Genomic DNA, 71,394 nt, shown 5'->3' with positions numbered 1-71,394 from the left:
ACATTGGCAGTAGAATGGCCTTACTGAAGAGCTCAGTGCCACTTTTCCAACAAGTCAGTTCGTAAAATTACTGCCCTGCTAGAGCTGCCCCGGTCAACTGTAACTGCTGCTATTGTGATGTGGAAACGTCTAGGAGCAACAACGTCTCAGCCGCAAAGTGGTAGGCCACACAAGCTCACAGAACAGAACCTCCTCGGATGCAAGACTCACTCCCGAGTTCCAAACTGCCTCTGGAAGCAACATCAGCACAATAACTGTTTGTCGGGAGCTTCATGACATGGGTTTCCATGGCCAAGCAGCCGCACACAAGCCTAAGATCACCATGGGCAATGCCAAGCGTTGGCTCGAGTGGTGTAAAGCTCAACGCCATTGGACTCTGGAGGAGTGGAAATGCAGTTGGATTGCAGTGGAAACTCGTTCTCTGGCATCTGGCAGTCCGACGAACAAATCTGGGTTTGGCGGGTGCCAGGAGGACACTACTTGCCCCAATGTATAGTGACAACCTTAATGTTTGGTGGAGGAGGAACAATGGTCTGGAGCTGTTTTTCGGGCTAGGTCCCTTAGTTCCAGTGAAGGGAAATCTTAATGCTACAGCATATAATGACATTCTAGACAATTCTGTGCTTCCAACTTTGTGGCGACATTTTGGGGAAGGCCCTTTCCTGTTTCAGCATGACAATGCCCCATGCACAAAGCGAGGTCCACACAGGAATGGTTTGTCAAGATTGGTGTGGAAGAACTTGACTGGCCTGCACAGAGCCCTGACCTCAACCTCATCAAACACCTTTGGGATGAATTGGAACACCGACTGCGAGACAGGCCTAATCGCCCACATCAGTGCCCGACCTCACTAATGCTCTTGTGCCTGAATGGAAGCAAGTCCCTGCAGCAATGTTCCAACATCTAGTGGAAAGGCTTCCCAGAAGAGTGGAAGCTGTTATAGCAGCGAAGGGGGGACCAACTCCATAATGCCCATGATTTTGGAATGAGATGTTCGACGAGCAGGTGTCCAAATTCTTTTGGTCATGTAGTGTATATACTAAAGCGTTCTCCTGTCTGTCATAATTCCATGGTCTCAGTGATGGGTGATTATCTTAGGAATTTGCCACCCAATATATAATGATGATGTATCAACACAACACCTTACCTCTGACCTACATGTAGCAATAGTCTCACTACGAGCCATAAATATATGACTCTGGTCCCAGTAAAAGTATTTTTGTATTACATTAGCTGCTACTAAAGCAGCAACTAATCTTCCTGGGGTTGACACAAAACATGACACAATACAGAACAATAATAGACAAGAACAGGACAGAACATTTACATTTACATACAGATACATTTAAAATATGACATACACTTTCACTGCTTAGTTCCCTTGACGTGAACAGAGACATTTCTCATGAATCATGTAGAGTTTTACCAAAGTTCACTCCTAGCTCAGTTCTCCTAACGTGAACAGAGCCGCATACAGTGAGTGTACAAAACATTAAGAACACCTTCCTAATATTGAGGTTTACTCTGCCTTTTGTCCTCAGAACATCCTCAATTCATCAGGGCTTGGACTCTACAAGGTGTCCAAAGGGTTCCACAGGGATGCTGGCCCATGTTGACATCAATGCTTCCCAAAGTTGTATCAAGTTGGCTGGATGTCCTTTGGGTGTTGGACCATTCTTGATACACACGGGAAACTGCTGAGCGTGAAAAACCCAGCAGCATTGCAGTTCTAGACACAAACCGGTGCGCCTGGCACCTACTACCATACCCTGTTCAAAGGCACTTAAATATTTTGTCTTGCCCATTCACCCTCTGAATGGCACACATACCCAATCCATGTCTCAATTGTCCCTAGGCTTAAAATCCTTCTTTAACCTGTCTCCTCCACCTTCATCTAAACTTATTGAAGTGGATTTAACAGGTGACATCAATAAGGGATCATAGCTTTTACCTGGATTCACCTGGTCAGTACATCTTATGGAAAGAGCAGGTGTTCATAACGTTTTGTCCACTCAGTATAGGTCCTAAATTCCTATAGCTGCCATGTCTATAGGGGGCACAGGGGCACATGCCCCATCAGATTTGTACTGTAAATTTGTTTTTGTTTCTTCGTTTATTTTCTCTATAATAATACTAGCCACTTAGCAATTTTATGAAGTTGGCTTTAGCTAGCCCAGATAGGTTCCCAATCTCCCAACCTCATAACCAGCTACCAAGAAGCCATTTCAGGCTATCAATTGCTTGCATTTCTAAAGTCTACCAACCTTGTCGCCGGCATGCCAACTAAGACAATTAGACAAGCTAGGTACTCTAACTTGATTGATAGCCTGAAATGGCTTATCGGCAGCTGGCTATGATGTTGGGAGATTGGAAACCTATCTGGGCTAGCTAAAGCCAACCTCATAAAACTCAATGTACGGAATAAGACACATTCCTTTAAATGTTTTACCCAGATTTTAGCAGAGATGCATATTTATTTAATTTAAAAAATAACTACCAGTCAGGAGGATAGAGAGATCAGAGGTAAGCTTAGATATGCAGAAAAATAGACATATCTTTTTATTACATAGAATTAAGCATAATGATTATGGCTCTAGATTGCAGGAAAAAAATCAGACGGTAAGTTCCGCCGACGAACGAATAATTACACATGTAAAAGACGGTAATGAGTGATGATGAGTCACTCAACCTCTCTCTGTATGTGTACTAAGCACCACCAGAGGATCAATACAATGTTATTCCTTTGATTTGATTTATTTGGGCTCAATGAATAATTGTCGTTATGATACAATATCATTTAATAGTTAAATGTAATTGGACTTGAGAAAACAGAGGGCATTGTCCCATAGGTCAGGAAAGGATATGCTGAGTAGTCACCTGCACACAACTCATTCTACTGGCTGGGATGGGTCCTGACCAAAGATATATTTAGGCAGGCCTCACATTCATTTTGAACTCAAAAGCACTCACCACATCTTTGCATATCTACAGTAGGCCTGCCGCCTATATGAGGCAAGGTTGAAGTGGACATACTGTTTGTTCGGCTGGGTACATTGGTGTTCCTGAATTCAACAATGCTGCATTTAATATGGTTGCCTTTCAAAACACATAGTGATTATTTCTATTTGAACTGTTCATACTGTTAATAAACAAAAAAATATATTCATAATCAGTGCACAATGTTTTAGACACCTGGAAAGAGATGCATCTGTTATCAATTGCTATTAGCTGAACTTTGGATTGACCGATAAAGATACTACAAATCTTATCAAGGATTGTGGTTTGTACAACCTGTCAAACAGGCTTTTATGTAATACAAATCACATTCAACTCTCTTTTGTGTTACTTGTGGTATAATGATCATAAATTGACAGGTTGATGTCATTATAACATTTATCCCAATAATAAAAGATGTCTGTTAGCCAATCAAAAATACTGCTCATGGTTTTATCAGTAATAACTTTTGAATGCATTTTACTTACACTATAGAATACAGTTTAACAGGTGCAGAGTATTGCAGACACTCAAGTCATGGGCAACATAATCAATATATTTAGTACCTAAACAGAAGCAAGGCTGGGGTTTTGGCCATCTTATCCAGCTGTTCAGTGAGAGTAACTTATAATTGTGGGCCAAATCTGAACCTTTTTTGAATCAAATCTGAATCGTTTTGTCACATAAACTGAAATTAGGCAAACTATTAGAATTTTAGCAACGAGGAAATGGCAGAGACATTTCTGCATAGTGCACCTTTAATGGTTTGTTACAATTTCCTCTTGGTTTATGGCATCCTAAGACTCTATGCTAATACCTCCCTGAATGGCAATGAATGATAGATTCCATTACATATTCCAAGTAAGTAAATAACAAGTAATTACATGTTTATTACAGTTGTAGAAATAAGTTGAGGGGGAAAACTCCAAAACTGTGATTATTTTACACATTATTTCAAAGCATGTAGCGAATTTCATGGAACAATACTATTTGGAACAATACAATTTGGTTGAAATAGAATAACCTGATCTGGCAGGTTGCAGGTACAGTTGGGTCTGGAGCACACAGCCTCGTGCATTCCTGACGTCACCAGGCATATGTCGCATACTGAGAAGAGACCAGAATTGTCAACAGTTGAGAGGAAGAAGCTGAAGCACTATCGGTATGTTATGGAAATATTTAAACTTTTCTAGTCGACCTACTGTATTCATATATTAATGTGTATGTCACTTTAAAACGTGCTCATATTTTGTTGCTTCAAACTTCAATTAAATTTCACATAAAAGGGGTGTGTTCTGTGAAACTTGCTCTGGGAGAGCCACTGTTGACAGTAGTAGAGCTTACACGGTCCACATTCTCAGTCAGTGTGATATGCTTTTAGGTTGTTAGTTTCGCAGGGGCTGTAATTGTTAAACGATTTCTGTTTGTACTTATCTCCAGCATTTCCTAGTTGCCACTGGTGTTTACTGGCAAACGGACGTCATTTGCATTGGAACTTCAAACACGGAGTGTTCTAATTTAGTGCCTAGGCTACGTTATAAAAACGACTTCTGCGGCTGAGAGCTCTTTTTGGAGGGAACATGGCTTCAAATGGGATAGAAAGTATGCAGTTAGCGGAGGACCAGATCAAAATTCTGGAGGAGAATTTCACCAGAGTCAGCAAGCATCCGGATGAGTCGACGCTCATGTTAATCGCAGCTGAAAGCGGACTAACCGAGGAAGAGACAGCGGTGAGTGTTCACTGTTCAATTATGTTCTCGGTGTTGTTTTAGGACTAATGATAAGGTTAGGCTCTCTAGGAGCATGTACTTTTCCGATAGAAGGATACAATGTAGCGAGGAAAAAACTTTGCCGCGGATGGATAGGCTGGAAGCGCCCTATAATGATTGACACCACACACAATTGCCAATACTCTAAATTAAGTTAATATTGCAAATTGAAAATCAACAACAATGTCAACAATCAAATGGCTACCTTATTTATCTTGAACAGAAACAGCAATTTAGAGAGTTACACATATTTGGGAACCTATAGGCTATAATGTTGTTGTGTGCTTTCCAATTAGTTTCTTCTTCTTTTTAACCGCGCACCATTGAACAAATAGCCTACTATGTAGCAAGCCAATTTTCCAGAGACAAGTTATATTTCACTGAATAGGCGTAATGGGCAGGAGATGAGTGGTCAGCAGAATGATCGTTGTTTTGATGAGATATTATCGACCTCTATTATGCTACCGAAATATCTAGCCTTTATTTTTGTATTCAGTGGGAACAATGTAAACAGAGAATAGCGTGATACGGACAGCGCTGACTCTGCGCGCGTCCACGCCTCTTTGCGCGCCTCATTCGGCTCGCATGCCATGCCAGTGCCACTGTCCCCGAAATAACACGATGATGACATTTTTAAATAGAGCATTTACCCATCATCACAGGAATTCCAAACATTAAAATAATAAATACGAACACCAGTGGTCCTAATAATATTGGGTTACATAACAATGTTTCCAGTTGGATCAGCTTCGGATTCAGTCAAAACATAAATTGTGTTAAGTCAATATGTGTTGTTTGACTTTACTCTTGATCATGCAATAACCAAGCCATTGAGTAATCATATGGCATGACAGAAACGGATATGAAGTGTCATGGTAGGGCCTATCCTATGTTTGAAGTTATACAGACATCTCTATCTAATAGCATTCCTCTTGTGTAGAGGCTAGTTATTCTAATTCAGTATTTAAGCTGTTTTATATCCTTGTTGTAATGCACAGTGTTGTTTATTGTCCTTTTTACATAGCCTACTGTAGTTGATGGAGAAACAATATGTTCCGTTTCAGGATTCACAATACTGCCCTACCAAGCAAAAAAGGCAGTAACTGCTCATAGCGTGGAACTGAAACAAAAGGCTTTTATTTACCTTGGTTTCACAGTAACTTTATGCAATTACTGCTAGCATAACCCACATTTTCTCCAGAACACAATACAATAGAGGCAGGATACTTGTCCACATGATTAAGCATGTATTTAATGCAGCAAAAATGAACACATTTTTGACCAAATTAGCAGTTACTGCCTTTTTGCTTGGTAGGGCAGAATACACCTTTGGTGTTGTTTTGGAGGAAGATATGTGAGCTGGGTTCATTTTATAGGGAAATTTCAGGTACTGTGAGCAGATTTTGCCCCACACATTATTTGCATTAACAAATGGAGGATTATCAAGTACAGATCATGGCAGCCAATATGACACGTTTCTCAAAAGGTTCTCCCTCTCTCCTCTGCAAACCGCTTTGGCATGCTCACTCCACTGCTGTTGTGACTGCATGTTTCCATTGTGAGTGTTACAAAGATGGGAGATGCCCAGCCAACTTGACTGGACAAATGTAGTTCTGGGTGAAGTGGAGTACTTGGCCCTCTGACTTCATTTACAGTGGATGTTTTTAACCACCTACTGTTGGAACATGAATTGGAACATGGTGCTGGCTGTTTAATAGTCATTACAGTACCTTAAGGGAAGGGCACACCCTGTTACCACTCCCTCGCCTGCATAAAGAGCATTTACAACATGTTTCTACCTCTTTACAAAGTGTTTTATACCAGTGGTTCCCATCCCAACCTTTGTTGAACCGTGGCACACCTTGATGGGACATACTATTCTGCAGCACACCTAAAATGTCCCTGTTAATTTATTAAGTGGTATAATGACCTCTATCTCATCGGATCCATACTGCAAATCATCTATTTTCTGTGACAAACGTCTTTTATAGATTAAATAGGGTTAATTTGAAATATTTTCCTTGCACATGATGGTTAATTTGTGTGTACCCCTTTACGAGCATCTTGCGAATCTGTGCCAGAAAGTAGTTGCAAAATAGGTATTTAGATTTGAATGGTTTGGACTATAGTCCAGTGGTTTTCTGCATTGTAAAGGTGTAAACATGGACACAAAGCCATGCTCCATTTGTTTCTTCAGCAGAGGTTGTGGTATAGCTAAGCCCAAAACCATATATTAATAAATAAAAGTATCTGGCTAAACCTAATCAGACTTGCCTGTGCTAATGGTTTTCACAGACCAAATAAAATGATACAAATGATTTTGGTCATGATGAGCGCACATCAAATGATACACATGTATCAACAGCCTGAGTGCACTGGACTTGAAACAAAGATACAGATGTAACCATGGACGCAACTTTCACTGGGGATGGGGACGAGACGGGACGGACATGCCCCCCACATTCTGAAATTGCATTTTTTTTAAACCAAAGTTTCACCCCTGGATGTAACCATGTGCCATTTAATGTATTATCTGACTGGCACAAGTGCTCCCAAGTCAAAATGCTATGTTCACTCCACAGGTCACGTTTATAAATTAGTGTCCCAAAAAATTATCAAGATTAGGAAAAGTTTTGCGGCACACCTGACGGGTTTCCACCACTTCCGAATTCGCCCCCATTCATTTTCCACAGGATCATGCGGAGCAATGCACAGGGGATTGTGGGAAGATGTGCGGTGCGAACCCTGCTAGTGGAGATATAGAAAAAGTTTAGCTCTGGTCTACTTTATGCAACTTGCACGCTGCCGTTAACCAATCAGGTGAGGAGCAGATGTTTGCTTGAAAATCTTCCATTCAAGAAACATAGTTCCGCCTGTCATTTGTTCCGGGCAAGCACAACCAAAAAACATGGAGCTAACAGCAATGGAAGAGGGTGAAAGGATTTTCTACTCTAGCTGTCAGAAAAGGGAGTAGGTGTACTAGTTACAAAGGACAGGTTGTTGGATGACATTATGAAAACATTCCCCCAAAAGAGGAAAACTATCAAGACAGACCGAGAGATAATAGCTATCTAATTAATAAAATGATGCCTGTTTCTTTGTGATGTCTGGGGAGCTGCGAAAGCCTGTCTGCAGATGAAGAGGTCCCAGTGAATGTCCCAAGAGAGACTGCTGACACATCCTTGTATGCCACGGGTTGAATGTGTACTTACGTTAGCAAATGTTGTATCCAACAATACAGTTAAAAGTCACACACAATGTAGGCTACAAACCTATTACAACTGGAGTAGGCCAATCTTTCTCCTGGAGGTATGCTGGGTGTTCAGGCTTCTGTTGATTCATTGAAGTGAAGTGTTTAAACTTGTTTTAATTGTTAACTTAAAAACGTTATACAAGATGAACTAGGGTCGATGTTCATTCATCACAGATCACAATTCTGCAATAAAAAGGTGTGAAAGGAATCTGTCTCTAATTTGTCTCAGGATATCAGCCATGTGAACCCATTTTGCAGCTTATCATAATGGCATGCATCACCAATGCAGCCATAGGCCTTCAGTATGGTGGCATAACTGGCCTAATGGGCATGTGCAATTCATGTGCCCCTTGTCAATGTACATATGAAGCAGAGAATAGCTAAACTCACACATCATTTGTATATCAATGAGCTAGCTATATATTCTCAATTTAAAATGATAGACGTTCAGTTGAAGTCGGAAGTTTACATACACCTTAGCCAAATACATTTAAACTCCGTTTTTCACAATTCCTGACATTTAATCCTAGTAAAAATGTCCTGTCTTAGGTCAGTTAGGATCACCACTTTATTTTAAGAATTTGAAATATCAGAATAATAGTAGAGAGAATGATTTATTTCAGCTTTTATTTCTTTCATCACATTCTCAGTGGGTGAGATGTTTACATACACTCAATTAGTATTTGATAGCATTGCCTTTAAATTGTTTAACTTGGGTAGCCTTCCACAAGCTTCCCACAATAAGTTGGGTGAATTTTGGCCCATTCCTCCGGACAGAGCTGGTGTAACTGAGTCAGGTTTGTAGGCCTCCTTGCTCACACATGCATTTTCAGTTCTGCCCACAAATATAGGATTGAGGTCAGGGCTTTGTGATGGCCACTCCAATACCTTGACTTTGTTGTCCTTAAGCCATTTTGCTACAACTTTGGAAGTATGCTTGGGGTCACTGTCCATTTGGAAGACCCATTTGCAACCAAGCTTTAACTTCCTGACTGATGTCTTGAGAAGTTGCTTCAATATAACCACATAATTTTCCTCCCTCATGATGCCATCTATTTTGTGAAGTACACCAGTCCCTCCTGCAGCAAAGCACCCCCACAACATGATGCTGCCTCCTCCGTGCTTCACGGTTGGGATGGTGTTCTTCGGCTTGCAAGCCTCCCCTTTAACCTCCAAACATAACGATGGTCATTATAGCCAAACAGTTCTATTTTTATTTCATCAGACCAGAGGACATTTCTCCAAAAAGAACGATCTTTGTCCCCATGGCTGCGTGGTCCCATTGTGTTTATACTTGCATACTATTGTTTGTACAGATGAACGTGGTACCTTCAGGCATTTGGAAATTGCTCCCAAGGATGAACCAGACTTGTGGAGGTCTACAATTATTTTGCTGAGGTCTTGGCTGATTTCTTTTGATATTCCCATGATGTCAAGCAAAAAGGCACTGAGTTTGAAGGTAGGCCTTGAAATACATCCACAGGTACACCTCCAATTGACTCAAATTATGTCAATTAGCCTATCAGAAGCTTCTAAAGCCATGAATAATTTTCTGGAATTTTCCAAGCTGTTTAAAGGCACAGTCAACTTGGTGTATGTAATCTTCTGACCCACTGGAATTGTGATATAGTGAATTCTAAGTGAAATAATCTGTCTGTAAACAATTGTTGAAAAAATTACTTGTGTCATGCACAAAGTAGATGTCCTAACCGACTTGCCAAAACTATAGTTTGTTAACAAGAAATTTGTGGAGTGGTTGAAAAACTAGTTTTAATGACTCCAACCTAAGTGTATGTAAACTTCCAACTTCAAATGTATATAAAGCCCTTATTGCATGCAACTTCCTTCCATCTCACATTGCTCAAATAAACAGCAAACCTTTGTTTAAAAAAACCAGATAAAGCAACATCTCGTGGCACAGTGCCTCTCCCCTATTTGACCTAGATAGTTTGTGTATATGCATTGATATGTATCAATGTATTATGTTTTGTGTGGATCCCAGGAAGAGTAGCTGCTGCTTTTGCAACAGCTAATGGGGATCCTAATAAAATAACAAAATACCAAATTCTGTGAGACGACTATTTTGTGTAAAAAAAGCAACAAATGATTTATGCACGTCAACTATTGATATTGTTTCCATTTCTTTGACTCTTTATCTAAACAGATGCATTAAATATTTGTAAATTATTCAAAATGTTCTGTGTGTAATACATAGCATAATAAAGTCTGGGTGTGAGACAAGGCAAAACAGTGAAATCCAGACATTAATTGCTTTAGAAAATAAACAAAAGAACAAAATTGAAAGCAGAAAAAAAGTTTATTTTAATGTCTACTTAAAGGTAGAAATGACGTTGCCTCGAGCAGCACCGCAGCTATTGCGTCGAGCGACATGCAAGACTACGCTCACACACATGGCTGTTACAACGTGAGAGCAACGGGACCAAAACAGCAGAGGAGTGTACCTTCGCACTTCAACTCTCATAGTTGTTGCGGAAATTGACCCACTATGCTGTTTACTTCGTGCATCTACGTCATATTGCTGAGTATACCTTTAAGGTTGGGGTTGGGTTTAAAATCAGATTGTGTGACTTTCTGGCTGTGCCAGCTAGTGACTACCCTGCAGAGCTGCCTCCTGTACATGAGTAATCTCAATAAATGCCAACCTGCAACCTCATTGCCCTGCATAATGAAAAACACCTAGGGGAAATTGCTTAGGAATATTAATGTCATTATGAGTTTGTTCAGTGTATAACCTACCATTACCTCTCCCAGGTCAGTTTACAGATTCTGTGACTAACGCTCCAATAATAATGCTATTTGGAACTAATGCCTGGTGGAACAATAGCAACAATGCCGTGGTGTGATGTCACCTGTCTCTGACACCTATCTTGGGCTCTTTTTGTTTGTTCCAGAAATGGTTCAGGCTACGCAACGCACGGTGGAGACAGGCCGAGGGCCTTCCAGCTCAACTGGGATCAGTGAAAGACTGAAATTGGAGTGGTGAAGGAAACCTCCCCCTCACCTCGTTGCTTCTCTGACTGATCTGCCACGCCCTTACTGACCAGCTCCCAGGACACATCAACCACTCATACCTTCCTTCCATCATTCTCTCTCCTTTGTATCTAAGCTATTTTCATTTAGTGAATGTGTGAAGTGTAATGCGAGTCAAATGTTTTTTGCCAATATAATTGGCATGTTTACATATAATAATAAATAAACAAACATATATTATAAATGACGTAGCCTGCTTTCATGCTGCATGTCATCAGTATGAGGGGCCTTCTGAACTTAATGAGGAAGTACTGTAGGGTACAATGGCGGAAAGGTTTGGAGGGGGGGACTTTGTTGTAAGCCTTTGTTTTGTGCATCTCTCAGCAGGGAGCGGGATAACATTGGGCTTTCATGGGACTATAAAACATGTGAGGCAGCGCTCATGTTATGACACATTCAACAGGAATCAGCTGGCCCTGTAACAGGGACTTGGGGTTGATGGCTAATTTGAAGGGAAAGGCTTTTGACGTAAGCTGGGATCAGAGCAACCAACTGCCAGCAGGTGATGCCACCTACCTGTCGGTTCAATTGTCCCTGTTTCTAGGATGTCAGACATCCTTTCTAAATATCTGTCTAGGGAAAACAACATGTAAAGGAAAGAGAGGGAGACAGAACCCACTGGGCACACACTGGTTGAATCAACATTGTTTCAATGTCATGTCAATGAAATGACGTTGAATTGACGTCTGTGCCCAGTGGGAAGGAAGTGATATCCTGCCAAAGGACCTAGGGTAATGATGGACTGATCGTGGGAACTGCCTACATAACAGACCTGATACCAACTCATCAGGTATCTACTTCTGGTCCTAATACAACTTCCCCCTCTCTGACAGTCTGTCTGTTTTACAGTGTGTCGTGACAGATAGCTGTTTGGCCTGGCTGGCACACACTGCACACATACACACTGTTTTTGTTCAGCTGACTGTGAAAAAAGGAGTCCCACCCACAGAGGAAAAACAAGTGTGTTTATTTAGAGTTGAACACACCAAATGCAGAACATCATCAAGTTTTATTAGTCGTATGTACGGGTTTCACATGGTATACACCTTCCAACTAAATGCTTACTTGTAGGTTCCTTCTCGACAATGCAACAACAATAAGAAATCATAAAATATAATAATACGAACATAAAGTAAATTGTTCAGTAGAGTAAGTATAATACAGTATAAGTATAACACAGGAAAGCACAATTTATAGTTCAATATTTACACATGTTTTGGGGAAGGGGGGATTGGGGGCAAGTGTTTAAATTGTGCAGTATTTAGCAATCCTAACAGGAGTCTGGTAGCAGCAGTTGTAATGTGTGGTAGCATGAATGTATACTGAACAAAAATATAAACACATGCAACAAGTTCAAAGATTTCACAGATTTTTACAGTTCATATAAGACGTGGATGTTGATTATGCCAGCCCCCCACACCTCTCTGATTCAGACAACTGACTAGGTATCCCCCTTTCCCTTATAAGGAAATCAGTCAATTTAAATAAATTCATTAGACTCTAATCTCTAGATTTCACATGAATGGGAATACAGATATGCACTTGTTGGTCACAGATACCTTTATAAAAAAGGTAGGGGCGTGGATCAGAAAATGTGTCAGTATCTGGTTTTACCACCACTTGCCTCATGCAGCGCTATACATCTCCTTCGAATAGAGTTGATCAGGCTGTTGATTGTGGTCTGTGGAATGTTGTCCCACTCCTGTTCAATGGCTGTGTGAAGTTGCTGGATATTGGCGGGAACTGGAACAAGCTTACAAGTTGTACATGTCGATCCAGAGCATTCCAAACATACTCAATGGGTGACGTTTTTGGTGAGTATGCAGGCCATGGAAGAACTGGGACATTTTCCAGGAATTGTAGACAGATCTTTGCGACATGGGGACAGTGCATTATCATGCTGAAACATGAGGTGATGGCGGCAGATGAATGGCATGACAATGAGCCTCAGGATCTCGTCACAGTATATCTGTGCATTCAAATTGCCATCAATAAAATGCAATTGTGTTCGTTGTCAATAGCTTATGCCTGCCCATACCATAACCCCACCATGGGGCACTCTGTTCACAATGTTGAGATCAGCAAACTGCTCGCCCACATCACGCCATACACTTGGTCTGCGGTTGTGAGGCCGATTGGATGTACAGCCAAATTCTCTAAAACAACATTGGAGGCAGTTTAGGGTAGAGAAATTAACATTCAATTCTCTGGCAACAGCTCTGGTGGACATTCCTACAGTCAGCATACTAATTGCACACTCCCTCAAAACTTGAGACATCTGTGGCATTGTGTTGTGTGACAAAACTGCACATTTTAGAGTGACTTTTTTATTGCCCCCAGCACAAGGTGCACCTGTGTAATGATCATGCTGTTTAATCAGTTTCTTGATATGCCACACCTGTCAGGTGGATGGATTATCTTGGCAAAGGACCAACACTTTACATGTTGTGTTTATATTGTTGCTCAGTGTATATGTGTAGGTGTGGGTGTGTGCGTGAGTGAGTGCATGTGTGATAAGGTGTGGAGAATCAGAGCAGGTATCAGTCCAGTTGAAGTGTTCAGCACTCTGATGGCTTGTAGATAGAAACTGTTTCTGAGCCTGTTGGTATCAGACCTCATGCTCTGATACCGTCTGCCCAACTGTAAGGGAGTGAACAGCTCGTAGATGGGGTGTGTGGTCTCCTTGATGATGCTGCAGGGCCTTCCTCAGGCACCGTTTTGAGTAGATGTCCTGGATGGGTGGGTGGGAGCACGTTCTCAGTGATGTTCTGGGCCGTCTTCACCACCTGCTGGAGGGCCTTGGGGTCGTGGATGGGGTAATTCCCATACCAGGCTGTGATACAACCGGTCAGGATGCTCTCAATGGTGCAGTGGTAGTATTTGGAGACGACCCGGCGTTGCATGCCTAATTTATTGAGTCGCCTTAGGAAATATAGACGCTGTTGCACCCTCTTGACAAGAGTGGTGATGTTTTTGGTCCATGTCAAGTCCTCGTGATGTGGCTGCCAAGGAACTTAAAACTGCTGACACTCTAGTGCAGTCTCGTTGATGTGGATCGGGGCATGTTCCCTCCTTTGCTTCCTGAAGTCAACAATCAACTCCTTTGTTTTGCTGACGTTAAGGGAGAGGTTGATGTCCTGGTGTATCGGAACATAAGTTGGTCATAGTCATGTGATGAGGTAGCCACGCCTGTTTCTGCCCTCGGCCCAAGAGGGAATTTCCTCTTGGTCTAATGGTCTAAGAAGTTGGTTGCTTCCGTAGGAGACCCAGGTTCACAATGCCAGTTCACTGTACCTCCTCCCTATAGGCTGACTCGTTATTGTTGGACGACACCAGCAAACACGATGGAGTTGGTGTCATGCAAAGCCACGCAGTTGTGGGAATACAGCAGAGGTCTGACGACACACCCCTGGGGGGCCCCTGTGTTAAGAGTCAGTGTGGAGGAGGTGTTGTTGCATTCCTCACAGCCTGTGGTCTGCCCATCAGGAAGCTCCAGCTGAAAGCATACATTGTCCCTTCTTGCACGTCACTATTAAATCATATGATTTGTGTTGCAGCTGAAAAAAACATTAGCAAAACCATAAAGAAATGGACATTTGAAAAAAATGATACCTCACCGCTCCTTTATCGATATGTACCGGTATCAGAAAGATAATGCTATATTGCGTTTGACGTCATTTCCGAACTACAATTCAATGGAATGAAAGGCTTGCTGGAGTGGTTGTTAGCATGCTGTAAGAGGTCCATGAGATGTGTATGGAAGTTGAATGGGCCCTGGTATTGTCTGTTGCTAAGGAGACTTAGCATGCCTGTGTGGAATCTGTCACCCCAGGACTGGTGAGAGTCAGAGCCGGGAAGATTCACTGGTCCAGCTGGTCCTAGGAACTGACTACAGAACTTTCCAAACTGCACTCTGCCCAAACCACACTTTTCAGGACTCGAGAGGCTGCTAGACTAATACAGTTCACATGTGCATCAATGTATGAGCGAAGATAGTTCTCAAGGATTTTGTTGTTGATATTCACTTGACTTGAACTTCAACAAAAGATGCAATTGAGGACGTCTTGGTTTGTTCTTATTGCTGGATTAAGAGGAAATGTGCATTGAGGATGCAGCACATATTTTGCCAACACACCATAAAAAAGGTTAACAACTCGCAGTGCAACATGAATACTGCCCTTGTCACAGACATTATGTTGAGAGCATGCTAGCTACATATGCTAGCTACATTTCTTTGATCAGAGGGTTTTTGCATGCAGCTTTGAATAGCCAAGGATGATATGACAACATCTAACAAGGCAGATAAGACACAGATTGGAGCATGGAATTTGTTTGCATACTTAGCAATTGAGGCAATGAAGAGTTGATAGGAAAAAGATTTGTGCAAACTGAACTTCACTGAACTTCATAAAGGGTTAATCGGCAAGTTGTTAAAGTAGCTAGTTTCACTCAATAGTGATCTTCATTCATGTGTTTATAATGTGATATATTTACACACACAACTGTTCATTACCAATTACTAAATCAGTAATTAAATGCCTATAATCTACGCATGCACCCTTTATAAACGTGTAGCCTAATGCGTAGCTTAAAATAGTGTTGCCGTTATCTGCCAAAACCAGATCAGTCGCACTAATACTCTGCAAGCGTAAGCATCCCATCTAGCCGGCGGGATCCAGAATGAGACAGCCTCCCCACTCACAGCCTATCAGTGTCAGAGCCGGCTGCCACAAACAGACAGATAACCAGCAGCAAAGTTCGGAGCTCCTCTCTAGGAACAGGTGCACCATAGGAACTGAGTCAACTAGCGGGAGGCACCGACAGAGATTACACACCCCCCCTTTCTCCTTTGCCTCCTCCACCTTCCACTAACCCTCTTTACCCTACAGTCCCAGGTCACGATCATTGGTGGCTTATCCCAGATTAGGTCCCAGTTGGACGCTTGGATCTGCTTTGAAGTCTAGCCTCTGAGATCCGTACGCCTCTCCACTGGGGCCCTACTCCCATGGCGGCTACACCAACCCTCCCGCACCGTTCTAAATTCACATGACCCTTTTGAAAGCCATTGTGTCCACCTTTACATAATGCTCACATGCGCCTGTAGTTGAACCAGGATTACGGTGGATTTCAAAGCAAGCTCACGGCGCCCTTTGAAAATGATACAGTGGTCATATAGCGAGGGTTGGCTGCGATGCTGACTCTTTAGAAGGAATTTGAAGCTACTGGGGCGAGAATGTTATTTTTGAATCAATGTATGTGATTTCACTTTCTCAAGGAAAACACATGAGGAATCTTTACAACATGTGGTTATGATATAAACAGAGAACCCAAAATGATTGAAATGTAGAAACACATGTGGATCCTTTTATCATACCTTTGCTCTCATTTCGAGACGATAACACATTCTTTTGGAACGGGGGCTACTGGATTTTGGAAGTAGCAAAGTAAAGAAAACAACCCCAATGGACAGAAAGGAGACAGTTTGGTTTGGCCGTTTGCTAAAGACAATGTAATGTAATGCTTCGATTTCGTTCAAAAGAGCTCCAAGCACATGTCTCATTGCACATGATTGCAAAACCAGTGGGGGACAAAGAGGGGCCAGTTTTACCATCTCAACCCTGGCGCCAAACAGATTTTAAAAAGCAGAGACCCCTTGAGTCTGTACCCATTTATTTTGCTTTTCGCAGCGGCCATTTTCCCTTGTCCATTGTGCACCAACATGGACCTTGACGGAGAAGCAAGCACATAAAGATGGCAGGTCTCTCAGAAGAATGTAGTCCTTATTATCAGCCCCTTAGGAGCTGATAGAGTTTGAAGGCGTGAGGTCGCTGTAGCCTGCCGGCCTCCCCTTGACACCTGTTGAGAACGCATGTTTCAGAGAGTCCTGTCCAAGGATCTAGAAAACTTCTATGAAAGCATACCCTTTTTTTATGTTGCAGCTTTCTCCAAATGATTGGGAAGAAAAAAAATCTCACATCACAACAATATTGTGGCAATGTTACACATTGGTGTGAAGCATTGTTCTAGGTCTAGAAGCTGAACTGTTTTCCAGCATGCTGTGTGGGTGTCAGTAAAGGCGATGTGCTCACTGGCCAAATGGAGTCTTCTGGACATTTGACTGTCCCTCAACTTGGTTAGCAAGAGCTGGTCCAGCCTAGGAGTGGTCTGGCCAGTTTTGGCAGCACAGGAAATGAATGTCTCCACTTTCTTCAATTAGAAAAGCCCTTTTAGGTTCTAGATAGCAACTTGTTTTTTTTAAGTGTGTGCCTTTCATTCTAGGCACTTACTGTACCTCTCTGTTGCTTTTGAAGTTGAGGTGGTTCCCTTTGGGATTAGCTAGCTGTAGTAGATGTGGAGTGGTCTCAGCAGTTTTCACTCTGGGGTCTATGTGCCAGATAGGGCAGATGTACTCATACCACAAAGTGTGAGGAGGCCTGTGGAACCACAGAGATTCTAATATTCCGTTAATATCACCGTTTAACATTATGAAGCATCAGGAACAAACACAAACACTTTAACATTGCCCTCCACCCTGACCTCAAACATCTCTTTTAAGGCCATGCCCATTGGAGAGTGTGACACAGAATTAAGAAAACAAACAGGCATATTGTTTTTCATATTTTATCTGGTGTGCAGGCTTGAGAATCTTTTCTAGGAGGCTTGAGCCCAAATATGCGCTGTTGCGCTTCAAGAATTATAAAAATACTTATGTGGCTGTCTGTGAATGTCCCAGGGGCCTGAGCTTTGGACAATACCCCCTATTGTCTCACCATCGTTTCCTCACTCCTAGAGCCACAGCTCGCTACTGAAATAACACGTCAAAATATTGGCTTCCTAGTCCAAGAAGGAGGCTAATTTTAGATCTGGGCCAAGCGGCATGCTTGCGTATACTCTAGTATTTAACAACATGGACTGGGCATGTTTTGATCACATTTTCCACTTTACTCCATTTCCTGGGAGCTTCGGGACCTGGTCATTGGTGTTGCCAGGCGGACAATGCGCTCATACTGGGCGGTCTTGGAGGAAGGACGTATTGTCTTCTTGGATGAGCTCATCACCCCCTCTTTCCTGCAGGAAAATATGAGCACTTACTGTCCATGTCTTTGGGCTAAAGGATGTCTCATCATGCCAGAGTGAAAATACATAACCTCCTCTTTCAATGGACAAATGGAAGGGTTAAATGCATCACTAATGATGCAAGTGTTTTAGAGGGGTGAATAGACAGATCTGACTCTGTTGACCTTGAACAACATGTCAATAAAGAGTTTCAGTTTTTAGCGAGATATGGATCATGACACATTGTGAGGGTGACATGCCCACCTCTCTTGCCTACAGGCAGCACCCAGGGAACTAAATTCACTTTTTCCGTAATCTCATTTAGACTTAATGGTTTAGTCATAAACTGCACATTTGAAGAATATCAAATATTTGTCTCCAATTATCTAGTAGGTTTATGTGGTAGTCTGACGACTAACACTAAATTATTCCACTGCTCTGTCGTTCTGGCTACATACTTTAGTCTGAGACTGCCATCATTGAAGTCATATGTTGTGACGAGGGGCACGAGGGGCGTTGTACGAAACAAAGTCATCAGCGATTGGACCAATCACGATTAACCCACGTGTGTTCTGGCTCTGGCCAAACCCATTGGTTTCTGGACCAATCAGATGGCCACAAATGTGTTTGCATTTTATGTAGGCTCGGGGAGGTACTCAGATCTAGACTCATTGCAGAGAAGAAACTAACATCCATGGGTGTAGTGTAGCGTTTGTCCGGAGCAAGGAGTCTGGGTAGCCAGGCAATGTAATGTGGTGCAACTACAACCACTTGGAACACTTGAGAATAGTTTTTTTCTGCAGCACATTAAGACATGAATTCAATGAGCACAGAAACAATGATGACAGCTTGCCTGTGGCCACACTGGCCATTCAATCTCACTTACTGGCAATTGCTGCCTTTTCAAATTCAATAAATGGCTTATTTAACAAGGCAGGGCCTCGTGAAAAGAACTGTGATTGGATTATTGGTCTAATGTTCCTTACACATTTAGCTTGACAGCTGAGAAACAAAAAAGTAAGTAGGTAATCTAATACAGGTTCTGAACCTGACCAACAGATATCTCCTTAATTCGAATGGATGTACTGTATCTGGAGCAGTCACCTCCAATGAGAATGCAGGAAATTGGCAAATAGCCTGAACATCATTTTCAAGTTTTACGTTTTTTTAGTCGTATGTACTGGATACACATGGTATACAACATCCAACAAAATGAATACTTGCAGGTTCCTTCTGGACAATGCAGCAACAATAAAAAATAATCAAAGATAAGAATATGAACATAAAGTAAATTGCTCAGTAGAATAGAATAAACATTTTAGCGTAAGTATAATACAGGAAGGCACAATTTATAGTCCAGAATGTACACTTGTTTTGTGGAAGGGGAGATTGGGGGGCAAGTGTTTAAATTGTGCAGTATTTAGCAATCCTAACAAGAGTCTGGTAGCAGCAGTTGTAATGTGTGGTAGCATGAATCTGTGTGTGTGTGTGTGTGTGTGTGTGTGTGTGTGTGTGTGTGTGTGTGTGTGTGTGTGTGTGTGTGTGTGTGTGTGTGTGTGTGTGTGTGTGTGTGTGTGTGTGTGTGTGTGTGGATGTGTGTATGTCACTTTTCATTTGGGAGGAGTATTTCCTGCACTTGATAGGAGCTCAGAGCCAAATCTACTGTATCTGATGCAAGCTTTTAGAACAGACCAATATTTAGACTTAGCAAACATTTTCACATTTGTGTAGTGGCACAATCAAATGGTAATGTATTGAGCACTTACATACTTTTCTTCTTACAACATTTGGCTCATACTTTTGATGAAGTCATCAATAATGTTCAGCCTGGGTGTAATTAGTATACAATTACCTTAGGTGTTTCTCCCATACTGAGAAGTCACTTTTGTGCTTAGCTAGGTATTGGATTATTTCTGTTGGAACTGCTTCCAGCGCTGAGTAAGACAGGGGCCACGTCGACTCCTGGTTGCCCCGGGTAAGCATTGGATTAGATCAATGAGAAAATAGACTTTCAAGGGGTGAAATTCAATAGGGAAAATAGCTCACAAACATGTTCACTATCAATGTTGATGTAACAAAATAGTATTTGGTTGAACTTTTTTCCACTGATAGTTTTATAAAAATACAATTTACAAGTCTATATCTAATGTCATGAGAATAAAAATACTTGCAAATACTGATACTCAAAAAGTAGCCTACTTACCAAGGTGTTGTGACTCTTGTTTTGGACTCTTTGTGTTGTGCCAGTTCCAGGATCCTACAAGAATGTTTCAGTTCATTATCACCTGTTCCAATTTATCCTCCCAGTACAAAGAAAATCAATAACAACGTAGTAGTTATTGTACCTTGCTTTCAGTTTCATCAGGGAATTCATAAAGAAAATATGTGCACCTTTGATGGACGAGCTCTGGATTCCAAATCCTACAAAAGAGAAAATTGTTCTGAGAATAATATGAAATTGGGTTTATGCCCTTATGATAAAAAATAGGGAAATTCTCCATAACATTTTGGATAACATAATGATCAGCATGCGCATTTGGACAACATGCCCTGTCAAACATACCTGTTTTTCCAGATACCATGTTTGCCTGATGGAAAGGCTTTATAAATGCACCAGGTTGAGTTCACCTGCTGGGTCACAATGGTCTGTGTTGTTGATATGACATTAGGAGTCACATGGCAGGACTGAAGTACAGTTGAAGTCGAAAGTTTACATACACCTTAGCCAAATACATTTAAACTCAGTTTCACAATTCCTGACATTTAATCCGAGTAAACATTCCCTGTTTTAGGTCAGTTAGGATCACCACTTTATTTTAAGAATGTGAAATGTCAGAATAATAGTAGAGAATGATTTATTTCAGCTTTTATTTCTTTCATCACATTCCCGGTGAGTGAGAAGTTTACATACACTGAATTTGAATTTGGTAGCATTGCCTTTAAATTGTTTAACTTGTGTCAAACGTTTTGGGTAGCCTTCCACAAGCTTCCCACAATAAGTTGGGTGAATTTTGGCCCATTCCCCCTGACAGAGCTGGTGTAACTGAGTCAGGTTTGTAGGCCTCCTTGCTCGCACATGCTTTTTCAGTTCTGTCCACAGATTTTCTATAGGATTGAGGTCAGGGCTTTGTGATGGCCACTCCAATACCTTGACTTTGTTGTCCTTAAGCCAATTCGCCACAACTTTGGAAGTATGCTTGGGGTCACTGTCCATTTGGAAGACCCATTTGCGACCTAGCTTTAACTTCCTGACTGATGTTTGGAGATGTTGCTTCAATATATTCACATAATTTTCCTACCTCATGATGCCATCTATTTTGTGAAGTGCACCAGTCCATCCTGTAGCAAAGCACCCTCACAACATGATGCTGCCACCCCCGTGCTTCACGGTTGGGATGGTGTTCTTCGACTTGCAAGCCTCCCCCTTTTTCCTCCAAACATAACGATGGTCATTATGGCCTAACAGTGCTATTTTTGTTTCATCAGACCAGAGGACATTTCTCCAAAAAGAACGATCTTTGTTCTCATGTGCAGTTGCAAACCGTAGTCTGGCTTTTTTATGGCGGTTTTGGAGCAGTGGCTTCTTCCTTGCTGGGCGGCCTTTCAGGTTATGTCGATATAGGACTCGTTTTACTGTGGATATAGATACTTTAGTACCTGTTTCCTCCAGCGCCTTCACGAGGTCCTTTGCTGTTGTTCTGGGATTGATTTGCACTTTTCGCACCAAAGTACGTTCATCTCTAGGAGACGGAATGCGTCTCCTTCCTGAGCGGTATGATGGCTGCGTGGTCCCATGGTGTTTATACTTGCGTACCATTGTTTGTATAGATGAACGTGGTACCTTCAGGCATTTGGAAATTGCTCCCAAGGATGAACCAGACTTGTGGAGCAATTCACAATTCTACATTTCTTTTGGCTGATTTCTTTTGATTTTCCCATGATGTCAAGCAAAGAGGCACTGAGTTTGAAGGTAGGCCTTGAAATACATCCACAGGTACACCTCCAATTGACTCAAATGATGTGAATTAGCCAATCAGAAGCTTCTAAATCTATGATATCATTTTCTGGAATTTTCCAAGCTGTTTAAAGGCACAGTCAACTTAGTGTATGTAAACTTCTGACCCACTGGAATTGTGATACAGTGAATTCTAAGTGAAATAATCTGTCTGTAAACAATTGTTGGAAAAATTACTTGTGTCATGCACAAAGTAGATGTCCTAACCGATTTGCCAAAACTATAGTTTGTTAACAAGAAATTTGTGGAGTGGTTGAAAAACGAGTTTTAATGACTCCAACCTAAGTGTATGTAAACTTCCGACTTCAACTGTACTTGAGTGTGGCGGGTTGAAACCGGAGTGAGTCCATCTTCTTTCTCAAGACTTCTGATAAAGGATGTCAAATTAAAAGTGATATCTGAGGTCAAAGAATGACTATAGTATTTATGGTTAGCTGTATTTTAACTCCAAAAATAAGTTATACATCACCATAAGCCTATATACAAAACTTTGAGCCACACAGACATTTACAACAAGGGTTTTTATTTACATCACCGGGTGTGACAAAACAGAAAAATAGTTTAAAAAAAAATGTTTTTTATGCTTAAATGACAGAAATGGTTTGGAGGTCTGTTATAGTCATGGCATACAAATGAATTGTTCAGTAGTGCACTTCAAACCTGCTTATTACTCAAGATTATACCAGTAGTTTTACTAGTGTTAAACATGAAAACAAGAAGCACTTTTTGTGCTGATATGTAGAGTTATTCCTGTAAAAGCTTCAATTAAGTCCAAGGCAAAACATTGTTAGCCAAATAAACATGCCTAGACACATGAAAAATTGTATTTTGGCATTTTTAAAATGCTTCTAAATAAATATTTGGATAGATTGCTTTGGTTAGACAACCATCAAATTGGTTTTAAGAAAATATAACTATGTAGCAAGTTCCCCTTTAAGACGATATAGTCAATACTTAACTTTTATTATGCAAAATAACAAAAATAATTCTATGTACCTCGAACGAGTCTTCAACATACTACCTAGCAGCACTGACTCTAAACATGTAACCTATATTGTGCTCTACAGTTGTAGATAGCACTAAAAGAAGAATCTTTGATGACCACAAAGCATTATCAATTAAATCCCTATAGGTAAGGATGTTGAGACCATCCTTGAAATATTGTGTCTGAATGTGAAAAACAAGTATATTATCAACTCTGTGCTTTTGTTCATTTGTGCTAATGCAATTAATTAATTAATGTTATTGCCAGTGAATGAGTTTGACCATAAGCACGTTGCCAGCTTTTGGCTTCTCTGGAATCATCATCATTCTACAAATGTGAATGAGGCCTTTCACTATCATGGTGTCTGTCAATAGAGCTTGTAACTAGTGCTATCAAAACAAATGACGGCAAGCCAGAACAGGGGTGAAATTAAAGTAAGATATCCCCTCTCAGCCAGCGGGTCATTCATACAGATGTAGAATCTTAATTTTAGCCAGTTTGCTACAGCAGGAAAATAATCCTGCAGCAACAGGAAATGTGAATAATTATGTGGATTATAATTATACATTTTTATAGAAGTTGATATCTTTTTCATTAGGGCAAATCAAGTCAAACATTTCAAGTGGAAATTACCAACTTTATAAGCCTTTTTAAAACACAAATGCACTACAAGTTTGCATTTCCTGCTCTGCAGGAAAATTCTCAGCAACATAGTAGTGATCAAATTAAGATCCTACATCTGTATCTGATGACTCGATGGCGAGTCTATCTACCATCCTGCACCATTTGAATGATCAGGTCCCGTGCGTCCTGCACAGCAGAGTTCACCTCCGTGTCCCCCTTCCTGACATGGGTGCCAATGAGGAAGAGCTTGCGCTGGTCCCCCACTTCCTCCAGGGACAGGGCTTCATGGAGCGTTGTGATACTGCAGGCCCCTTGGTTATCCTGGAGATGGAGGAATAACCGGAACAAACCCGAGGTAAGACACTGGAGCAGGTGCAATATCTCATAGGGGGAAAAAAAAAAAAGAGGCGAAGAGGAAAGGAAATACCCACAAGACTATTGAGATGCAACCCTTTGCTCTTTCTCAATTGTCTTTCCTTGATTCCTCATGTCCTTTCTCCTCATCTCGTTCTTAAAATGCATTGGAGGAGAAGATCTAGGGTTACGCCCCTTAGCGTTTTCAATGCGTTTTGAGGAGGCCAGGAGAGAGGACGTGATGAATCAAGGAAAGACACTTGAGATGGGAGTCTTATGTCAGTGTCAGTCTCACCTGCTTGTTGGCTAGTACCACTAAGGGAAGGTAAAGGTCGGTTTCTAGCAGCTCGTGGAGATGCTTCTTAGCCAAAGGGAACTGGGCGGCGTCTGAGGAGTCCACCACAAACACCAGCACCATAGCCTTGCACATGTACCTCTTCCAATAGGGCTGCAGGTTCTCTGTACCACCAACTGCAAAATATACCATGTTTTTTTATATAATTTCTTCACCACAAGGTATCATAGAAGTCATTTTTGTATATTTGTGAAACACAAGATAATACTATGAATGCATATTGAGTGATGAACTCATTTGACATTTTTCATATTTAACAGCTTGAATAAAGGACTCCACTAATGAGACCCATTCCTTCTTATCATGGTCATCCAGATAATTAGCAGTTACTGTACTCTCATCATTGTTATGTGCAGGTTGCATTCACTTTCTAGGAACTCGATCTGCAAGTCCTCCCTATTGATGGACACAGCGTTAAAGCCCTGTGTTGGGGTCACGTCCTGCTCCAGACTCCCCGAGGCAAAGCAGTGCAGCAGGCTGGTCTTCCCTGCCCCTTCAAGACCGAGCACCAGGACTTGCTTTCCTGTGGGCTTCACCTAGGAGGACACGTAATAACAAACGAGAGACATCAGATGCAACCATCCAGATGTATAGAGATCACAATGTTGTATCTGTCCCTTTATTGCATCAGTGAGAGCACGGGAAGTGCCATTGAGGCCATCTCCATTTTGAAGTAGTTGATTTTCTTCTTATTCTACTACTTCTATAAGTTGGTAAACAAACTGAAAGGGTGCACACTGCCACCTGGAGTGTGTTGTTTGAACAGGTATAAAGCCAAAGTTAGCGATTTACTGCCACCTGCAGTTATGGAATGTTTGCTCACAAGTATAATTTCGTTATTCCTTCCTTAACCCATAGGAAGTCCCACTAAGTTGACTACTTCAAAACGGTGAAAGTCCTCAATGGCGATGTCCATGCTAAAATGGGCTTTTGGGCACTAGAATCATCTATACATCTCTATGGATGTTAACCCCTAAGCAAAGATGGAGTATATAAAGGCAAAAATGTCACTCATGTGGAAGTATTATCTGCAAGTGCTGATCCAGAATAATGAGTTAATGTTAATTAAAACCATGATACTGGGACATTCTAGAATCTTAACAGGTGCTTGCAAAGTCTACCCACACACTCACACATACTACACTGACACTCTAACACACACACACAGCTGCTACTCTGTTTATTATATATCCTGATTGCCTAGTCACTTTTACCCCTACCTACATCCACATACTGTATTACCTCAACTACCTCGTACCCCTGCACATTGACTCGGTACTGGTACACTTTGTTTATAGCCTCGTTATTGTTTATATTGTGTTACTTTTTCCTTTAGCAAATATTTGTCTTACTTTTTAACTCTGCACTGTTGGGAATGTCATAGGTAAGCATTTCACTGTTGTATTTGGCGCATGTGACCAACCAAATTTGATTTGATTGTGAATAGTGGAATAATTTAGACCTAAACCAATCACGTTTCTTGCTTTATCTTTACTTCAGCCTTTTAAAGCACAGGCCTACAGAAGTCAATGAGACTGAAGGGGGCTGAACTGAACTGTCACATCATGTGGTCAGTACAAGCTGACCCACTGCCTGAGAATAGACTATAGGGCCAGGTTACCACTGTATGATGATACAGTCTGGCAACATTTTTATAATGTCAAGCTGACCAAGCGACAATAGTCGTTTCAGCCAATCCAGTGACTAATCTGTCACAGAAAGGAAGCTATATCGGAGTGAGGACCTTACTTATTTATAAACATTACGACAGACATATGACACTAGTTTCACAATATAAATTGTAAGGTTCTTTCAAATCTAGGGTTAGTGCAATTTCGGGATCATTGGAACGTCACTACCCTAAACCCTGACCTTAAGTCCTATTTTTTATTTTTATTAACAACAAATCAATACAGAAAGTACATGAGGGGAACACAAGTATATATAAATAATATACAAAGGATAATTGGGCTGGGGGAAAGGGGGGTTAGGGGGTACAATATCACATTACACACAGACCTTAAGGGACATATAATTCTAAGTGTAACAGCTTTTTTGTTAGTAATGAATTGTCTTAAAATATAGTTCAATTTCTTTTTGTAAGGTAAGAAAATGTGTTTTGTTTGGAAATGTACATTTGTGATTATGAAATTGGCCCAAAAGAATAATGAAATTACATCAAATTGTTTCAACTTATTTCTATCGTGGGTAAAGAATCCAAGCAGTACATCTCTCCACAATAGTGTAAGATCTTCATAAATGTGTTCAATTATAAATCTACTGTCTTGCCACAGTTTCCTTACATGAATACAATGCCAAAAAAGATGCAACACAGTTTTTGGGTGGTCATTACAAAAGGAGCAATTTGAGTTTGTTTTTCTTAAACTTCTTTCATATAGTGGTTGGCAGGATAATATTTATGAATCATTTTAAAGGAAACTTCCTTAATTTTGTTACCAAGTATGTATGTGTGTGGCAACATCCAAACTTTTTTCCAACAGATATTATCAATAAAACCGTTCCAATATGACATAACATAAGGTATAGGATACAACATCCTGCTGAAACAAGGTTCGTATCGCTCTGTTGTTGAATGGGCCAAAAGAGATACAAATCTTTCCTACTGATGAGTCAACAGGGTCGTTTCTGAGGGTCTCGACACGTTCCTGAATAATAAAGCAACACCTGAGGGAATGGCATCTAAAACAATTGCAAAAATCTTTAGGTCTTACAGGGATCTTGTAAAGTGATAAGAATTCATTATAACTAATTAAAGAGCCCTCTGAACCTTAACTCCTACCCTTACCATAACCCTTAACGTTTCAACTTCAAATGGGCTTATGTCAGAATTTGGACGTCCCAAGAATCCCATTTAGACTTCACAAAAATCGAGACAATTTGGGGTGAGGTTATTTCCACTAGCAACCACAAACATCGGTCAAGTAGACGTGCCTCATAATCCCCGAGGTATCAAAAATAAACATTTTACAAGCACAAGATGAACAAAAAGTAGCCTACCTCTGTTACTACGACTGTTGGTGTTTGGTTTGCGCGTTCTGGTACTTTTTGTGCAGTTTCATTTCTAGTGTCCTTTTCGATTTTCTCTGGTTCTTGCTTTGGCTTCGCCTTCTTTGCCTTTACCCCCGAAGACACAAAAGTCCAGATGACATACCCAACTCCTCCGGTTACTGCGAGAGTAAAACCTACGACCGCAGCTTCTCTGACACCAGGCATGTTAGAAACAATTTTGTGAAATCTTGAATACCTGCTTCACATGTCTTTATACATCGTGATAATGGTTATTATCTAGAAGTTTGCATCCCCGGTTACAACCTGGTTCTAATGTCTTTGGTTATCGTTACAACAAGTGGATTAGTCAAACTACCTCAACGCGATAGGGGATATCCGGCGTTTAGGAGCACACAGGAAGGAAGTACCAGACAAGAAAAGATTATGAAAGCAGGATCTAGAATATATGGAGAAATATATAACACTTAAAAAAAATATATCTAATATTCAACAATTTAGCCAGTTTTGCTACATTACACACGAACTTGCTATCCTGTCCGCATATACAGTCATTGTTTAATTAATCCTCTCATTTCGGCTCATCAATTTGATTGACATGTAGCGAAACCACCTTATGCGCTTACTTTGCGCATAAACATTGTAATGGCTAGATGGGGTACAGCTAATCTCAAATTGACGTCAAAAATTTATTTTGTGTGTGGATTTCAGACAACCCTCACCCTTTTCCTAAATGTAACCTAATTCTCCTAACCTGCTACGAAAAGTAAATTCTGACAAACCGTATACTTTCTAGTCAAAACCATTTAACATGTCTTGGCTGGGGAGTGGGGGAATGTAGCGTCACAATTTCAAATGTAAGACTGAAAAACGACTTCAATGACAGGATGGAAAGGAACAGAAAATGTACAACACCAATTATGCAGAATTGCAGCTGAATTATTTCTGTTTTGCATTTCCATAGTAAATCCACCAGGCGGCGCTTGATATTAAAGAGGGCACACTGCATACAATGCTGATGAGATGTTCCATGACCATAAATCCGGATAACAGACTTTCCAAAGCGAAAGTGAAAGGGGGAAAAAAAAAAAAAAAATACACAAGAAAGCAACATCAGTTTGTCAGTTGTTAAGGAAGCCTATTTATTAAGACAACAATGGGTCACAAATGTTGCCTGAAATAGTTTGCTTCCATCATTGTAAACGGTTCCTAAAACAATGTCCTAATTATGTACTGCTACCCAATAATTAAAAAAGGTAGACTCAGTGAAATGACATTGCCATGAGCAGCACCACAGATAGAGATGAGCGAGATGCAACACTTCGCTCTCACACAGTATCTGTGCACGGGTTCGCTTCACGATGTTACAGCGTGGTAGGTAAGGGACCAAAACAGCAGAGAAGTTGAGAAAAGTGCTTCAACGCTCTTAGTTCTTGCAGAAATTGACCCACTTTGCTGTGCACTTTCTGCATCTACATCATATCCGAGTCTACGTTTAAAAACAGACTTTTTACTTTAGCCGAAAACGATGCAGGGATTTAAAAATAAATATACTTTAACTTTGACATACACAGCTTGCCTCTTAGGTCAAAAACAAGGTCAAGTGATTGAAATTGGGTGGGCAAGTCAAGGAAATTTGTTCACGGTCAAGGAGCCATTTTCAAATACTCAGGCTCAGGGAGAAGAGAAAAAACAAACAGTACATTTTTTTCTGCACAGAAGATATGCATTACAAACTAGCAAGACCCCCCCTTGCCTACAACACAAACAAGGTCTCTTAGTTCACCGACATTTGTTTCTGCATCTGAAAAGAAAACCTAACCGTGAAGAAAGCATTGGGGCCTATTACTAAATGTATTGCAACTTATTCAACAACCAGAAATTGGACACCATTATTTGTTTGGTAAAAAAAAAAAAGAGAAGTTATAACCAACTTAAAAAATGACAAAGCTCATGATTCTGTGAGTTCCGGGCCATGTGGTGGTGGTCACCAATGTGTTGCTCCATATCTGCAACGTTCTCCAGGCTACCAGCCACCCTTGCCTCCCTTTTTCTTCTTCTGAGGGGCCTTCTTGCGGGCCCCTGGCCCTGCAGTGGCAGGCTTCTGCTGTCGCGGAGGGACAACGTTGCTGGCAGCGGGGGCCGAGGTGGAGGCAGAGGCTTGGGCTGACCCTGGCCGGGGGGAGGTGGGGGGACTGTTGGCTGTCTTACTGGCATCCCTGGAAACACAGCAAAATGAAGTGATTACCAGCCAAATGCAACACACTACAGGAAAAAGGGTGCCAACTGAATGAATCTGGAATCAGACAGATGTATTAAATGTTCAACTATTAGATTCATATACCTTTTTAGAACTAATGAAAGTGACAACGATAAGAGACAAGGATGCGTTACTCACAGGTCGGACGCGGCTCCTGACGTGGCCCCCTGCGTGCCTTTACCCACTTGTTCCTTCTTCTTGCCCTTCTTCCTGCCACGGTAGTAGGTGCGCTCTCTCATGGGCAACCATCTCTCCTGGTCAGGGTTCCCCGTGGGGTCGTAGTTCTTGGGCAATTTTCCTAAACAGAGGCGAGAAAATGTGAGATGTTGACTTTATAAACCTCTTAAGGACCCCCCCAATTTACACCTAAAATGACATACCCAAATCTAACTCCCTGTAGCAAGGAATTTTTTTAATGTATTTTACCTTTATTTAACTGGGCATGTCAGTTAAGAACAAATTCTTATTTTCAATGACGGCCTAAGAACAGGATATACATATTCTTGATACCATTTGAAAGGAAACACTTTGAAGTTTGTGGAAATGTGAAATGAATGTAGGAGAATAACACATTAGATCTGGTAAAAGATAATACAAAAATATATATATATATATATATATATATATATATATATATATATATATATATATATATATATATATATATATATATATATTTTTGTACCATCTTTGAAATGCAAGAGAAAAGCCATAATGTAATATTTCAGCCCAGGCACAATTTTGATTTAGGCCACCAGATGGCAGCAGAGCACATGCAACGTTTTAGACTGATCCAATGAGCCATTGCATATACATTCAAAATGTTGTATCAAGACTGCCCAAATGTACCGAATTTGTTTATTAATACATTTCCAAGTTCATAATGGTGCACTCTCCTCAAACAACTGCATGGTATTCTTTCACTGTAATAGCTACTGTAAATTGGACAATGCAGTTCGATTAACAAGAATTTAAAGCTTTCTACCCATATCAGATATGTCTATGTCCTGGGACATTTTTTTGTTACTCACAACCTCATGTTAATCACATTAGCTCAACCGTCCCGCAGGGGGGGGGGTTACTTGCAACATGAGGACATACCCTTCTTTTTCTTCCTCTTCTTTTTAACATCCCCCTGGCTGTGGAGAGATAATATTGATAGTGAAAGCCAATGTATAGAACAGGGAGTACGCAGCTTAATTAACACAGCCTTTAATTAAAAGCATTAGGTCTCCTTACCCTTGTTCTTTGGGTAGGTTGTCTCCCGGTACTTTAGCGGCCTTCTTTCTGACGTAGTTGGCGCCATGAGAGTTCTCCAGCTCATCTACGTCCACGTTAAACGACATGCTTTCAGGGGAAGGGAGGTGCTTGCTGAGGCTGGGACAAAGGACTAAGGACATAATAAAACAAGCTTTCCCATTCACTAAACAGTTCTAGGCACTTTATGATATCCCTGGTAAAATCACCTTGACTGTGAATGAGAACTGGACCAATCAGAGATAGTCATTTAAATACTCAAAGATTTGACATTGCAGTTCTGACAGTTGTGCTATGATAGTGGCAACGGCATGGATTGCTGGATCAATTGCAAGCATTCGTTCCAAATAAAGTTATTACTTGTGTAGTTTCAAATACAGAGAGAGAAAAAAAAGGATACGACTTGGCTTTATCTTGATCGACCAAAGAATAGGCAGAGATGAGTTGTGCCAAAGTGTGGATATCATTGGTGTTTTGCCTGTGTAGTGAGAGAGGGGGTGGGACACACACACACACTAGTTATTACACTGAATTCCACAAGTATAGCAAGAAGGACATACACCAGCATCACCACTGCAGAACAACAGTAGAAACAGAACAATCGTTAAGAGCATCACTCACTTCCACAGTTGTTCCAGGTCACTGATGGCTTCCTTTTTCCGTCCATACTTCAGCTTGAAATTGGCGGCCTCTCGTACGAGTGCCAGGTGAATAGAGGAACCAGGCTGGGATGGAGGAAGACAAAGTGGAATAGTGGACAATGCTGTGTTACTATGGAAACAAATAGTAACACACACACACTCCAGGATGTAAAAAGTTACATTGACTTCTTTATAATGTGCTTGTTGACTAATACCTGTTCAGATTGGTAATGCTGAATAGCTTGGCTGAAGACATCCATTGCGCTGTCGATGTCCTCTTCGTGGTTGTACATCGTTACCAGAGCTGAGATCTGTGAAACAATTTCAATTTGTTAGCAGGAATGTTATGATGTAATGTTTGTTCAGAACATTTGAAATCTATGATTAGATGTAGAATAATAGAAGTGTAACAACTAACCATCCCTTGTTTGTGCTTGAAATCGTCGATCGACCTCAGGATGTCACATGCTTTGGTAACGTGACCTTTGGAGAAGACGCCAATGAAGGTTTATTTATTACGAGGTTACCTTCTACTCGGTCAGGTGCTCAAACACCTGAATTCTGACAGAACAGGAGTCACTTGCTCATCAAATGACATGATAGCACAGCACTAGGTATCAATCAGTAAGTGTACTGTTAAGCACTAATCTAATTTCTGCTTGTTACCCAGCGAGCAAAAAAATTGGGGATATGGAAAGACAACCTTACCTTGAGTCAAATAGAGTTGTGCCATTGTTAATTTGATACCAGATGCACTCTCTGGGTGCTGGTCTGCGAAGCACTTTACAACAGAAACACACACAACTAGCATTATACATACAGGAGGAAGAGCTTTCAATGGCCATTTATGTATTTATACATCAACTACACGTATCTCAAGTTGGGATCTGGTCAACAGGGAGTACCTGAAGCAGCTCTATGGCCTTGGAGTGTTGCTTCTCTCTGCACAGCTGAGCCACCTGGATCAGAACGGGCCGCGGGTGGCCTGGGTTCTGGGACTGGAGGCCTGACGACAGCTTTCTGCACTGGTCCGCCTGTGGGGTGCACGTAACAAATCATCAATGACCGTTGAGATTCCCAGTCTAACCTGTTCACCATTCTCCCTGGCCTGGGACCAAAGGGCTCCTGAACGGCTTCAACCCCAGTTCATTAAACGGCTACCCCGGACGTTCTGCTTTTCACCCCCTACCTACATGTATTTCAATCAATCACCTAACCAAATCTATATGTACATATTACCTCAATCACCCGAACTACCTCGTACCCCAGTACACTGAATCAGTACTCCTTGTATATAGCCAGCCGTGTTAGTTTATTTAGTTACAATTTTCTTTTGAAATATTTGTCAATTTTCATACTTTTTAACTGCTTTGTTGGGAAAGGGCTCGTAAGTAAGCATTTCATGGTAAAGTCTACACTTGTTGTATTCAGCGCATGTGACAAATAACATTTGATTTTACATGAGTATGTAGTGAAATTGTCAATATAAAGCTGTGAATAAAGAATGGAGGATAATTTTAACAATGAGTTAATGTATTCAAATCCGATACCTGGTTAGTGTACATAGCCAACAGGGCTTTGTTGAATTCGATGGCTTGCAGCTGTTTCTTGGCCAGCTTGTACTCGACACCGTCAGCATTTGTCAATTTCACTTTCTTCTTAGAGTCAAACACGTTTTGGTCCTGCAAGAGAAAAAGCATATGAGCAACAGCGTCAGCCCCCAACAATAAGAGAACACAGTCAATAACAGCTTTGCCTGTTTCAATGTTTAGTAGTTCCTAGCAGTACAGGGAAGGTTCATGCGTGTGTCTACCTTGTTTATTGTAATGATGTTGTTAGCAGTCACAGCTAGAAGTCCCACATCCGATGGCCTAGGATTCAACAAAAAAGGATTCCACTACTCTCTCGTCCTGTGCCTGCAATAGCACATACTTTACAATTGAATGTAATGGCTCAATTGATTCCGCTTTGGAGTAACACTCACTTGAGCTTGATGACTTGGTTATAGAGCTGCAGCGCCACTTCTGTCCGACCCTGTAACTGCATAACGTAGGCCATCTGGGAGTGGATGACGGCCAGCTCTGACTCAATGTCCTCCTCAGTTATATCCTGCACAAACCAGACAAGCAAATTACGATTCACAATTTGAAAAAAAATCAAGAAAAAGGCATTTTTATATCTGTACGCTTAGCCATGACATTGTGAACTTATTTATTTCACAGGCATAGAGCACTCACCGAATCCTCGGACAAGGAAACCCGACAAAGCTCTGAAAAAAATGCCGCAAACAAAAATTGTCAACATTAACCATGAAAGGGCTGGACAAAACCTAGCGCACAGCATTACGAATTAAGGCCATGTCTGTAGAATGCAGAATTTTAATTGGCTGTGGTCCTAACCTTCTGCTTCCTGTAGTTTGTTCATAGCCTCCGTGAGTTGGCCTTGACCAATTAGAGTACAGGCAGCATTGTAGCTCAGCTCATATGTAGTCTCTGACAGGCCAAGATCATCCTGCAAAAACAGGGTGGAATTAAATGTATTATTTAGTGTTAAATTGAGACTCATGGAAGATGAAGGATACCAAGGCTTCAATAACCAAGTGTCTCAGAAGATCAGTACGAATAGAAGTCTGTTCTAATTGGGTGCAGAAGACCCACCAGAGAAGCCTTCTCCCATGTGCTCATAGCAGCCACCACGGCTGAGAGGTTTGTCTTCCTCTCCTCTTCGTATTCATCCTGGGAGTTCCTGATCAGGTCCGTGTAGACAGCCTTGCACTCGTCATAGCGCTCCATACGGTACAGCTATGGTGAGAACAAAGGGGAGGTCAGGGATCAGTACATTGGGCCAGTTTACTGTGGCTGGCAGGATCATCCACTGAAGGGTTGACAGGAAAACAGTGCAAACAACATCTAATGTCATTTCTTATTTTCATAAAGTCTTACCACTTGACCATAGAGTTCTTTGAGCTTGTCTGTTTGTTCTGAAACACCTTCAATGGTCTTCAGAGCACTTTCAACTCTGTTCAACCGGTACTCACAGTAGGCCTTTTCAAACACAATGAGGTCACTGAGGAAGCACAAAGAAAGTGTTAAACATTGGCCTAAGGGTACGGCCAGGAGTTTCTCAAACCAGACCAAGTATTTATAGATTTTGCATTGCTACAAGATTATCACTATAGAACATTATGTTCAAGTCACCTTCAACATACCTGCCAAGTATTTTTGAATATGTGTTCATGACATTCAGTGCCTCTTTGAAGCTACCATTTTGCAGCAGGCATACTATTTTACAGTGAAGGGCTGTCACATCTTCCTTGACTTCATGCAAAACTGTGGAAGAAATGAATAATTGAGATTAAAGAGGCAAACTGCAGTTCTAACAGTAACAAAGCATACACCCCACCACTGTTTTAGAGTTTAATGATGGGGCTCGAGAAATGTAACCTGTCAAATTCATAGACAGAGCTACAAATGCAAGGACTGACCATCCAGGAGATCAGAATTATCATTTAAACCATGTTGAGGTTATATACTGTACAACGTTTGTTTACAATTACATTGTTGACAAACATTGGAGTAAAACAAGCTTATATTGTGGCTTCTGATGATGTATGACAGTTGAACTATGAACTAAGCTCATGAGGCATTTATACATTATAGTCAAGAATCACTGAGTGTATATAATTAACCTACAAGTATTTATATTAAAAATAAAAATAAATGTGATGCAGCAATCACAGATTGGCCCTTTGTGTAGTTACATGCAAAAGTATAATTTTCTTTCAGATCAGTCACCACCAACGATAATTAAATCAAATCTCAATTTATGGTGTGCAATAGAGAACTCAATAATGTTCCAATGAAATTGCAAATCTGTGAATCACACTTCCCAGCAGATACAAGGCTGCTAGCTACAGGATAGATAGGGTCAAACAGGGTAGTTGCTAGCTAGCTAAATTGGGACACGTCACTGTGTTTACAACTCAGATGTGACTGACAATTTTGAAATATTATCCATAGAGTAAAAATATGCTATTTCTGTTCTCAATAAAAATCTATACTATGTTCCGATCCTTGGGGGGAAATTGTAATTTAACAAAAACTACCTAACTAGTGACTAGCTTGATTATAGCTGCATATGTATTTTTAGCTAAGAGCTGTAACTTAACGTTAGCTCGCTAGCTAACGTTTAGCCAGCTGGATAGTAATCTATTCAGCCCTCAAACAACACAGAGCATTTATTGAAATTTGACAACTACAAACACGTGAACAAGAGTAAAACCCTACTTTTGTTGACAGCTTTGATGGCCCGAGTAAAATCTCCATTCTGTCCACAACGATTCACTTCTGTCCACAGCGAAGCAACCGTACCTCCTCCACTCGCCATATTTCACTCCATGCAGAATGCCAGCGGAAGCACAATTATGTTTCTTCCGGATGGATAGAATCACAAAAATGGCTAAAGAAAAAAAGTGAAGAACCCGCATGTATTTAAAAAGACTAACATCATAATTAGCAAACATATTTAGATACAGGGTGGGTTTCAGCATACACATTGATTAGTCAGATTATCTATTTTATATGTTCTTCTGACTGATGGGATTTCGCGCATGCGTATTGCTAGATACAGACAGCTCTTGTGGGTGAAATCGAATTCACGGACTGTTTGATGCAGTACTAGTGAGGGTGTATTGTTGTACAGGACTGTGTGACGAGTTTATGTCCTACAGAAATGGCCGGGATTAAAGGTGAGGAATTTGCTGTCTTACTTTTAAATAATACATTAATTGGATTACAACAAATGTGGTCAATCACACATAGCGAGCCAACTAGCTATGCTTTGACATGTTGTGCTGCTACCTAACCACTGCCTGAGTGCTAGCCAGTTAAGCTAACTCCATTAGCTAGCTATCCTCCTTTGCTAGCTAACTACTTTGATGTCGGTTTATTATCTGCTAGCTATGTAACGTTAGCTAAATAACTAGCTAATTATATAACGTCAACTAGCAAGGACGTTAACTAGGCACTGTAGCTAGCTAGCTAATAACATGATTGGTGTTCTAGTTAGTAACGCGTTAGCTAGCTACAGTTAACGTTAGTTAGCTAGATTAGCGCCTGGCTAGTTGTGGTATTGATGATGGGCCATTTAACTAGCTCATGATGCCATTACGAATCGATGAAATACACGTTAGAAACTAGCCTTGTCCTGCCAAACCTAATGTTGTGTTGTCATGGCTAGGCAATTATGACAAGCTAAATTAGCTAACGTTAGACCTCGCTAACAAGTGCGTTGTCTCAATCCTCCTTTATCTAGTTAACCATCTAGCTAGCTAAGTCCATCATGACATGCAGAAGTTTACAAATCAATGTTCTAACTAGTAACTAGTTAAATTAATACACTTTAATACTAGCAGCTAGCAACGTTCTAATTAACATCTATGATAGCTGAAAATACTCTGCATCCCCTCACCCAATCCATCCCAACCAGGCCCTGAATGTGAAATCATCTGATTTGTCACATGATTATTTCCTCCTTGGAGCTACAGCATCAGGGTCATGGTCAGATGATCAATTATGACCGAAGGAATTAGTATTGCATGAACACACACACACACACCCACACACACACACACCACACACACACACACAAACTAAGCAACTGTGTGTGTTTGTTTATTTCCCTCTCCTTTCTAGCTCTGATCAGCCTGTCCTTTGGTGGGGCTATTGGCCTCATGTTCCTGATGCTAGGATGTGCTCTTCCAGTGTATGAGTAAGTATCTCCATCATATTCATGTTTCATGTGTTAATGTCACGTGCACAAGTACTGTAAAATGCCTTTCTTGCAAGCTTTTATAATATGATGCTGCCCACATCAAGTATTTTCCAAGTCATAACTGACGGGAACTTCTCTCTTCATAGTAAATACTGGCCCTTGTTCCTCCTCTTCTTCTACATCCTCGCCCCAATCCCTTACTGCATCTCCCGGAGAATTGTTGAAGACACAGACTCGGCCAGCAACGCCTGCAAAGAGCTGGCTTTATTTCTCACAACGGGCATAGTGGTTTCAGCCTTTGGCCTGCCCATAATCTTCGCAAGAGCTGATGTTGTAAGTATACATCTTGGTGATTTTACTTGTGTAGGCTAAGGGGTGTTCGACAACACTTTGCTCTCATACCTGTGCTGTAACAACATTGCATTAGCTTTGTTGTTACAAGTAATTGCTTTCTAATTGCATACATTTTTGGTGTTACACAAATGGAATAAGGACCATTCCTTATAGGACTGTTGGGCTACGTGTTATAGTCTACCATTTGTGTAATAACAAGAAATGCTCAAATCTGTTACTAAACAACACTTAGAAAAGGGCTGTGTTTTGCTCAGTCCAAACAGATTGAAAGTATGCAATGCAGAATTTTGTAACATATGTTGACTGAATTATTTATGTTTGTTGTTTACAGATTGCCTGGGGAGCATGTGCGCTTGTGTTAACAGGCAATGTAGTCATCTTCGCAACCATTCTGGGATTCTTTTTGGTCTTCGGCACAAACGACGACTTTAGTTGGCAGCAGTGGTAAAATTGGGGTGTGGGGGGGGGCTAAGTCAGAATTGTTTATTACTAGCATTGTTATTATTATTGTTATGATTGCAATTATTGTTTGTTGTTATTTATATGACTGCCGTCCATAGACACACGAAACCAGTGCAATAATCTGTTTTAACTGTCATGCGGAATGTCAGACTGACCTCAGGTGGATGTGCTGACTTTTATTTAGACTTTTAGTTTTTGCTCCATGTTTGTGAGTCTTCTCCCTTCATGTACTGTACAGGCTTATTTTTTGGAGTGTTGCGATAAAATATTGTTGAGATCATAAATGCCCATCTAATCTGTGCAAATGCAAAAATGTCCACCTGGATTGACCTATGGAAGGGGTCTTTGGCTATCGGTTTTGGATTTTTTTTCATTGTCTGAGGTTGGAAGCTTTTTTCCTGTGACAAAGATATCTTACTGATAAAAGATATGTAACTTTGGGAGTGAGGGTGTACAGTAGCGTGCTGGTCAGTTTCGAGAGGATAGTCTCCCCCTCCAAGTGCTGACATGAAGCTGAAGCACTGGATATTTTGCATGGAGTAAAGGTTGTTTTGGAAGAGCACATTGAAAGCTGAACGCCTGTGAGTTTCTCTCAGCTTGAAACCATTCAATATGAAGGTAGATACAGCATATAATGCATTATCCAATGCACTGTCCCCCATTGCAGTGATCAAATTCTAATGACTCGGCTATTCACCGACATTAATTTGATACAGGCCTCTTGTGTTTGGTTGTTTAGCGTAGCATAGCATATTCTGCCCCTTTTGAATATTGTCTAGAAGTCATTGTAACCCTGTGTCATCTTTTCTCTTTAGAATAGAGTCATCAAAAACCTTGGTCAGACAGCCCAGGATTAAGGCTAGCCGGCGTGAAATGTGGCCAACTTAAGATCTAGGCTACTTATAACCCGGGTCACCAATACCGCTAGCCCTACATTTACCAGGTATCCAAGAGACCAATTGGTTTCTATACCAGTAATTGGAAACCAAGGCTGCACTGTAGTTATATTTCACAGATAAATGTGGATGAACCCTAGTTTTTACCAAGGCATATCATGTTTTGTTCTATATTTAGTACATCTGCACTAAGATGTTCTCCCGTCCTCTCCCTGAAGGAAATTAATTTGAATTAATGTGGTCCTTGTATACTTGCATTGGGTGTGCTGATACCATACATTCACTCAGTGTAGTTTGCCATTAGTTAAAGGTCTCAGAGGACTGTGTCCTGAGCTTTGAAGTTTGCTGTTACATTTAACTGAACTAGTTGTAGCTAATCAAGGTATTAAGCATCTGTCACCCCGTGTGCAGTGGCCTGTTTAGCTGGGTGGAAAGGTTGCGTGTTTAAGATCTCTTTGTTTTTATTTTGCAGATGGAGCAGTTGTCTTTGAAAAGTGGTCTCTGGAAGAGGCAAAAAAAAAAAGACTGAAATCCATCTAAAAATATTCCAGAAGTAATCGGAAGCACTGATTCATCTGGTATCTCTTTCTGTCTCACTCAGATTGTGAGTAAGTTTGTCAACTTCTTATTTCCAGTCTTCCAGAGACCACAACCTCCATGAAGATAGTGATCATAATGAAAACCCTTTTGCACCTTTTTTGAGTTTAGCTGAACTTTTTAAATAATCATTGTTACCTTGATTATCAAAGGTAATGTTACAACAAATGGCTTTTGGTGTTTTTGTTATCCTTTTATGTAAGTAAAGTTTAAACTTTCCATACATCAAAACAAATGTTAAAATATACATTTGTGCCTACAGCAATGCACTGATGGCATATCTACAGTTTTTGGACATCCAGGGTAGGCTATTCATAGTATTTTGAACCACAATTTAAGTATTATAGACTGAGTATTGCTTAGTGAAAGTTTGAGAAATGTACAAAGAATTTCAATATAATTCTATCAAACAAATGAACACACACAAACTGCATAATCAGGTCATTCTAGTCATGGGATGGGTTTGTCACTGATCTCTTTTGTGAAAGATATGTTGTTTCACAGACCTGGAAGTATATTTTATTTATTGGTATTAGAGGACGCTTTGTGTAGATGTCCAATTGCCACTTTCTATCTACAACTGTTGTGTTCGGAGGCAGAGGTCAGCATGGGGGTTTTCTTTTCTAAATAAAAGCCTTTTTTGAACATCCTCTCATTGAATGAATTATGCATAAAATTCCTACAATATCAACACTTCCTAGTTGCATTTGGGATGAGACTTTTGAAGAGACTCATTTATTTATGGGTTCTAACTTGACTACGAAACCTTCAGATCTCGCAACAGGATCAAACCATTGATTCTATCCAGTTGCTTTGACACGTTCTGCACTGGTGTGTATAAGGTAGAGAATGACATGTTCATTAACCGTCACACATGGAAGCTGGTAGTCAAGCACGAACAGGAGGAATAGCTGTGTTTTGTCTCCCCCACCTGGCAAGGAACTGACGTGAAACAAGGCCGTGCATAAGCTGAGACTTCTTTATTAAAGGCCCCAGACTCCGTGCAGTGATGTCCCCATTGTGCTCATATTAGCATCAGAACTGTAAATGGATCAATGGTTGTTCAGATGGGTGAAACCTCCCAGCCCACAACCCCCCCTGATTCAGATGAGGATAAAAACATGTCACTAGATAATTATATAGCAATTTCAGTCATGGTACAAATGCAAAGCCGAGGAAATTGTCTGCCAGGCAGACAATACTTCCTCTTTAGGAACGTTTATGGATTTTATTCCCCTGAAATAAGATCAAAAATATAAATGTCAAGTAAAGAATAAGATACCTGTTTTAAAGTTCTTTACCAGAAGGTTAGTTATGTAGGTGTGTATAGCTCCAGGGTGTAGTTTAGATATGCATCCAAAGGTGCCTGCTAGCTACAACTTGTCCAATTGCCATGTTGGGCTTTGAATGTTATGAAATCTGAGGGGCACCGTTTAGGTAGATTTGCATATAACTTTGGATCCTGTACAAACTAGGCCCTGAAAGGTTAAATCGTCAATTAAATCCTTAGTATATCCAGTGACACGCACTTCTTGGTATTTTTCCAATTCCGTCTCAATGTTAAAGTGACATAGGCCTATTTCTATATCGGTGTTATTGCTAACACTGACATATGAAAACGGGAGGAGTTTCTGTCTTTAGGGCGCCACGCAACTAGAAGAAGCTAGTAAATCAGTGGCTTGCCCCTTTGCATCTGACAGTCATGGAAGCTGAACGATACAGGTGAACCACAGTAAGGGAACGAGGGAGACGGGAATGAGGAGATTTTTCAGAGCGCATAGCTACAGCGATGAAGACAACAGTCAGATCCAGTACCTGACGGCTAAGTGTAACCGCCTGGCGCATGATAACGGTAGGTATTGGTAGTTATTGGGTCATTATGGGACTGGGAGGACTTATAGATCACCTACTTTGGATTATTAGTCTGTTGGCTATTCACTCAAAGAAGAATCTGCCTGTCATTGAGCAATGTACTGTACACATGTCACCATCATAATCATTTTCAAAATGGATAAAGTGTAGTTCTACAAGAAAAACAGCAATACACTAACAGAGTTAGCTATTCTCAGGGTGAATGATGTCATGATTTCACTGTTTCTAGTTAAGCCATATAACAGGCACCAAGGATTTTACAGGGTTCAAAGTCCAAACCTACTGTACGTGACTGAGAGAATCATTTGAATAGGTAAAGGAAAGTTGTCCTCTCATGTGGGGACAATATAACCATTCCAGTCACAGGGCTGTTGTCTTCTTTTGGTACAGCAGTGCTGGAGAGGGAATGCCTGGGGGCCAGGGAGAGAGAGAGGAGCCTGCAGAATGAGCTGGAGGCTCTGTCCACACAGCTCTGCCAACAGGAGCAGGTCAACATAGATTTGATGTTCAAACACGATCAACTGCTCGGCAGGGTCCATCATGAACAGGTACTGATGTCTTGTTTCCATCCTTTCACTGGTCGACCACAGACGGCTCTTGTCACTCTGTGAATATGTGTACCTACAGTATAATTACAGTGTACGTGCTAATGTAGTATTGTGTAATTGCATGGATTAGAAGTCATGCTATTTTCTACATCTTTCTAATGTTCTACTTTCAATTGGCAGAATGTAGAATCTCAATGCAAAAAACTCAATACATTCCAATGCTAGTGAAGCTAAGCAAAATTGCCTTGACACATTCCTTGTCAAATCCTAATTCTGTTCAACTATTCTCACGTGTGGGCTTGCTAGCCACATTTATCTACACAGTGCCTTGCAAAAGTATTCATCCCCCTTGGCATTTTTCCTATTTTGCTGCATTACAACCTGTAATTTAAATGAATTTGTATTTGTATTTCATGTAAAAAAATTAACTGAAAAGTGGTGCGCGCATATGTATTCACCCCCTTTGCTATGAAGCCCCTAAATAAGATCTGGTGCAAACAATTACCTTCAGAAGTCACATAATTAGTTAAATAAAGTCCATGTGTGTGCAATTTAAGTGTCACATGATCTGTCACATGATCTCAGTATATATACACCTGTTCTGAAAGGCCCCAGAGTCTGCAACACCACTAAGCAAGGGGCACTACCAAGCAAGGGCACCATGAAGACCATGGATCTCTCCAAACAGGTCAGGGACAAAGTTGTGGAGAAGTACAGATCAGGGTTGTGTTATAAAAACATATCTGAAACTTTGAACATCCCACGGAGGACAATTAAATCCATTATTAAAAAATTGAAAGAATATGGCACCACAACAAACCTGCCAAGAGAGGGCCGCCCACCAAAACTCACGGACCAGGCAAGGAGGGCATTAATTAGAGGGGCAACAAAGAGACAAACGATAACCCTGAAGGAGCTGCAAAGCTCCACAGTGGAGATTGGAGTATCTGTCCATAGGACCACTTTAAACCTACACTCCACAGAGCTGGGCTTTACAGAAGAGTGGCCAGAAAAAAAGCCATTGCGTTTAGTGTTCGCCAAAAGGCACGTGGGAGACTCCCCAAACATATGGAAGAACCCTGAGAACACCATCCCCACAGTGAAGCATGGTGGTGGCAGCATGCTGTGGGGATGTTTTTAATTGGCAGAGACTGGGAAACTGGTCAGAATTGAAGGAATGATGGATGGAGCTAAATACAGGGAAATTCTTGAGGGAAACCTGTTTCAGTCTTCCAGAGATTTGAGACTGGGACGGAGGTTCAGCTTCCAGCAGTACAATGAGCCTAAGCATACTGCTAAAGCAACACTCGAGTGGTTTAAGGGGAAACATTTAAATGTCTTGGAATGGCCTAGTCAAAGCACCGACCTCAATCTGTGGTATGACTTAAAGATTGCTGTACACCAGCGGAACTCATCCAACTTGAAGGAGCTGGAGCAGTTTTGCCTTGAATGGGCAAAAATCCCAGTGGCTTGATGTGCCAAGCTTATAGAGACATACCCCAAGAGACTTGCAGCTGTAATTGCTGCAAAAGGTGGGTCTACAAAGTAGGGTCTACAAAGTATTGACTTTGGGGGGGTGTCTAGTTATGCACGCTCAAGCTTTCAGTTTTTTTTGTCTTATTTCTTCTTTGTTTCACAATAAATAAATAAAAATTGCATCTTCAAAGTGGTGGGTATGTTGTGTAAATCAAATGATACAATTCTCCCCCCCCACCCAATTTTTTAAATTTTTTATTCCAGGTTGTATGGCAACAAAATAGGAAAAATGCCAAAGGGGGTGAATACTTTCGCAAGCCATTGTAGGTGTTTTTGGAAAAGACACTTGTAAAATCTCCAGAGTTTGTCAACTGGGTGACATGAATACTAGCAATATAATAGAGGGAATGTCATGAATATTCCTCCCATTTCTGACGGAAGTCTTACAATAGCATGTGCTGAATATATACAGCATCTGTGTCCTTGTGTTTAGCCATGTGTTTCTGTTTGTGTGGACTGTGGCCCTCACCAAGGATCTGGTTGTGTTCTTGCAGCAACGGGTGCATCTTGTGGTGGAGGAGAGCTCCAGAGATGCTGCACTGCTGGGCCTACAGCTGGAACAGGTCAACTCGGAGCTACTGCACCTGCAAAGGTCTGAGGTGCAGCTGGAAGGCCTGGTGGAAGAGCTGCACACTGAGGACCTGCAGAGAGCTGCATTGACCGAGGACCTCCAGGTGCAGCTGCACAGGTAAGTCTACTGTCCTGCATTGTGGGAAGGAGAAAGTAAATGGTACTATTGTGTGTGTACCCAAAGACCCCCTTAATGTTAAAAACATAAGACATACTTTTTTTTAAATGGCAGCAGTATTTAGCTATGGTTTATCCAGCTGTACAAATGGACATACTGTAAAAGTAAAGCCAGTCCAGATAAGGGCGTGCACTAAGCAAATAAACATAAAAATTAATGAAACTCCTAACTTTTGATTACCATCTCCTACAAACACGAGCCAAGTGAAGCCGTCCCAACTGTTTTAAAAACACATTGAACAGATCTCCAACTAGTCAGGTTGTCACACGTCAAATAAAAAAACGTTTGGATTTGTGATTTTAAGTCTGCAAAAACACACGTGCCCTTAAGCATGCTGTGCTATAACTTGCTGACTTTGAATCCCCAGTTTGGAAAATTGGCTGACAGTCAGAATACGTTATCACATCGTGATTTCAGGGGTAGCATTGCACTAGGGGTATGATAAAGGGGAGTTTAACATGAGCTCAGCTCAAACCCTCAAGCTGAAATTCATCATTTGCCTGTGAAAGATAAACTGGGGAATCATAGAGAAGTACGTTTTCATGATTGATAGTACACGAAAATGACCTGGAGGTTACATGTTGGTTAGATATATTGGCTGTTCATGCAACATTCAGGAGTGATGATGCATAATAGATTTTAAGACCACAAAAAAAAATGTAAGACCACAAATTAGAAACATTTCTAAGCACCTAAGTTCAGGGTCTCTTATGTGTCTTCGGCCGACAGTAAGGTATTGGAGTTGGAAGAGCTTCAGTGCTGCTACGCTGCCAGCACCCAGGAGCTGGAGGAGCTGCGCTGCGCCAACCAGAGGAAGATGCAGGAACTGCAGCGGGAGAACGAGGGCAGCCTGAAGAAGCTCCAGGAGACGGCCGAGCAGTTTGAGTGGCTGTGTGAACAGCAGCGCTACTGGATGTGCTGCGTCAAGAGGTAGCTATGCTCTACCATCACTCTGTTGTCATTGGTTATTTAGCACAGACAGACGGTGGATAACACCAGATTTAATCTCTGAATGAAACCTCCAGATTCAAAGACTGCCTGTCAGAGGAGAAGGACTCTCTGGTGCGGCAGGTGAAACGGTTGGAGAAGGAGGTAGCAGAGCTGAGGAAGAGCTCAGAGAGCACCACCCAGATGCTGTGCTGCCCCCTAGAGGACACAGTCAGCCAGCACTGTGACAGGTAACAGCAATTTGTATTCAATGACCCGAGGCCTCTACCTATAACAACATGTCTCAGATCAGTTTTTCTTCCTACCATTAACACTCAGTTATGTGTGACACAGCAAAACAGTCCCCATAACAGTTCTCAGACATAGCTAATGTAATTGGTAACAACGGTTACAGACACAGGCTTTTCTCAATCCCACATGTCCATGAGAATTTATTCCATTTTCCGATTCTGCAGAATGCCCTCTTGGGAATCCGGTCAGATGGCTGACCTGCAAACCCAGGTGGACAAATGGAGAAAGCTGTATGAGGACCTCTTCAGCCAGTTCACACCCCACCAAGTAAGCATAGCCTACACTCACTTTGACCGAACCAATGGCCACGAGTTGCACATCATTTCAGGGGCTGCATCTTGCTGTGTGTTGCCAATCAGTGAGTTTGTTTGCTTGCTTGATTTAAAATGACTACAGACGGGAGTTGTGCATCACTGGTCTAAATGGACATGGCAATAGTAATATGACTGCCTAGGATCTGGAGAATCGTATGAACCCTCATTTCTTGGGCATGGATTTCTGTCTGGTTTTCTCAGTCAGTCTGTGCTATGCATGGCTGTGTTCCAGGCAATGGGGTGCTCTTCCAAACCAACGGAATGAGATGACTAATGACTGGAGGAGGTGTTTCCCAGTGGTCTCTGTGCTTTGTTCCCTTTTGACTAGCTCTGGAGTGCACATTTTGAGATAATTATTCTGATTGAGTGCAGATGATGCAGGCTGCAGTCTCTAGTGAGCCTGAGAGAAGAGGAAGTTAGCCGAAACAATAGGGACTGCCGGAGGAGACGTATAGGACATGAGACAAGTGACCATGCTAAAATGCATTACCGTTTTATGAATTATATGGTTGATTCACACACCAGAGAACAGACTCATGTTAAGACTCTTACATTTGAGGGAGATAAAAATATCATACTGTTCCTTACATGAAGGTTTGGGGAGGGAGCAGATGTTGAATTTTCCATAATATTCTCACTGTAAATTGTGTAGGCCCTGTGTGTGTGGTTTATGTTCATTGCCTTTTGGCCGGACTCACCTATAGTTTATTTTGTATTCTCAGGGGGGGCACGTTGTCGACAGATATCAAAAACCTCCTTGAGGTCAGAAGACCATGAAATCCATCTATTTTTCTTTGACCGAGTGGAGGCACTCCTAACTTTTGGCTGTTTGTCGAAGCTACTCAACTGTTGCTGAGAACCATACAACCTCACCGTTCTATTGTTGTCATTGTTTAAATGTCTTGAAACCACTGCATGACCATGACTGTACTGGAGTGTGATATGCAACTTTGTTAGTCTATTGTCTATCTTTTGTTATGAGTGTTACAGTGTTCTCCTATTTGGACACACTTTCCTGTCATTGTCTATTTTCAGACACACTGGTGGAACATAGTAAATCAACAAGTAAAAACACCTGAGAATGTCTGTGTTGTTGTTACTCTGCCAATCCTGATGATGACTCTAGCTGATGAGCAGAGAACCACAACACATGCTAATGTACATTCCTGACATTAACTCCCATCATTTACAATTAACCAGATGTGGGATTAAAAACAAAACTCATGTAAAATATACTGTGTCTGTAAAATGTACATAGGTTCAGAACTTTTCTGAAACGGCACAGTTAAAAATATATGTAAGAAAACAGAAATCAAACTGGATGAGCTTTAGCGATAGATGGTAGCTGAAGGGTTGGATTAAAAACAAACAAAAGGGAACTATTGTAAAATAAATTGTCCATAAAGTGTGGTGTTGTCAATTAGTTTACTCCAATTAGGAGAAGGCATGGTAGGGTTAGGGGATAAATATATTTTTAAAAGATATATATATATATATATATATATAGTAGCAGTCAAAAGTTTGGACACCTACTCATTCAAGGTTTTTATTTTTACTATTTTCTACATTGTAGAATAATAGTGAAGACAAACTATGAAATAATGCATTTGGAATCATGTAGTAACCAAAAGGTGTTAAACAAATCAAAATATATTTTAGATTCTTCAAAGTAGCCTTGATAACAGCTTTGCAAACTCTTGGCATTCTCTCAACCAGTTTCACCTGGAATGCTTTTCCAACAGTCTTGAAGGAGTTCCCACATATGCTGAGCACTTGTTGGCTGCTTTTCCTTCACTCTGTGCTCCAACTCATCCCAAACCGTCTCAATTGGGTTGAGGTCGGGTGATTGTGGAGGCCATGTCACCTGATGCAGCACTCCACTCTCCTTGGTTAAATAGCCCTTACACAGCCTAGAGGTGTGTTGGGTCATTGTCCTGTTGAAAACAAATGATTGTCCCACTAAGTGCAAACCAGATGGGATGGCGTATCACTGCAGAATACTGTGGTAGCCATGCTGGTTAAGTGTGCCTTGAATTCTAAATAAATCACTGACGGTGTCACCAGCAAAGCACTCCCATACCATCACACCTCTTCCACGCGTCACGTGGGAACCACACATGCAGAGATCATCCATTAACCTACTCTGCGTCTCACAAAGACACGGTGGTTGAAACCAAAAATCTCAAATTTGGTCTCATCAGACCAAAGGACAGATTTCCACAGGTCTAATGTCCATTGCTCATGTTTTTTGGCCCAAGCAAGTGTCATCTTCTTATTGGTGTCCTTTAGTAGTAGTTTCTTTGCAGCAATTTGACCATGAAGGCCTGATTCACGCAGTCTCCTCTGAACAGTTGATGTTGAGATGTGTCTTTTACTTGAGCTCTGTGAAGCATTTATTTGGGCTGCAATTTCTGAGGATGGTAACTCTAATGAACTTATCCTCTACAGCAGAGGTAACTCTGGGTCTTCCTTTCCTGTGGCAGTCCTCATGAGAGACAGTTTCATCATAGCGCTTGATGGTTTTTGCGACTGCACTTGAAGAAACATTCAAAGCTTGAAATCTTCTGCATTCACTGACCATGTCTTCAAGTAATGATGGACTGTCATTTCTCTTTTCTTATTTCAGCTCTTCTTTCCATAATATGGACTTGGTCTTTTACCAAACAGGGCTATCTTCTGTATACCACCCCAACCTTGTCACAACACAACTGATTGTCTGAAATGCATAAAGGAAATAAATTGACTTTGAACAAAGCACACGTTTCATTTGAAATTAATTCCAGGTGACTACCACATGAAGCTAGTTGAGAGAATGCCAAGAGTGTACAAAGCTGTCATCAAGGCAAAGGATGGCTACATGTTACTACCTGATTCCATATGTGTTATTTCATAGTTGTGATGTCTTCACTATTATTCTACAATGTAGAAATGAGTCAAAATAAAGAAAAACCCTTGAATGTGTAGGTGTGTTTTGACTGGTACTGTATATATTTACCCAAAAATATATATGTGGGATTGGAAATTAATCAGACAATTACGCTGAAGGAATCTACAATCTATCTGCAATATTAAAGCTGATCTACACCTTCAATTTTATTTTGTTGAAAGACATTGTCTAATTCATTTCTACATCAAACACAACAGGATTCAACGGCTGCCGTGTGTGAAGTCAGATGACCTGAAGGTGTTCTGGAAGGCGAAGGTGTAGCCAAGGATGAACTATGTGTGGCAGCTGGAAACTAGTTGAATTTGCACATAATAAATAGTTAAGAACCCAACCATGCAGAATCCAACCTGGGTTTATTATTAACCTCGGTCACAACCAGGGAAAACGCATTATATACATTCAACACCAGGATATATCCATTAAAAATGAGCATTTTGTTATGTGTGAAATGAATGTTTGTCTACTGACCTGCTTGTCTAAATATGAAGTCCTCACCTAGGGGTTATAAATAGAAATGGCTGAGACTGGGAGTTGTTCGATTCTTGTAAAAAGGCCACTTTATAGGTACACAGGGTCCATGTAAGGAATGCCTCTACGTGCCTCAGAAAACACTCGTTCCTGAACTCTGGGTCTAACAAGCCACAGACATACGGCTTCTCACAGAGGTTTCTTGCTTACTAAAGACAAAACATTGCCAAAATGTCGAGTCCTGTTTGATTCTGCACAATCTTACAGATGAGGTTTCACCCTACCCGAGGTGAAGGTTGTTTACTGAAAGTCCATCCATGTTCTCATGTTTGGTTAGACCAGATTGATTACTATGGATGTTTGGGAGAATTTTCTGTTGCTCTCAGAGGAAAAGAGGAACTTGTCGTTTGCTTGTTAATGTAAAACAGAGTGGAATTATGTGGTTGTTTGACACCGTGTTTAGAAGGATATGTAAATGTTTAACGCTGACGTGAGTAAACACACACACAAGGGGTTAGGTGTCAGGGTTTGGAGAGGGGCTGCACGGCCAGACTGACGCCCACGCTCGCTACGCTTCTATGAACAGGAACATCTCCGCGACACAACACTACCAAAACAAGATGTTATTCTAAATCTAAAACTCACAAGGACATCGCACGAAGTGACAACAGTTTCTCTGGATAAACAAGTGTGTAGCTCAGTCACGTGAGGATAGTTCTAGTGTTGATGTCGAGTGTGCTAGAAGAAGTAGTCCTCCACACCCCCTCACCCTCAGCAGCTCCCTTTGTCCAGCTTCAATTAGTGCTCTCCAAATGAAGAGGACAGGGGCTCCTTCAGAGCTTCGGGGTGCAAAGGGAGAATGGGTTGGGGTTAGGGGGGGGACTCGTGGCTCGATGGAGGATTGTTGACACACCGTTGACCCCTCGTTGGCGAGCGACAGCAGCTTATTTTACAGCCGACGGGGTGACCAGGGGTTCCAGACGCCCACTATGGGTCAGGCAGCCAGGCCACAGGGTGCAAAGGTGAAGTGACAGAGCTGGTTATTACAACCATCAGCTGGTGGGGAGGAAAGTCTCCCTTTACTGCTGTACAAGATGTATGTTAGCACACCTCCAACTCTTCTAGTGTGTCTGGAAGACAGATGTGCTTTCTACGTTTCACGCAGATTACCGTAGGCCTAGTTTTAGCACAATTGGGTATTTACCCTGGTAAGAAGTAGTGCGTGATATTACAGCTAACATGTTTCATTGTTATAAATTGCCAATCTCGCATATGGTCAGTAAATCACAAGAGAATGTGGTGTTATTTTCGAACTTTAAGATGCCTAACAAAATGTCTCAGAGGTTACAACCATAGTATAATAGTAGGTTACCATAGTCTGCAATTTAGCAGGAATGTATATGACCCTCAGGAATGTATGATACATTCCCTTACTTCTGGATTTCTAGTCCTCTAATTTTAGCTTGTTTTAATCCTTTTGGATTCGCTATGGAGTTGTACCCATCCCTCCATATTCCATTCCAGGAGTTGAGTAACATATACCTCTATGAGACACGCTTGGAACCATGTCTACTACTGTTATGTGCTATGATTTCAACTTGCGTTTGAATGTGAACACAGCAAGGTATCATTCCATCTGTCTGGCACCCATAGAGGATACAAGGTGCACCAGGCTTGAGACATTTCCCCCTGCAACTTTAGGAGCCATCTGTAATCTATTTTCTCACAGGGCCTAAATACCTTAGTGCCAGGCAGGTTCTGAGGCATCATTTCTGCTCAGCGGTTTCTTTTCTTTTTATCTTCCCTAGCCTCCCACTCCTGATACCCAACTGGGATTTTTTCTCAACCATAAAAGGAGGAATGAAGGGAAAGGCTGCTAAGTATCCTGGGAAAAAAGCTGAAGTTTCTGTCTTATCGCTCCTCTCCTTTCCCTTTTCTTCCTCCCTCTCCCTCCGCTTGTCCATTAAAACACCTGTCCTGTCTTTAGGAAAATCTATCATGGTGGTAGTAAGGCCTCTTCTCAGGGCCCGTTAAATCAAGATGGTAGTCCACCAACCTGTGGAGCATTGATGAAAGCAGGAGGATACTGGGAATCAACGCTTCACTGGGATGACACAGAACATTCATAAGCATTGAATAACCTTTTTTGAACACTGCGCTGTTACACACGCCAAATGCAATGTTGACATAAGTTGTGCAGTAGTAAACAAGCCTGCAGTTGTTGGTATACTTACGCCTCTGTCTGCCATAGGGCATAAACGTTCATTTATGTGTTACTACTTGTAGAAGAGAGCCGAGAGAATAGCTGTGATAATGAGAATATGGTCAGCCAGGTCGTAAGCCTCAAAAGGGGTTTATTTGAATGGCATGTATGTGGCATAAACTCCATCTGGCTAGCAGGATAGACATCTGTATAACAACAATACGAGGGGCTGTTCCAAAAATAGTCATGCCAGTAGAGGTCTCTCTTGCACCAGTGTTGCTGTCTGTGGAGCTCTTTGGCAGCCATTGAGACATCTCTCAAATGTGTCTTCAATTATAGAGCTCTGCTCCACACCATCCACTGAATCGGAATGCCAGTTGAATTCAAGATATCCCAAGATAAGCTTTTATTTGATCTCCCTCATAAAAATCCAAAAGGTGCAAATTCTATTTGGACATCTTGATACATTTTGTTAAGCATATTCAAACTTATGAAGGCACTATTAAAACCACTTTTCCTTTTAGCTTACTGATGATGTATGTGAAAACAAAATAGTTATTTCCTTTATGGACATAAATATAGTATGACAGAACATAATATACTTATTTTCCCTGTGCACAACCAGCTGCCTGATAACCTCTTAGTGAAGTTGAAGAGAAAATGAACTTTGGGCTCTGTGAGATTCTTCAGCAACAGGGTGCTCAGATGAAAGGAGGGTATCAGGACACACACACACACACACACACACACACACACACACCACACCACACACACCACACACACACACACACACACACCCACACACACACACACACACACACACACACACACACACACACACACACACACACACCTCAAACCCCCATCTGCAATGTTATTACAGCATTTCCCACCTGTCTACCCCTGTCAGCGGGGTTGTCTGTCTCTCTATGGACTTACACCTTCTCAGTCTGCTATGCTGCTCTGTTCGACACACACAGTAGTCTACTCCCCAGCAGTAGAGGTGGCCTTGACTGGCCGGATGACTGTATCTTCCACCACAAGAATAAGGCCTCCCCTTTCGCCCCAAATGAGGTATGACAACAAACCTTAAAACATTTGCAAAACAATATGAAAACTTGAGCCTCCCTGAGTCCCTGCATACTAGCACGAACAAACCTCACTTCCATGCCTTCACACGGTTTCCAAGAAGTATGTTTTGAATAAATCAAATTAGTGGCACAAAATATGGTGCGTGACACAATGACCATATTAACAATGTGAAAATATGCATGTCATTACAGGGGTGGAGAAGTGGGGGCGGTGGGTGTGAATTCTCCTCCTGTTGCCCCTCTCTGCCACGCAGACGGGTGACATGAGAATTGAACCATCTGTGTCTTTCAGTCTGTCTGCCTGTCGTTAAGCAGTCTGTAACTCAGCCCAGCTGTCAAGAATGGAAAAGATGCTCCAAACCGATTGGCAAGAGAGGTACAGAAGAAGAAAGAAAGTGTAATAAAAAAAAACATGAGACAAGGCAGATGCAGATGTTACTTTCTTTAAGCCATGTTAACTCTGGCTGGATCTCTTCCATCATTCACGTCTGGTACGTGCTGCGTTGACCCAAACAAACCTCTGTAGCAGATGTCAAAATCCTGATACTTGCTTGGACAAGACAGGAGAGTGTCCAGTTTGGCGGCAGGTAGCCTAGTGGTTAGAGCGTGGGCCAGTAACCGAAAGGTTGCTGGATCGAATCCCCGAGCTGACAAGGTAAAAAACCTGTTGTTCTGCCCGTGAGCAAGGCAGTTAACCAACCCACTGTTCCCCAGAGGAGTTGGGTTAAATGCGTAATAAACATTTCAGTTGAATGCATTCAGTTGTACAACCTGACTAGGTATCCCCCTTTCCCTTTCTGTCTTAGACATGTTGACACTAACCAGGTCATCAATAGCTGAGAACATAAAAAAACATAAAACCCTCTCCCCATTTACTTCTGAACAGTGTTTAGTATCAGGGACTTGGCTAGTCAGTAGTAGAGGTCTTCTCCGGTCCAAAAAGTGAGACCCGGACCCGAGGACAATCAGACCTGGACCCGAACGGACCCGAGAACAATCAGCCCCGAAACCAAATAGACCCGACAACAGCAAGACCTAGACCTGACGGGACCTAACGGGTCCGGGTCTAGACCCGAGTGACAGAAAAAATTATGTTTGTCAGCCAAGTTGCTCTTCTGGTTAACAAATACATCTTTATCAGGGCCGGACTACTACATTTGAGACCCTGGGGCACCGGCTTACTTCCTGCATGTCAACACACGGTGCGTGACACACAGTGCAGAGAGAAAAAAAAGAATCACTGCGCTTTCAACCATTTAAAAGCAAAATTCAAAATGGGAATACAATGTCCGATATTTTATTTATTTATACATTATAACAGATTAATTGTTATCACTGTGTTTCATCTAATAGCAGAACCACATGACCTGGATTGCAGTTGAGATTACATTAAAAGTACATGGTGCAATTGATCAATGCCATTCGAGATTCTGAGCAAATCATTGCAGCAATTGTGAATATCTCCGCAGACCTGCGATGACCTATACATGCTACTGTATCTTGAACACGCACACTTTATATGGTTACATAAGAAGACATTTATAGTTAAAGTAACTTCAAAATGTGGCCATGGATGTGTTACTAATTTTAAGGTTGAATGTTACGTTAGTTTGTAAGATAGCCTTAATGTTTAGGACATTTACTGTATTACAAAAGTAGTATTGAATTGTTTGGTTGACAACACAAAATGGAGTTGTGGTCAGATTTGTCGAAAGGAGTGCGGGGGAGGTGTCACGGATCCCCCCGGTACTAATGCTCATTCTGTTCACCAGTTCCGGAGGTCTACGTCACCGGCTTTCTAGGCTTAACTGAATGGGATTCATTATCATGAACCCCGGACTGTCTTGTCTGATTACACACACCTGGTTCCCATTTCCCCTGATTAGTATGTTATAAAAAAGAAAAGTCTTCTCACTGTCAACTGCGTTTATTTTCAGCAAACATAACATGCGTAAATAATTGTATGAACATAACAAGATTCATCAACTGAGACATAAACTGAACAAGTTCCACAGACATGTGACTAACAGAAATGGAATAATGTGTCCCTGAACAAATGGGGGATCAAAATCAAAAGTAACAGTCAGTATCTAGTGTGGCCACCAGTTGCATTAAGTACTGCAGTGCATCTACTCTGCATGGACTTCACCAGCTTTGCTAGTTCCTGCTGTGAGATGTTACCCCACTCTTCCACCAAGGCACCTGCAAGTTCCCGGACATTTCTTGGGGGAATGGCCCTAGCCCTTACCCTCCGACCCAACAGGTCCCAGATGTGCTCAATGGGATTGAGATCCGGGCTCTTCGCTGGCCATGGCAGAACACTGACATTCCTGTCTTGCAGGAAATCACGCACAGAACAAGCAGTATGGCTGGTGGCATTGTCATGCTGGAGGGTCATGTCAGGATGAGCCTGCAGGAGGGGTACCACATGAGGGAGGAGGATGTCTTCCCTGTAATGCATAGCACTGAGATTGCCTGCAATGACAACAAGCTCAGTCCGATGATTCTGTGACACATCTCCCCAGACCATGACGGACCCTCCACTTCCAAATCGATCCCGTTCCAGAGTACAGGCCTCGGTGTAATTCTCATTCCCTCGACGATAAACGGGAATCCGACCATCACCCCAGGTGAGACAAAACCGTGACTCATCAGTGAAGAGCACTTTTTGCCTGTCCTGTCTGGTCCAGCGACGGTGGGTTTGTGCCCATAGGCGACGTTGTTGCCGGTGATTTCTGGTGAGGACCTGCCTTACAACAGGTCTACAAGCCCTCAGTCCAGCCTCTCTCAGCCTATTGTGGACAGTCTGAGCACTGATGGAGGGATTGTGCGTTCCTGGTGTAACTCGGGCAGTTGTTGTTACCATCCTGTACCTGTCCCGCAGGTGTGATGCTCGGATGTACCGATCCCGTGTAGGTGTTGTTACACGTGGTCCGCCACTGCGAGGACGATCAGCTGTCATCCTGTCTCCCTGTAGCGCTGTCTTATGCGTCTCACAGTACGGACATCATCTTGGCCATGTTCTGTTATAATCTCCACCCGGCACAGCCAGAAGAGGACTGTCCACCCCTCATAGCCTGGTTCCTCTCTAGGTTTCTTCCTAGGTTCTGGCCTTTCTAGGGAGTTTTTCCTAGCCACCGTGCTTCTACATCTGCATTGCTTGCTGTTTGGGGTTTTAGGCTGGGTTTCTGTACAGCACTTTGAGATATCAGCTGATGTAAGAAGGGATTTAAAGACATTTTGATTTGATTGCAATTTATTGCCCTGGCCACATCTGCAGTCCTCATGCCTCCTTGCAGCATGCCTAAGGCACGTTCACGCAGATGTGCAGGTACCCTATGCGTTGGTGCAGCTGTTATGCTGCATGCTTTATATACTGTGTATTACGGGTATTGTCTCGTGTCGTTCAGTGAGGTTTACCCTCGCTTTTTTGTTTGGGTACAGCCCAGTGTTTTTGTATATGTGCTTGTTTTGTGTGTATTAAAAACCCCTATTGTGTATTCCTGCTCCTGTCTCCAAATCCTTTATACCAGAGTGACAGAATAATTGACCCGCAAAATGGAGACAAGGCCGAGCTGGCGACCATTGTAGGGACAGTACAGCACCACGAGGACTGTCTCGCCAGTCTCAGTTTCACCATGGACAGTGTGCTGGCAACCATCCTGTGCTTGGAGGGGAGTGTGCAGTCCCTCCAGTCTCCAGCACCGATCCCGGTACCAGCTCCCACACCACGACCTACCTCCGTTCCATCGGAGCCGGTCCGTGGAATACCCCTGCCCTCCCGGAGCGCTTCGATGGTGCACCAGCAAGATGCAAGGGGTTCCTTCTACATTGCGACCTGTCCCTCGCTCGTTACACCGGGGCTGATTACGGAAGAAACAGGGTTGCCACCATCATCTCGGCACTGGCCGGACAGGCTCTGGAATGGGGCGCCGCGGTCTGGGAGACGGGCGGACCCGAGGTCGAGTGCTACGAGTGCTTCACACTCCTCTACCACTTGGTGTTTGATCATCCTGTGGAGGGCCGAGAGGAGGGTGAGCATCTACTCCGACTACGCCAGGGATCTAGGACCGCCTTGGAGTTCGCCCTGGAGTTCCGGACCATCCACCGGATGGAATGAGTTGGCTCTGGTCACCGTTTTCCGCAGCGGACTGCGGGAGGAGGTACAGCTGGAGTTTGCCTGCTGTGATGACAACCTGTCAATCGACCAGCTCATCAGCATGGCGATCCAGTTGACAACCTCCTGCCGTCCCGAAGAAGACCTGCGCGGAATTTGGAGCCTATGGCTACCTCTGCTCTGTGGCCAGAGCCGATGGAGGTGGGCTCGGCACGTTTTCCCGAGGCAGAGCATAGGAGAAGGAGGAATCTGGGCATCTGCTTCTATTGTGGAGAAAGGGGTCATTTCTCCCCGACCTGCTCTCTATCCACTAGGAGGCGAGGAGTTGACAAGCCAGGGAATTCTCCTGCGCCAACCCAGGTAGGAGGCAAGGTCTCCTCTCCTTGTCTGTCAAATCAACCAGTGTGTTTTCCCTTTAAATTCCCTGAGTACAATAGCCCTTCACTCCCGTTAGCTCAGAATGCCACTGCATTACGCATTGCTTTGGTTCCCCTACAGTCACCCATTCCAGTTCGAGTCCTGGATAATCGTTCAATAGGGACAGGGCTCGTACATCACATTACTGTTCCTGTTTCTTTGCTGACTCATGACACTCATTCAGAACAGATCCCTTTCTTGATTATAGACACCCCCACGCACCCCATTCTTTTAGGTCTCCCCTGGTGGACTTTGCATAACCGGTTATTTCCTGGTCCGAGAGGAGACTGCTGGGTTAGTAGCAGGAGTGTCAGGGGAGATGTCTCACGGTTTCTGTCAACACCACTACGGTGGAAAGTCCGGACTGTGCTCCTCAAGTGGATTTACCGGAGGAGTACCAGGATCTGCACCTGGTTTTCTCAAAGACCCAGGCTACGCACCTGCCTTCCCATTGCCCCTGGGACTGTGCCATTGACCTGTTGTTTGACGCAGCCCTCCCGAGAGGACATGTCTATCCCCTCTCCTATGCGGAGACCGAGGCCATGGAGACCTATGTACAGGAGAGTCTCCAGCAGAGTTTTAGCCGCCTCTCTAAGTCACCAGCCTCCTCAAGCTTCTTTTTTGTCAAGAAGAAAGATGGGGGGGACTGCGCCCCTGCATTGATTATCGAACACTGAACAAGGTCACCGTCAAGTTCAGCTATCCTTTACCCCTCATCCCAACCATCATGGAACAAATGCACGGGGCGCAGTGCTTCACGTACCTGAACTTGAGGAGCGCCTACAATCTGGTGCACATTCGTGCAGGTGATGAATGTAAGACTGCTTTTTCCACGATCACGGGTCATTACGAGTATCTCGCAATGCCCTTTGGCCTGTCTAATGCTCCTTCAGTCTTCCAGGCCTTCATCAACAAAGTGTTTCGGGACATGCTGGGATGGGGCGTAGTGGTCTATATAGACAACATTTTGGTCTATTCTGCTGACCGCGTCCAGCATGTCTCATTAGTCAGGTCTGAGGGGACCGGGAACTCTTGGCATTCAAGAAGGCTCTAAAAGCGTGGAGGCACTGGCTGGAGGGGTCCAAATACCCATTCCTGATGTGGACGGACCACCGCAACCTGGAGTACATCTGGGCAACAAAGAGGCTAAACCCTAGACAGGCCAGGTAGGCTCTATTTTTTGCCAGGTTCCAATTTACGATTTCCTATAGGCAAGGCTCAAAGAACGTAAAGGCGGACTCCCTGTCTCGCCTCTATGACGCAGAGGAGAGGCAGGGAGAGGAGACCCCCATCATCTCTCCGTTCCGCATCATCACGCCAGTGGTATGGGATGTGGACGCCGACATACGGCAGACCCTGCGTATGGAACCCGCACCTGCACAGTGCCCAGAGAACCGTGCCTACGTGCCCACAGGTGTGCGGGACCACCTCCTTTCCTGGGTGCACATGGTGCCTGTGTCGGGTCATCCTGGGATAGGCCATACCATTGCCTGCCTAACGGAGAAGTACTGGTGGCCCACCTTGGCTAGGGACGTCCGGGTTTACGTCTCTTCCTGCTCCATCTGTGCTCAGTCAAAGACACCCAGATACCTCCCTTATGGAAAGCTCCTTCCCCTGCCGGTTCCACAACGACCCTGGTCTCACCTCTCGATGGACTTTGTCACTGACCTTCCCCCCTCCCAGGGGAACACCACCATTCTCGTTGTTGTGAACCGATTTTCCAAAGCTTGTCACCTCCTTCCTCTGCCTGGGCTTACGCACGTCTTCCGGCACTACGGGATCCCGGAGGATATTGTGTCAGATCGTGGCCCTCAGTTCACCTCACGGGTATGGAAGGCGTTCATGGAACGCCTGGGGGTCATGGTCAGTCTCACCTCCGGGGTCAACCAGGAGATGGGCAGGTTCCTGCGGTGTTACTGTCAGGATCTGACGGGGGAGGGGGCAGATTTTCTACCTTGGGCGGAGTACGCGCAGAATTCCCTCCACCCCTCCTCCACTAACCTCACTCCTTTCCAGTGTGTTTTGGGGTATCATCTGGCCCTGGCACCTTGACATCCGAGCCAGACCAAGGCTCCTGTGGTGGATGAGTGATTTCGGCACGCTGAGGAGATCTGGAACCATTTCATTTGAAATCAACCAGGGTTTGAAACCCTAGACCTAAATGTATTGTCTATTTTTAGTTGAACCCTGGGTTGAATTTAAACAATAGCTGTTGATGCCTTCGTAAATTCTGTATAGGCCTAAATAGTAGCATTGATTATATGAGTGATAAAGTATGGTTACATTTAATTTGCTCTGTTGAACCTACCCTTTGGAAATCCTTTGATAGCAACAGTGAATCTATTTAGATATATCAACTCTCCAGTTGGAGGTGCTGCCTAGCCTATTGTTTTTTTCTGATAGTGGCTATAACAATGAAAATCTGACATTGTTTTAAAGGTACAAATTCATAGTCTTTTATAGAAGGTTTGTCAATGTTGAAATTTTGTTACCATGATGACATAATCATGTGGTAGAAATCTTACCTTCAAAACAGTTTATATTTATGACTTTTTAAAAATCCAATGTGTTTTTCATGTCGATTCCGTGTCACAATACGCTGACAAATTACATTTAAACAAAGTTGATTCAACCAGTTTTAGCACAGTGGGTGGACACTAAAAGCGGATTCCCTTGCTACAGTAAATCCTATATGGTTCTGTCACAGAGCCAAGGCCCAACTCGGCAAAGCCCACAAGCTTCCCATACATCTGTGCATAAAGAATATCTATTCAACTGAAGGCCAGTGTATTTTCTTTGTGGCATACCATGGTTTTAAAATTCTCCATGTTAGACTTAAATTTAGATTTATAAAGGGTGTTTTCTTTCCAGGTATTTTTATTGTCAATTAACCTTTATGGATTGGAGTCAAGGGGTAGCATTTGATGTTAGCCACCCCCTGAGTAGCAGACATGGAGGAGACTTTCAGGCAGTAAAAGGGGAAGAGTCCACTGGATGCTGAACAGAGAGATGTGGTGGGATTTGGATTCCATATTATGCAAAGGTCCACCATGGTGGCTTCAAACCTTCAGCTTCTATACACACTGAGAAATTGGGTTTGCTGCTGTTGAGGGTCAACACTAGCAAATCTATCAGAACAATACGCTCCATGTCTTTCCACAAGAAGACTGGTATAACAAATTGAAGGTGATTAAAGTTAACGACCACAAGCGGGTATGTCTAGGGTGCATAGCTATTGTATGTCAATCTGTGGTTGTTGACCTAACCCTTTATGGCCGTTTGTATAGTGTTAGCTAAATTGTTGAATTTTTTGTAAATACATTGTGGTTGACATGGATAAAAATGATCTAATAGAATGCAAAACAGTAGGTTGCATAGAAAGGTTAGATTGTATGACGTCACACTGTTCCAATCCAAATCTGAGCACAGTATCCATTTGAAGAAAACAGTAACTCCTTATTGTTTATTGCCACGATGCATATCGAAAAGTATTTTGTAGTTTCCAAAGAAACAAGTGTTTTACAAAATAACAGTCACACTCCCAAAAACTGAATTCTTGACTATGGAAACAATCACTGATGGTTTGAATGAGGGACAGAATGGAACATATTGAGAGCTGGTTAAGGATGGAGGACATGCTTTGAAGTTACATGTATTGGAATGGACTGAGGTGGCTGCGTTCCCACTGTAAGCCGTGACCTCTGTGAAGGTCCCTGGTTCAGGCGGATCCAGAGATCTCACAGTGCTCCACTCTCTGTGTGTCTGTCCTCCCAGCGTCTGTCTGTCTGTCTGTCTTCCATGTGGGGGTAGTGGACCCCTCACTCACAAGAACCCAATCTTACCCAAGCATCCTGCTGAGAATGTGGTTTGACATGACAGGAAAATAAGTTCTCTATCAAATACACACACACACACGCGCACACACACACACACACACACACACACACACACACACACACACACACACACACACACACACACACACACACACACACACACACACACACACACACACACACACACACACACACACACACACACACACTCTGACAACTCACAATGCCCCATCATAATTACATACACACTTGGCCGGTGAAACATCTCTGGACAATCTGGAGTGTGCATTACGAAATCCTTTTTCAGTGACCTAATCAAAAAGCCTGGTAATAAAAGTCTCCCTGAACAAGGAGTGTGGAAACAATGAAATGATCACACAGAAGGCTGTAATGAGAAAAACAGAGTTATAATAACACCAAGCAGGGGTTGAAACTGGTTCAGGGAACAGAGACAAAAACTGGAAAATAATGGCATTTTTTGAGGAACAGAATCACAACTGGAAAATAAAGGAATCAATACTGTTCCGGAAAATAACCGTTATTATAAAAACATGGGAACCGGTTAATAACGTTCTTTTACTTTCTGGGTATTTTTTTCAGTCGAACAACAAAATGTCTATGCAAAGCCCTCACTCCGTCACTCAGAAACCTATTCCAGTGTCTGCCTGTGAGCAGAAAATCTTTGCCTGTGTGTGTGTGTGTTCCTAGGCAACCTGCCCCTCCCCATCCGAAGCTAGAGCTACTATAGCCTACTGACATTACAATTCAGAAATTAGGCAAAGATGTTTTATTAGAGAGTAATGGATTTACTTTTTCAATGCTAGTTATGGATACTATAGTTATCACGTTTCACATTGGATTTATTAAACTATAAAAAGATAAGACGTGTTTTTAGTTCTGGTGCCGTTTTGCACATACAAGCTTGTTAGCTAGTTAGCTAGCTCTAGGCCAATGTAAGACAATTCTCAGAAGTTCCAAATTCCTCCACAGAAGCCGCTCCTTTGTAGGTATAAATATGTAGGCCTAATTCAGATATTGCATGTATTAACAAGATGGCCAGTGCTTCATGCAAATCCGACCTCCACCCTCTCTCGTTCTCTCCCCACCTGCACATTTTTTTGTCGCATCTCGCGCAAACACTTGTGTGTCCACTGTGCATGTATACAACTATAGTACATACACCATCTGCCGCCTAGGCTAAAACAACTATAGCTTGCCCACTCCATAGCAAGCTGCTCTATCAGCACTGATTGATGAAGTAATTTCATGTTGAGCTAATGTAGAAAATATATTTCAGAGGTTTAAAAAAGAACAGAATGGAATGATATAAACCAGGACTTTTTTGGTTTGAACCGGTTCAGAATTTTATTTTGCAGGTCGGAACAGTGGAATGGAACGGAAAAAATAATGGTTCAGTTCAAAATGAAATGATTGGAAAATAATTTTGGTTCCAAACCGTCACCAATTGAGTTCTGCTGTAAACCTGTAGTGAGCAATCGGCATCCTGTGATATTGGGGGGAAAGCATCAACCCGGACACCAGATAAAGTGAGTGGTGTGTATACGAACCCCGGGTGGACCTTTCACTTCTTCAACTTTTCCATCGGAGACAACATGTGAAACCAAGGGGAACGTCTCAAATTTTTATATCACTTGGAACACTTTGGGTACAGATTCATTTCAGTGTTAAAATGCGACTTGTTTCAGGAAACTAGGCGTATGTCGCGCCTCACTATTTCACAGGAGAGGGATTTGAACATAAACAATTTTTTAAATCAAAATACGTTTTTTGTTAGAATCGCCTTCTGGAACATGTGAACTTTCATGTGCCTTAAAAACAAACTTGTAAGCCATCTGTAAATAGGAATAAAATTGTTAAATTACGAACCTAGTTGGTTTAGCCATGGCAAAAGCCAGGAACCTTCCCTCTAGCAATAATTGGCTGAGATAATGGTTGGGCTGGCAAAGCGTCAATACAGGACTAAGATTGAATCCTACTACACCGACTCTGACGCTCTTTGGATTAGGCAGGGCTGTCATATTCATGTGTGTAGGTGGCAGGGAAGTCAGGCGCAGGAGAAACCAACTTGGTGTAACTGGAGTATTTTAATAAAGATTAAACAAACTCCAAAAACCAACATACATAAAAAAATTACATGGGTAAAATAACCCGTTGCGCACCAATACAAAATACACGAGCACATAACAACAAACAATCTCTGACAAGGACATGAGGAGAAACAGAGGGTTAAATACACAACATGTAATGAATGGGATTGGAACCAGGTGTGTAGGAAGACAAGACAAAACCAATGGAAAATGAAAAATGGATCAATGATGGTTAGAAGACCGGTGACGTCGACCGCCGAGCACCACCCGAACAAGGAGGGGCATCGACTTCAGCAGAAGTTGTGACAAGGGCTTGCAAACTATTACGGGCTACAAAAGGAACCCCAGCCGCGAGCTGCCCAATGACACGAGCCTACCAGAGGGGTTAAATACCTTTTATGTTCACTTCGAGGCAGGCAACACTGAAGCATGCATGAAAGTGTTTTCACTGACATTTTCAACCTCTCCCAACCCGAGTCTGCAATACCTACATGTTTTAAGCAGACCACCATAGTCCCTGTGCCCAAGGAAGCCTAAATGATTACCGCCCCGTAGCACTCACGTCTGTAGCCATGAAGTCCTTTGAAAGGCTGGTCATGGCTCACATCAACAGCATCCTCCCGGATACCCTAGACCCACTCCAATTCGCATACCCCCCCAACAGAATCACAGATGACGCAATCTCAATTGCACTCCACAGTGCCCTTTCCCACCTGGACTAAAGGAACACCTATGTGAGAATGCTGTTCATTGACTAGAGCTCAGCGTTCAACACCAGAGTGCCCACAAAGCTCATGACTAAGCTAAGGACCCTGGGATTAAACACCTCCCTCTGCAACTGGATCCTGGACTTCCTGACGGGCCTCCCCTTGGTGGTAAGGGTAGGCAACAACACATCTGCCACGCTGATCCTCAACACTAGGGCCCCTCAGGGGTGTGTACTTTGTCCCCTCCTGTACTCCCTGTTCACCCATGACCTCATTGGCCAAACATGACTCCAACACCATCATTAAGTTTGCTGACGATACAACAGTGGTAGGCCTGATCACCGATAATGATGAGACAGCCTATAGGGAGGAGGTCAGACAACAACCTCTCCCTCAATGTGAGCAAGACAAAGGAGCTGATCGTGGACTACAGGAAAAGGCGGGCCGAACAGTCCCCCATTAACTTCTTTGGGACCTGGGGGCAGTAGTGAGTAGCTTGGATGAATAAGGTGCCCAGGGTAAACTGCCTGCTACTCAGGCCCAAAAGCTAAGATATGCATATAATTAGTAGATTTGGATAGAAAACAATCTGAAGTTTCTAAAACTGTTTGAATGATGCCTGTGTGTATAACAGAACTCATATGGCAGGCAAAAACTTGAGACCAAATCCAACCAGGAAGTGGGAAATCTGAGGTTTGTAGTTTTTCAAGTGATTGCCTATTCAATATACAGTGTATGTGGGGTCAGATTGCACTTCCTAAGGCTTCCACTAGATGTCAACAGTCTTTAGAACGTTGTTTCAGGCTTCTACTGTGAAGGGGGAGAGAATAAGAGCTGTTTGAATCAGGGGTCTGGCAGAATGCCATGAGCAAAGTCACACGCGAGCTGTGTTCCCTTTCATTTCTAAAGACAAAGGAATTGTCCGGTTGGAATATTATTGAAGATTTATGATAAAAACATCATAAAGATTGATTCTATACATCGTTTGACATGTTTCTACAAACTGTAATGGAACTTTTTTGACTTTGTCTGGACTTAGTGCCTGCGCCTTGTGCATTTGGAATAGTGAACTTAACGCGCAAAAAAAAAGGAGGTATTTGGACATAAAGATGAACTTTATCGATCAAAACGAACATTTATTGTGGAACTGGGATTCCTGGGAGTGCATTCCGATGAAGATCATCAAAGGTAAGTGAATATTTGTAACACTATTTCTGACTTTTGTTGACTCCACAACATGGCGGGTATCTGTATGGCTTGTTTTGGTGGCTGAGCGCTGTACTCAGATTATCGCAAGGTGTGCTTTCAACGTGAAGCTTTTTTGAAATCTGACACAGTGGTTGCATTAAGGAGAAGTTTATCTATAATCCTATGCATAACACTTGTATCTTTCATCAAAGTTTATGATGAGTATTTCTGTAAATTGATGTGGCTCTCTGCAAAATCACTGGATGTTTTGTAGGCAAAACATTACTGAACATAACGTGCCAATGTAAACTGAGAGTTTTGGATATAAATATGAACTTTATCAAACAAAACATACTTGTATTGTGTAACATGAAGTCCTATGAGTGCCATATGATGAAAATAATCAAAGGTTAGTGATGAATTTTATCTCTATTTCTGCTTTTTGTGACTCCTCTCTTTGGCTGGAAAATGGCTGTATGTTTTTTTGTGACTAGGCGCTGACCTAACATAATCATATGGTGTGCTTTCACCGTACAGCCTTTTTGAAATCAGACACTGTGGCTGGATTAACAAGAAGTGTATCTTTAAAATGGTGTATAATACTTGTATGTTTGAGGAATTTTAATTATGAGATTTCTGTTGTTTTGAATTTGGCGCCCTGCAATTTCACTGGCTGTTGTCGAGGTGGGACGCTAGCATCCCACATATCCCAGAGAGGTTAACATCAATGGGGCTGTAGTGGAGCGGGTCGAGAGTTTCAAGTTCCTTGGTGTCCACATCACCAACTAACTATCATGGTCCAAACACACCAAGACTGTCGTTAAGCGGGCACGACAACACCTTTTCCCCCTCAGGAGACTGAAAAGATTTGGCATGGGTCCCCAGATCTTCAAAAAGTTCTACAGCTGCACCATCGAGAGCATCCTGACCGGTTGCATCACCTCCTGGTTTGGCAACAGCTTGGCATCTGACCATAAGGCTCTACAGAGGGTAGTGCGTACAGCCCAGTACATCACTGGGGCAAGCTTCCTGCCATCCAGGATTTATATACCAGGTGGTGTCAGAGGAAAGCCCAAAAAATTGTCAAAGACTCCAGTCACCCAGGTCATAGACTGTTCTCTCTGCTACCGCACGGCAAGTGGTACCGCCTTTGGACCAAGTCTAGGTCCAAAGGCTCCTTAACAGCTTCTATCCCCAAGCCATAAGACTGTTGAACAATTAATCAAATGGCCAACCAGACTATTTACATTGACAACCTCCCCACCTTTTGTTTTTACGCTGCTGCTACTCGCTGTTTATTATCAATGCATAGGCACTTTACCACTACCTACATGTACAAATTACCTCGACTAACCCTTACCCCCGCACATTGACTCGGTACCGGTACCCCCTGTATATAGCCTTGTTATTGTTATTTTAATGTTTAACATTTTATTTTTTACTTTAGTTTATTTAGTAAATATTTTCTTAACTCTATTTCTTGAATTGCATTGTTGGTTAAGGGCTTGTAAGTAAGCATTTCACGGTTGATTTGATTAGATTTGACATCCCAAGAGATGAGTCCGGATTGGTCTGCAGCCCGCTTCTGCCTATAACATGAGCTGGTCAGTATGTGTAGGTAATCCTTTCTAACGCAGCTTTTTAAAAACATATCCTGTTCTCCCTGTTCACCCATGACTGCGTGGCCAAGCATGCCTCCAACGCAATCATCAAGTTTGCAGATGACACAACAGTAGTAGGCTAGACAGGCTACAGGGAGTGTGTTGCCTAGAAAACATTCTCTCGCTCAACGTCAACAAAACAAAGGAGATGATCGTGAACTTCAGCAGAGGGTGCACCCCCTTATCTACATCGACGGGACCGCAGTGGAGAAGGTGCCAAGTTCCTTTGCATTCACATCACTGACAAACTGAAATGGACCACCCACACAGACAGTGTGGTGAAGAAGGTGCAACAGATCCTCTTTCACCTCAGGAGACTAAAGAAATTTGGCTTGTCACCTAAAACCCTCACAAATTTTTACAGACGCACAATTGAAAGAATCCTGTTGGGCTGTATTACCGCCTGGTATGGCAACTGCATCACCTGCAACCGCAAGGCTCTCCAGAGGGTGGTGCGGTCTGCCCAACGCATCACTGGGGGAAAACTACCTGCCTTCCAGGACACCAACAGCACCCAATGTCACAGGAAGGCCAAAAAGATCATCAAGGACATCAACCACCCGAGCCACTGCCTGCTCACCCCACTATCATCCAGAAGGCAAGGTCAGTACAGGCGCATCAAAGCTGGGACCGAGAGACTGAAAAACAGCTTCTATCTCAAGGCCATCAGCCTGTTAAACAGCCATCACTAGCACATTAGAGGCAGCTGCCTAAAGACATAGACTAGGAATCACTGGCTACTTTAATAATGGAACACTAGTCACTTTAATAATGTTTACATATCTGGCATTACTCATCTCGTATGTATATACTGTATTCTATACTATTCTACGGTATCTTAGTCACTTAATGTTTACATATCTGGCATTACTCATCTCATGTGTATTTCCTGTTTTCTATACTATTCTACGATATCTCATTCACTTAATAATGTTTACATATCTTGCATTACTCATCTCATATGTATATACTGTTTTCTATAGTATTTTACTGTATCTTAGTCCGTTACGCTCTGACATCGCTTGTCCATATGTATATAGTCTTAATTCATTCCTACTTAGATTTGTGTATATTGGGTACAGTATATGTTGTGCTATTTGTTAGATATTACTGTTAGATATTACTGCACTGTCGGAGCTAGAAGCACAAGCATTTCGCTACACCCACAATAACATCTGCTAATCACGTGTATGTGACCAATAGAATTTGATTTGATTAGTAGAAATGCAAACGTGTTGCTCTCCACTTTCTGAGTTTTGAAATCAGTGGAATGCCCGGTGGAATTACAGTATGATAGCTCAGGAGATGGAGAAAATTCTGGCATTTTATTTATTTATTTAACCTTGATTTAACTAGGCAAGTCAGTTAACCTCTCTAGGGTCGGCGGGACGAAATCGTCCCACCTACGTAACAGCCAGTGGAATCCTGTGGCGCGTTATTCAAATACCTTAGAAATGCTATTACTTCAATTTCTCAAACATATGACTATTTTACACCATTTTAAAGACAAGACTCTCGTTAATCTAACCACACTGTCCGATTTCAAAAAGGCTTTACAACGAAAGCAAAACATTAGATTGTCAGCAGAGTACCCAGCCAGAAATAATCAGACACCCATTTTTCAAGCTAGCATATAATGTCACAAAAACCCAGAAGACAGCTAAATGCAGCACTAACCTTTGATGATCTTCATCAGATGACACACCTAGGACATTATGTTATACAATACATGCATGTTTTGTTCAATCAAGTTCATATTTATATCAAAAACCAGCTTTTTACATTAGCATGTGACGTTCAGAACTAGCATACCCCCCGCAAACTTCCGGTGAATTTACAAAAAATTTACTAAATTACTCACGATAAACGTTCACAAAAAGCATAACAATTATTTTAAGAATTATAGATACAGAACTCCTCAATGCACTCGATATGTCCGATTTTAAAATAGCTTTTCGGTGAAAGCACATTTTGCAATATTCTCAGTAGATAGCCCGGCATCACAGGGCTAGCTATTTAGACACCCAGCAAGTTTAGCACTCACCAAAGTCAGATTTACTATAAGAAAAATGTTATTACCTTTGGTGTTCTTCGTCAGAATGCACTCCCAGGACTTCTACTTCAATAACAAATGTTGGTTTGGTCCCAAATAATCCATTGTTATATCCAAACAGCGGCGTTTTGTTTGTGCGTTCAAGACACTATCCGAAAGGGTAAAGAAGGGTGACGAGCACGGCGCATTTTGTGACCAAAAAATTCTAAATATTCCATTACCGTACTTCGAAGCATGTCAACCGCTGTTTAAAATCAATTTTTATGCCATTTTTCTCGTAAAAAAGCGATAATATTCCGACCGGGAATCTGCGTTTAGGTAAAAAGAGGAAGGAAAATAAAACATGGGGTCGACTCGGGCACGCGCCTAAGCCCATTGTCCTCTGATCGGCCACTTGCCAAACGCGTAAATGTGTTTCAGCCTGGGGCTGCCTCAATATCATTCAGCTTTTTCCCGGGCTCTGAGAGCCTATGGGAGCCGTAGGAAGTGTCACGTTACAGCAAAGATCCTCAGTCTTCAATAAACAGAGACAAGAAGAACAAGATCTTGTCAGAGAGGGCACTTCCTGTAAGGAATCTTCTCAGGTTTTTGCCTGCCATATGAGTTCTGTTATACTCACAGACACCATTCAAACAGTTTTAGAAACTGTAGGTTGTTTTCTATCCAAAGCCAATAATTATATGCATATTCTAGTTACTGGGCAGGAGTAGTAACCAGATTAAATCGGGTACGTTTTTTATCCGGCCGTGTCAATACTGCCCCCTACCCCCAACAGGCTAAGAAAAAAATCTTATTTACAGTGATGGCCTAGGAACAGTGGGTTAACTGCCTTGTTCAGGGGCAGAACGACTGCAAATCTGACTGATTGCAAATCTGAAGAGGGAGTCAAAAAGAGAACACACAGAAGGCTGTTGTATAAAACACCTGTCTCCAGATTACATCTTCAAACTAAGGGCAACCATGGCATCCGTGACAGAGAGAGAGAAGTGTCCATCCATGCATACGGGTAAGATAGTCTGGCTAGCTAGCTAACATTGAACCTGGTAGGATAGCTACCTGCAGATTCCTGCAGGGTAGTAACATGATGAGTTGGGAATATGGTACATTATTTAGCCAACTCGCTATATGTCGAAAGAAAAGACTCCACTATGCAAGTAACCATTTCACTACACCTTCTGTATCCTGTGCATGTGACAAATAAACACTGATTTTATTTGATATAGTACGTGTTTACCAGAGATGGTTATGTGAAGAACATTACCTGCACCAAAGTCAAATTATGATATAACATTAGGCCTGGTCCCACTCTCCCTCTCTGGCGCATGAGGCCGCCAGGCTGCCCTTTATTACGCACACCTGTCACCATCATTACGCGCTCGTTCTCGTTTCCAGCGTCGATCCTCACAGAATGCTGACACCACTAAAGGAAGCATCAGTGAGTTTTAGTTTTTTGTTTTGATTACTGACGTCGGGTCTGGGTGCCATCGCCGATGGAACCGGGGGTGCCTCAGCTAGCTTGTCGGGCTTCCATGCCTTAGCTGGCTCGAGAGGTCTTTTTGCCTCGGTTGGTTTGGCAGGCGCCCACCCCACGTCATGCTTCAGCCGGCCCATTAGGCTCCCACGCCTCAGCCTGGTCGTTAGGCTCCTATGCCTCAGCGGGATCGTCAGGCTTTCGCGCCTCAGCCGGATCACCAGGCTCCCATGCCTCAGCTGGCTCACCAGGCTCCCACGCCTCTGCCGGCCCATCGGGCTTCTACGCCTCAGCCAGCTTGTCCAGCGCCCATGCCTCGGCCGGCCCGTCAGGCTCACCCAGACGCCGGGTGGCGTCCCTGTTCTTGTTCTGTTTCATGTCCGTGTTTCATTAAATGTTCACTCCCTGTACCTGCCTCTTGTCTCCAGCGTTGATCCTTACAGTCACATTCACAACCATAAGCTATTTTCTGTAATTTGTAAATAATGATCTTGTTGTGAGTTTATTTTCCTGTAATTTGAAGACAAATGAGGTAAAGTGAAGACGTTGTCAGCTATATGATATGGTCATTATTTGAACTGGCTAGCCAGCTAACTTAACATTAGCTTAACAAGCTTGAAACTAACCAAAACCTTGTTTAGAAAGTTTATTTTAGTTGACTAGCGGGTGGAAAATGCATGTGACATTCCATGTCAAAGGTTGCTATTTTTCCTCAAACCTACTGATGGAGTATTGTTTGTCTTTCTTTGTTCGGAAGCTACGGCACGATATATTCGTATTGTATAAAATAGAGGTTGGAAGAGCTGGAACGACCCAACGAATATATTGTGCCGTAAGTTCCGAACAAAGAAAGACTAACAATACTCCATCAGTAGGTTTGAGGAAAAAAAGAAACAGAAACCTTTGACATGGACCACCTTGGAGGCAAATGGCTTTATTTGTACACTGGAGCTGATTGATACTGGAAACCAAAGTTTGTTTCGTAGGGTTCTTGGCGAACAGGCACTTTGGGAAGATGTCTAAATGGTGGAAGTCCACAGCAGAGTAGCAGTCTTAATGTGAGAGCAAACACCATTGGCTGTGCTACTGCTGGCTTAGCCAAGGCGGTTGAAGGGGAAAGAACAACATGGCCGTAATAATGTGCATAC

General features: G+C 42.3%; 5 protein-coding genes across 10 annotated transcripts; 3 read left to right on the top strand and 2 right to left on the bottom strand.

The window, feature by feature from the left end:
* The first annotated feature begins 4,349 nt into the window (after nucleotides 1-4,349).
* Nucleotides 4,350-11,246, top strand: hop (Homeodomain-only protein). The gene is given in 2 exon segments (NM_001141167.1): nucleotides 4,350-4,724; nucleotides 10,929-11,246. Coding segments are annotated over 2 exon segments (228 nt in total). The 5' UTR covers nucleotides 4,350-4,574; the 3' UTR covers nucleotides 11,007-11,246.
* A 12,493-nt stretch (nucleotides 11,247-23,739) lies between these two features.
* On the bottom strand, nucleotides 23,740-27,866 carry LOC106604625 (ADP-ribosylation factor-like protein 9). Of its 2 annotated transcripts, none has more exons than XM_014199447.3 (4): nucleotides 27,475-27,866; nucleotides 24,824-24,992; nucleotides 24,397-24,572; nucleotides 23,740-24,068 (listed from the first exon to the last, which is right to left on the bottom strand). In XM_014199447.3, exons 1-4 carry the CDS (start codon nucleotides 27,688-27,690, stop codon nucleotides 23,889-23,891), a joined length of 741 nt encoding a protein of 246 aa, XP_014054922.1. In that variant the 5' UTR covers nucleotides 27,691-27,866; the 3' UTR covers nucleotides 23,740-23,888. The 2 variants fall into 2 exon arrangements, with proteins under 2 accessions (XP_014054922.1, XP_082831264.1); XM_082975138.1 differs by having other exon boundaries at nucleotides 24,792-24,992; nucleotides 27,475-27,844.
* A 1,432-nt stretch (nucleotides 27,867-29,298) lies between these two features.
* On the bottom strand, nucleotides 29,299-36,097 carry LOC106604623 (signal recognition particle subunit SRP72). Its single transcript, XM_014199442.3, has 19 exons — nucleotides 35,928-36,097; nucleotides 34,850-34,970; nucleotides 34,584-34,707; nucleotides 34,299-34,442; nucleotides 34,041-34,152; nucleotides 33,879-33,910; nucleotides 33,626-33,750; nucleotides 33,455-33,512; nucleotides 33,192-33,323; nucleotides 32,547-32,675; nucleotides 32,350-32,422; nucleotides 32,060-32,124; nucleotides 31,857-31,952; nucleotides 31,622-31,725; nucleotides 31,401-31,478; nucleotides 30,983-31,120; nucleotides 30,845-30,882; nucleotides 29,882-30,041; nucleotides 29,299-29,702 (listed from the first exon to the last, which is right to left on the bottom strand). Exons 1-19 carry the CDS (start codon nucleotides 36,025-36,027, stop codon nucleotides 29,510-29,512), a joined length of 2,022 nt encoding a protein of 673 aa, XP_014054917.3. The 5' UTR covers nucleotides 36,028-36,097; the 3' UTR covers nucleotides 29,299-29,509.
* On the top strand, nucleotides 36,074-40,363 carry leprotl1 (leptin receptor overlapping transcript like 1). Of its 2 annotated transcripts, NM_001146459.1 has the most exon segments (5): nucleotides 36,273-36,388; nucleotides 37,335-37,410; nucleotides 37,560-37,746; nucleotides 38,099-38,211; nucleotides 39,598-40,363. In NM_001146459.1, coding segments are annotated over 5 exon segments (393 nt in total). In that variant the 5' UTR covers nucleotides 36,273-36,372; the 3' UTR covers nucleotides 39,599-40,363.
* A 977-nt stretch (nucleotides 40,364-41,340) lies between these two features.
* Nucleotides 41,341-49,393, top strand: LOC106604624 (uncharacterized). Of its 4 annotated transcripts, none has more exons than XM_014199445.3 (7): nucleotides 41,341-41,574; nucleotides 41,985-42,142; nucleotides 44,173-44,366; nucleotides 45,156-45,356; nucleotides 45,452-45,604; nucleotides 45,830-45,932; nucleotides 49,124-49,393. In XM_014199445.3, exons 1-7 carry the CDS (start codon nucleotides 41,478-41,480, stop codon nucleotides 49,154-49,156), a joined length of 939 nt encoding a protein of 312 aa, XP_014054920.1. In that variant the 5' UTR covers nucleotides 41,341-41,477; the 3' UTR covers nucleotides 49,157-49,393. The 4 variants fall into 4 exon arrangements, with proteins under 4 accessions (XP_014054920.1, XP_014054921.1, XP_014054918.1 ...); XM_014199446.3 differs by lacking the exon at nucleotides 49,124-49,393 and adding an exon at nucleotides 48,606-48,733; XM_014199443.3 differs by lacking the exon at nucleotides 49,124-49,393 and adding an exon at nucleotides 46,702-47,053.
* The last annotated feature ends 22,001 nt before the right edge of the window (nucleotides 49,394-71,394 follow it).

The sequence above is a fragment of the Salmo salar genome, chromosome 05, assembly GCF_965601325.2.
Source record: "Salmo salar chromosome 05, fSalSal1, whole genome shotgun sequence".
NCBI lineage: Eukaryota > Metazoa > Chordata > Actinopteri > Salmoniformes > Salmonidae > Salmo > Salmo salar.
This window is presented reverse-complemented; position numbering and strand designations above follow the sequence as displayed.

Bases quoted from the DNA above. Each gene is read 5' to 3' on its own strand.
- leprotl1 (XM_014199416.3), top strand. The intron at 37,411-37,559 runs GTAAGTATCTCC...CTCTCTTCATAG, and splicing joins TGTGCTCTTCCAGTGTATGA to TAAATACTGGCCCTTGTTCC. The intron at 37,747-38,098 runs GTAAGTATACAT...TGTTGTTTACAG, and splicing joins TCTTCGCAAGAGCTGATGTT to ATTGCCTGGGGAGCATGTGC.
- LOC106604624 (XM_014199443.3), top strand. From the start codon at position 41,478: ATGAGGAGATTTTTCAGAGCGCATAGCTACAGCGATGAAGACAACAGT. The intron at 45,605-45,829 runs GTAACAGCAATT...CCGATTCTGCAG, and splicing joins GTCAGCCAGCACTGTGACAG to AATGCCCTCTTGGGAATCCG. The intron at 45,933-46,701 runs GTAAGCATAGCC...TTGTATTCTCAG, and splicing joins GCCAGTTCACACCCCACCAA to GGGGGGCACGTTGTCGACAG.
- LOC106604623 (XM_014199442.3), bottom strand. From the start codon at position 36,027: ATGGCGAGTGGAGGAGGTACGGTTGCTTCGCTGTGGACAGAAGTGAAT. The intron at 34,443-34,583 runs GTAAGACTTTAT...TTCTCACCATAG, and splicing joins AAGAACTCTATGGTCAAGTG to CTGTACCGTATGGAGCGCTA. The intron at 30,883-30,982 runs GTAAGGAGACCT...ATCTCTCCACAG, and splicing joins AACCTACCCAAAGAACAAGG to CCAGGGGGATGTTAAAAAGA.
- LOC106604625 (XM_014199447.3), bottom strand. From the start codon at position 27,690: ATGCCTGGTGTCAGAGAAGCTGCGGTCGTAGGTTTTACTCTCGCAGTA. The intron at 24,993-27,474 runs GTAGGCTACTTT...GTGTCCTCCTAG, and splicing joins CAACAGTCGTAGTAACAGAG to GTGAAGCCCACAGGAAAGCA. The intron at 24,573-24,823 runs GTGAATGCAACC...TATATTTTGCAG, and splicing joins GCAGATCGAGTTCCTAGAAA to TTGGTGGTACAGAGAACCTG.